The 72,089-nt window shown below is 42.8% G+C and overlaps 1 protein-coding gene across 1 annotated transcript; it reads left to right on the top strand.

Annotated features, from left to right (window-relative positions):
• Positions 1-40,750: 40,750 nt before the first annotated feature.
• On the top strand, positions 40,751-70,262 carry LOC132379058 (ribonuclease P protein subunit p25-like protein). Its single transcript, XM_059946559.1, has 2 exons — positions 40,751-41,978; positions 70,123-70,262. Exon 1 carries the CDS (start codon positions 41,375-41,377, stop codon positions 41,972-41,974), a length of 600 nt encoding a protein of 199 aa, XP_059802542.1. The 5' UTR covers positions 40,751-41,374; the 3' UTR covers positions 41,975-41,978; positions 70,123-70,262.
• The last annotated feature ends 1,827 nt before the right edge of the window (positions 70,263-72,089 follow it).

The following is a 72,089-nucleotide window of genomic DNA, read 5'->3' as shown; positions in this document are numbered from 1 at the left end:
AGCATCCTGCCTTCTCCCTGTATCCCTCCATGCCCTGACCAATCTAGAATCTATCAACCTCAGCCTTAAATACACAAACAGACTTGGTCTTCACAACTGCCTATAGCAACAAGTGCCACAGATTCACCACTCTCTGGCTAAAGAAATTCCTCCTCATCTCCATTCTAAAAAGATGTCCTTTTATTCAGAGGTTGTGTTCTCTGGTCTTCGAATCTTCCACCATTGGAAACATCCTCTCCACATCCACTCTGTCACCCTTTGATAGACTTCATTGAGGTCACCCCTCATTCTTCTGAATTCCAGTGTATACTTTCCTATAACCATCAAACACTCTTCATATGACAAGCCATTCAAACTTAGAATCACTTTCATGAACCTCCTTTGAACCTTCTCCAGTTTCAGCACATCCTTTCTAAGATAAGGGGAACAAAACTGCACACAGTACTCCAAGTGAGGCCTCACCAGTGCTTTATAAAGTCCCAACATTACATCCTTGCTTTTAATGAATGAGGAGGAGAGGAATGAATGCTAGCATTGCATTTACCTTCCTCATCACAGACTCAATCTGCAAATTAACCTGTAGGGGATCCTGCACAAGGATTCCCAAGATCTTTATGCCTCAGTTTTTTGTATTTTCTCTCCACTTAGAAAGAAGTCAACCCTTTCATTTCTTTCTATCAAAGTGCATGACCATACATTTTCTGACACTATATTCTATCTGTCATTTCTTTGCCCATTCGCCTAATTTGTCTAAGTTCTTCTGTAGCCTCTCTATTCCTCAAAACTTACTGTCCCTCCACCTATCTTCATATTGTCAATACACTTTGCAACAAAGCCATCAATTCCATGATCCAAATCATTAACATATAACATAAAAAGAAGTAGTCCCAATGCAGATGCTGCAGAAGACCACTAGTCACTGGCAGCCAACCGGAAATGGCTCCCACTCTTTGCCTCCTGCCAGTCAGCCATTGCTTTATCCATGCTAAAATCGTTTTCTGTAATACCATAGGCTCATAGCTTGTTAAGTAGCCTCACGTGCAGCACCTTGTCAAACACCTGAAAATCCAAGTACACACCATCAATTGATTCTCCTTTGTCTATCTTGCTTGTTACTTCTTCTAAGAATTCCTTTTTTTCCCACAAAAGACGGACAACAAACTGTGCAAATACAAAAGAAAGAGAAAATAATAATAATAGCAATACAAACTCATAAATGAAATCACACCTTACTATAAACACAAGGCCTCATCCAGTTTTAGAGTCAGAATACCACAAATTACGACCAATCCATTATTACAGATAAGTAGGACAATCAATCATAACCGTCTGAATGTAATTATACAGGATATGCAAGCAAGAACAACCTACTTAATAAACATAGCCATTCCAAACACACATAAATTAAAGAAATCAATGTTTTCTACCTTTGATATCTCTTTTTTCTCTTTTCAAGGTTCTTTTGAAGACCCCAACCTGGAGTTACTCTCTGACTTTGGTTCTTTGTGGGAATGGGATCCTCTCTCAGGGCCTCATGTCCAGCCACATTTTGATATCCCAAGGACATGGACAGAAAGACCAGTGCATTTTCAGGGGTCTGGATTTTCACGGCTCTGGAGATGTGCTGATTCTAGGCTGGTGCCCCTGGCTGAGGTGTTATGGGAGAACACGGAACATCGGTTTAGCTGCTGTGAGTTGTGTGTCCGAGCAGCTGCGCCTTTCTGGGGCTGACTTTCTGGGCACAGAGCTCAGAAGAAGCAACAGACAATTAACATTGTAAATCAGCGAGTTGTTTTTTATGCCTCCCCTCTCGCTGTGAAATGGGGACACCACTTTTTCCCTAATTAGGGGGGGAGAGAGAGAGAGAGAGAGAGCTTGTGGTATGTCAGATTACTGGGTGAACGTGTAGTCTTTGCGGTAGTACAGGTCTGTCTTTATTGATGCTTGCTCTATGCTTGAATGCTCAGTGGCGGGCGCTGATGCTTTTTGCTGGTGGGAGTGTGTGTGTGTGGGGGGGTTCGTTGCCTTGCTGCTGCTTGTGCGTGGGAGGGGGGAGCTGGGGGGGGGGGCTTTGGGCACTCCTCTGTTTTCATGGAAGCTTGTGAAGAAAAAGAATTTCAGGATGTATATTGTATACATTTTCCTGATATTAAATGCATCCAGTGAAACCTACTGAAATGAAAAACAGCAGAAATATGCTGAATTAGAAGACAAAATTGAAAGAATTTGGAATATGAACAGGGTACATATTGTTCTGATAGTTGTATCTACAACTGGTATCTTCCCAAAGGCACTACAAAATTGCATGAAACAGAAAGCCAGAATACTAAACACTAAAAGACCACAAGGCCACAAGATATGGAAGCAGAACTAGTCCATTTGGTTCATAGTGTCTGCTCTGCCATTTCATCCAATTTTCCTCTCAGCCCCAATCTCTTGCCTTCTCCTCATATCTCCTGTCTCCTCTCTGTATGTCTTCATGCCCTGACCAATCAAGAATCTATCAACTTCTGCCTTAAATATACATAAAAACTTGGCCTCCACAGCTGCTGGTGGCAAAGAATTCCACAGACTCACCACTCTTTGGCTAAAGAAATTCCTCCTAATCTCCATTCTAAAAGGATGCCCCTCAATTCTGAGGCCATGTCCTTTGGTCTTAGACTCTCCCACCACAGGAAACATCCTCTCCACATCCACTCTATCAAGGCCTTTCACCATTTATTTAGGTTTCAATGTCACCCTCATTCTTCTGAATTCTACTGAATACAGGCCCAGAACCATTAAACGCTCTTCATATGACAAGCCATTCAATCCTGGAATCATTTTCATGAATCTCCTTTGAACCCTTTCCAGTTTCACTACAATAGTTTGAAAGTTCTTAGCAACTGAGAAATGAGAGTGTTTGACGGCACCTCAGGTTTTACCGGTTCATTGTTGGGGCTAGTGAGGTTAGCCTCTCAGTTTCAAGAGCCTGATTGAAAAGGGTAATAACTGTTTCTGTTCCTGGTGGTGTGAGTCCTGAGGCTCCTGTACCTTCTCGCTGATGCAGCAGTGAGAAGAGAGCATGGTCCGGATGGTTGTGATTATTGATGATGGATACTGCTTTCCTGCGACAGCACTCTGTGTAGATGTGTTCAGTGGTGGGGAGTGCTTTACCTGTACTGTGCTTTATCCACTACTTTTTAAAGGCATTTCCAGTTAAAGACATTGGTGTTTTCATCCAAGCCATGATGCGACCAGTCAATATACTCTTTACCACACACCTGTACAAATTTGTCAAAGTTTCAGATGACATGCTGAATCTTTGTAAATTTCCAAGAAAGTAGAGATGTTGCCATGCTTTCTTCATATTTGCACTTATGTGCTGGACCCAGGACAGATCCTCTGAAATAATAACTCCAAGGAATTTAAAGTTGCTGACCCTCTCCACCTCTGCTCCCCAATGAGGTCTGGCTCATGGACCTCTGGTTTCCTCCTCGTGAAGTCACTAATCAGCTCCTTGGTCTTCCTGACATTGAGTGAGAGGATGTTACTACGGCACCACTTTGTCAGATTTTCAATCTCTCTCCTAAATGCTGATTCTTCACCACTCTTCATTCGGCCATTGACAGTGGTGTCATCAGCAAACTTAAATATGGCTTGGCACTGTGATTAGCCACACAGTTTTATGTGTAAAGTGAGTAGAGCCATCTTCTGGTGCATCTGTGTTGATGGGGATTGTGGAGGAGATGTTGTTGCCAATCCAAACTGACTGGGGTCTGCAGGTGAAGAAATCAAGGATACGGTTGCATAAGGAGGTATTGAGGGCTAGAAGTTAGATTTGATTGATTTAGTTTTGAGGGGATGGGTACCGAATGCCGAACTGTAGCCATCATTCTTAATTCCCTATTCCATCTGAATGAGCGGCTAATTGCAGTGTGAAACAGTGAAATATTTTCGATTTCCACCTGCTGACAGTCCTCCTTACTTTGCATTTTTTGTGCTCATTTTCGTTCTGGTTTACACTTCAGGAAAATGAAAACCAAATTACCATCACACTGACTGACAGGATAAACTGAGTTCTGTAAGAAAATCCTTTTTCAAGAAATGATTTTCCTTTGTCAAAGAGAAAGTTCACCCTGAAGCTTTCATTTTAGTCTGGGCACTAATGCTTTGCACTTTGCTCATAATTTTATCCTGGATTCTACAAACGCTCTTGGATTCCATCTTCCAGGCTTTGCCTTGGAAACAGCAGCTGTAAAGCTAGCAAACTTTAAGACAAAGAAACATTCTCTCCATACCAAACACCCCTATGACTAACAAGTCATAAAACAAATGACATTTGAACAATCCCTTGTACAACAAAATGGTCTGCAGACCTCACAATTATGACCTTGCACCTTATTGTCTACCTGTAATGTGCTTTCTCCATAACTGAAACACTTAATTCTACATTCTGGTCCATAGACTCACATAGTCCGATTACATGGAAACAGGCCCCTTGGCCCAATGCCCATGCAGACCAAGATTTCCAAGTGACCCATTCTCCTTTGCCTGCATTTGGCCTATTTCCCTGTATACCTCGTATTCCATCTGTGTAACCTCTTGATTGCATGAACGTTGATCTCTCCAACTTCTGATAATTTCTCCACCATTACTCCAATTCTTTTTCCCATTCTGATTACCCTCACACCCCTTCTCTTCCCCTCACCTGCCCATCACCTTTTTCTCTGGTTCCCCTCCTCCATTCCTTTCTTCCATGGTCCACTGTTCTTTCCAATTAGATTTCCTCTTTCTTAAGCCCTTTAATTCTTCCAGCTGTTGCCTCTCAGCTAATCAGATGATCATGCCCTCCCCCACCAACCCACCTTTCCCCTCATCTGGTCTCACCTATCACTTGCCAGCTTGTACTCCTTCCCCTATCCCCCACCTTCTTATTCTGGCTTCTGCCCCCTTACAGTCAGTGGTTTCGATCTCATTCATACCGGAAAAACTTTCCTTTCAGTTTGTCAACCCCATCCCAACGTCTTCATGCCTCTTTTTTTCCCACTGCTTTCTCCACTTACCCTCTTGTTGTTACCAGTGTCACAGGACCTTGAAGACCCAAACTCGATGATTTAGGAACAATTTCTTCTCCACCTTCATATTCCTGATCAGGCTATGAAACTACGGCACTATTTCTTTTTTTAACACAATTTGTTTTTTAAATTTATAATATCTTTTAGCTTTTTACACTGCACTGATGCTGCAAATTACAAATTTCATAACATGCAACCCAGTGATAATAAACCTGATTGCGATGAGTTTTTAAATTTTTTTTAATTTTATTATGCCACTCCACTACCATTTAAAGCGCACCAGGCCTTGGAATCTCATCATGCAGAGTAGGTCAAGAATGGAGGGTTGTTTTCTTACACAGAGTGTGAGATGCAAGGAATGAGCTGCCAAGGGTGGTGGTAGAGGCAGATACATTAGGGGCGTTTAAGAGACTCTTGGACAAACACGTATTGTAGATGTGAGAAACATGGAGGGCTATGTGGAAGGGAAGTGTTAGGTTGATCTTATATTAGATTGAAAGGCTGGCACAGCATTGTGTGCCAAAGTACCTGTACCTAGCTGTACTATACTGTGAAGGCACACACTCAGCGATTCAGGAACAGTCTTCTCCCCTCTGCCATCCATTTAATGAATGAGCATTGAACCCATGAACACAATGTCACTGCTTTTTTATTTCTATTTTTGCACTACTTATTTAATTCAACTATTTAATATACTGTATACACTTACTGTAATTCAGTTTTTTCTCCATTGTTATGTACTGCATTGTACTGCTGCTGCAAGGTCAATAGATTTCAATACATATGCAGGTGATATTGTGTCTGTTGGGTCTTCTATGTTCGATGTTCCAAAAGGAAATGGTGAGGGAAGTGATGCTCATCCCACTTGTTCCCCGTGTACCATTCTTACAGACAGAAGGAAGCTAGCAGGCCCATGTAAACTCCTCAGAATCAGCCTTATGAATCCCATTGCCCCTCTCTTCATTAGTTCTCTACACACTTGTGGTGAACTGCATATACCTGTCTGGACACGCCCCCCCGGCTGACTGCTCCTGTGGCTCCTCCCACAGACCCCGGTATAAAGGCGATTGAGGCCTGAGCCCTGCCTCTCAGTCTCCAGGATGTAGCATGGTGGTCAATTGCTGCTTGTTCTTTCTTCCAGCCAATAAAAGCCAATATCTCGCCTCATGTCTCAGGGAGTTATTGATGGTGCATCAACACTGCAATATATTGTTACGTACCCCGTAACTAGGTCACTTACCAGCAAAGATAGAGAGGCCCATTGAAGTCTGATGGTACTATTTTTAAAAGTCTTTATTTATAAAGGGGCACAAAAATAAGATTAATACAAACATTCAGATAATATACGTCGTCACTACTCAATCTAAAAGCACGGGTCTAATAATAACCATCAATAAGAAACAGCTCGATCATCTGTCTAGGGGATAATATATTGTCCGATGGAAATATAAAAGTCACTCAGTTCCTGCAGGCTTCAGCCTTTGGGGACCGCTGGGTTTTTACTTGTTGGAGAGAGAGAGAGATTTGTGAGAAAAGAAACTTGCCCGGGTCTTTTATGAAGCAAATCCGTTGACTCAGGGGAGCGGGCTTCCCCGTTGTTAGCTAAAAGCTGTTTTCTGTGGTTCCAGCCACTGATTCCAGTCACGGAATTGAATGCACGTGGCTTTCTTCAAATGGCTTCCCGCTACTACGGGATCGTTAGCGTTTCTTCTGGTGCATCTGAAGGGGTTGTTCCCCCCAGACCCTCTTTTATACCTCCTCACGGGGTCTCAGATGTCAATCAGGTTGGGATGATGCAATCTCTCTCAACCAGCCCACTTTGCCTGAGGACTTGCACGTAGCATAGTCCCCAATCCACAAACGTGGTCTCCAGGAGACAATGGTCAATGTCACGTTAATTTGCATCACCGGGGAACGAGGCATCCGGCACGTCTCTCTCCCATTTCCTGGGTCTACTGACCCCCCCGTCAACTAGTGCTCTTGCGATTCTCACAAAGGAGGGGGCTGCGGACATAACAATATTCTCAGGCATGTCCAACAACTTCCCTTTGATACCTTGTGCAGTGGTGTAGTGGTTAGCAGAATGCTTTAGAGTGCCAGCGTGTGTACATGTGATGAAAGGCAATGTGGCTCCATAATTAAAATCCACTTTTGCTGAGTCTGTGGAAATCACTCCCTTTCTGTACCCATTTCTGGCATGTGTCTAAACAGTGAAGAACTACCGTATATTAAGTTTGAAGGGTGAAATTTAAAGCTAGAAGGCAGATACTCATGGAGAAAAATTTCCCAATATCCACTCGCTGCACATGCAGAAGACCATAAGACCTAGGAGCAGAATTAGGAGATTCTGACCTTTGAGTCTGCTTTGCCATTCCATCATAGCTGATTTATTATCCCTCTCAACCCTATCTCTTGCCTGGTCCTCATAGCTTTTTATGCCCTTATTCATAAAGAACCTATCAACATATTTTTAAATAACCCCAATAACTTGGTCTCCACAGGTGTCTGAAAACCCAATGGCAAGGGCTTGATACTCCTGCATACTAAAGCATATCATTAGGAAGATTATAAACACTATTCATATAGTTGGTCCTGGAGATTTGGAGCTCAAAGATGTGAGAATGTCATCAGATGAATATATCTAGCACTGAATCCACTGTTAAGTGTCCAGTGGTAGTGTTAAGGCTCGGCTCATCCATGGCCTTAACAGAAAGTTCAATGTTCATTACACTTTGGAGACTTGAGCAGCAAAGTAAAGGGTAAGATTCCGCAGAGTATTGAGAGAGTGCTCAAGGTTTTGACTTGAGCTCCCCACTCTATTACCCCTTTGGTAAAGATCCAATGGCTATATTTTAGGGAAACACTGTGGTGCTATCCCAGGTATCCTCAACATTAATTTATCGTTGTTTGTGGGAGCTTGCTTTGCATTAATTGGCTGTCATTTCCTCACGACAACAACTATTGTAGAATATATTATTGAATGCAAAATGCTTTTGGACACCCTAAAACAACATGAAAGATGTCATATAAAAAGAAAAGATTCTTGTGTTTCAATATCTTTGATATCAAAAAAAGTCATTGGCTATCAATTGGTCTCAGTTTCATTCACTTGCACAAGTAAGGACTTATACTTTGCCGTGGAGTAATAGAGAAACAGCATTGAAATGGGAATGTTGACTATGAAGAACCATTTTTACCACAATCCCACCCTACTGTCAATATTCTCATCAAGGTCCTACAACTTACCCGCACACTCGAGACATTTGATACAGGCTGATTAACCTTACAATCTGCACGTCTTTGTAGGCATGGAAGGAAAGTGGATCACTGAAGGAAGCACTCACACAACATGCTGGAGGAACTCAATGGGTCAGGCAGCATCTATGGGGGGGAATGAACAGTTGACGTTTCACGCTGAAGCCTTTCAGTGGAAACCCATATGGTGACAGGGAGAACATTCAAACTCCACACAGACAGCACCAGAGGTCAGGATCAAGCCCAGTACCCTGGACTTGTGAGGATGCAACTTCATTCATATCTCAACTGTGCCACACTAATCACAGTTACTATTCCAAACTTTTTCTTTCATTAGTTATTCTTTTGGGCATGCAGACATCATTGACAAATCAGTACTTAGCGTCCATTCCAAGTTTCCTCAGAACTGAGGAGAAAGTGAATTTATTTCTTTTTCGTGTGCCATATTTTGCCAGAGCCTTGGTGACCACTTATTTTTTCAAGTGGTTGCCTTGGAGAAAAGATTCTGTGAGTGGTCCCCCACGTCCTTCACACGGCGCAGTTTTTTTTTATGAGGCCGAGCTGCGAGCTCGACATTCAACCCGGCACGGATGGAAAGCGCGTCCGGGAGCGGCCTGACTCGGGAACCTTCGCTCCGGAGTCCGGTGCTGATGACAGTGAATAGCCAACCACACTGGCAGGTCTGGAGCCTTGTATACATGAAGCAGGCAAGGACAGCTGATTTCTTTGCCTGAAGAATACCGATGAAACAGATGGTTTTTGTGAGTACCCAGCAGTTTCAACTTTATAGCATCTGCACTCTCTTGTGACTCAACTGACTGATTGGCATTTTTTAAAAGAGATTTTCCTAATTACAGTACTTGCATTTACATTTTCCATCTGTGCTGGTGGGATTTGAATTTGTGTTTCTGCATTAGTAATCTGGAACTCTGACTACTAGTCCAATAACAAACATCAAATCTACCATGCCAATGGAGGGAGATAAGCTGTCCCGAAAGGTAGAGTGGTGGATTCAACATTGGATAGGTAAGGCTTTGAGGGACATGGGTTAACTGCAGGCAAATAGGTATATTTTAGATAGGGATCTTGGTTTGCATTGGCTTTGGGCCAAAGGGCCTGTTTCCACACTGCTGTTACTCTACGAATCTATGCCTCTGTGAATTAGACACATCTTACTGGAGATTCGGAGATTCTGATTAGTTTATTTATCACTTGGACATCAAATCATACAGTCAAATGCATCATTTGAGTTAACAGCCAATGCAACCTAAGGTTGTGCTGTGGGGGGAGGGGGGGGGGTGGTGGTGGGGGAGACAGCTCCTTGCGCCTTCCGGCCCAGATGTAGCATATCCACCATGTTTGCAGAGCATACGAGCATCAACAGCAGAACAATGCAGCAAAGCGATTTCCACTCACCCACCTACAACTGTGTACACACACACACACACACACACCGACAGTCCTGTAACCCCAGCATAGGCTGTTTCCAGTGCACTCACGGAACGCGCCCAGCGTTCCTTGGCAGCGTTGCTTCAGCTTCCTTGGCAGAGTCACAGAGGCTTGCAGGCCCAGGCTTCGGCAATCAGGCACCGAGGTGGAGATACACAACTTACTGTTCAGAACCCCCTGTATTCAGCTTAATTTGTTTGTTTTCCAGTGCCTGACTTGGAATCTCTGTTTCTGATGAAGTCCCGAAGAAAGGCTCAAAGATTGACTGTCTATTTCACTCCATAGATGCTGCCTGGCTTGCTGAGTTCTTCCAGAATTTGGTGTTTGTTTCTCTATTCTGAGTTCTTTCAGGACAAGAGATTACTGAGAAGACGGAGAGAAAGCTGGCAGGATGCGCTCAAAGCCTCCTTGAAGGTCCCCACTGAACCCAGGAATCTCTGGCCATGGTTACTCAATATGGAGGAAGAGGATTTGGGATGGTATTGAGAACCTCAAGGTAGTGCATGAAAGTTTATCAGCGGCAAAAGGTGCATATCACTGCAGAAAGCACCACTCACCACCCTACCAGGCAGACCCTGCCCATTTCTGGAGGTCTGCAGTTCCCATGCTGTCCTCTCCTCTCAACTTAGAGTTGGAGGGGAGGCAAATCACCCTCAATCCTGTTGGAATATAAGAGAACATAAAACAATACATACTATTTGGCCCACAATGTTGCGCCAGCCATCACTTCCCTTAATTCCTTGCTTCTTACTTTTTCCTCAATTTCTTTACTTGCAGATCCCAGTCAGTTCAGATTGGCAACGGCATTTCCTCCATCATCTCCATCAGTGCAGGTGTATCATAAGGTGTGTGCTTAGCCCCCTGCTCTACTCACTTCCTAGTTATGACTGTGAGGTTAAGCGTAGTTCCAATGCCATATTTAAGTTTGTTGACAACACCACTGTCTTTGGCGGAATCAAAGGAGGTGATGAAATAGGAGAGAGATTGAAAACCTCACTGAGTGATGCCTCAAAGGTAAATTTTCACTCAATACAGCAAGACCAGGGAGATGACTATTGACTTCAGAGGAGGAAACTGAAGGCCCATGAGCTAGTCCTCATCAAGGGGTCAGAGCTGGAGAGGGTCAGCCGCTTTCAATTCCTCGGTGTTATCATTTCAGAGGATATTTCCTGTGTTTGGAATGGCTTTATCTACTATGTAATTTGTTCTTGCTTGTTTATACCCAGATGGTTATTAGGAATTGTCCTGTTTGTAATAACTGATCAGTCATAATAATGTAATAATAATTATTATTATTTCTTTCTTCATTCTTTTTATATTTTCACAGTTACTTGTCTTTTCCACATTAGTTGCTTGTCCGTCCTGTTGGAGGTGGTTTTTCATTCATTCTTACTGTGTTTCTTGTATTTACTGTGAATGCCTGCAAGAAAATGAATCTCAGGGCTGTATATGGTGACCTACATGTACTTTGATAATAAATTTCCTTTGACCTTTGAAGTTGAACTCAACCAAGTGTAAGATCAATCTACCTCTTTCTTCCACTCTTCTTTCATCCAGGTGCCTATCTAAGAGTTTCTTAAATGCCCCTAATTTATCAGCCTCTACCACCCCCCCACCTTTTCGTGCACTTATTGTTCTTTATGATCTGACATCCCTCCCTATACTTTCCTCCAAATACCTTAAAAGTACACCCCCGGGATTAGCCATTTCTGCCCTTGGATCAAGTCAATGGCTATCCACTTAGTCTTTGCTTCTTATCATCTTGAGCACTTCTATGACGTCACCTCTCATCCTCCTTTGCTCCAAAGAAAAATGGCCAAATCACTCAAACTATCTTTATAAGTCATGTCCTATCGTCCAGGCAACAGCTGGTAAATCTTCTCTTTCAATTCTTATGATTCTCTGTCAAGAAATTATGAATCAGTATTCCCAGAACCCTTTGTTCTACAGCACTCTGCAGTTCCCTATCATTCACTGTGTAACTGCTACTCTGGCTTGTCCTCCTAAATTGTCTGCATTAAATTCACTCTGCCATTTTTTCAGCCTATTTTCCCAGCTGGTCCAAATCCTGTGGCAAGCATTTATTCTACCTGCCTAATTGTATTCTTACAACTTTCTATATCTGTAAAAGTCTCCAAGCATACTCAGTCTAATTTTTGATTAGTTTTCACAGTATTTTCTGAAATGTTTGCACTTCACATTCAAAACTCTTCTATTGTTTACACTCTCCATCAAGTTTGCAAGGTAAATAAGGCTTATAGACCACATAATATTGGGAAAGTTACTCTGTACCATTGATCACAGCTACGAGCACCGCTGTCACAAGAAAGCAGTATCCATCATCAAGAAACCCCAACTTACAGGCCATGCCCTCTTCTCGCTGCTGCCATTGGGAAAGATGTATGGGAGCCTTAAGTCCCACATCAGCAGGTTCAGAAACAGTTATTAACCTTCAACCAGCCTGAATCGATTCCTAAATGGCCATTGAACCCATGAAAGTGACCTCAGTTTTTTTGTTATTTCTGTTTTTGCACTATTTTTAAATTTAGTTATTTAATATACATATACTGTATATACTTACTGCATTTTATTCATTTATTTATTTTTCTATTTATCATGATTTGCTTTGTACTGCTGCCACTAAGTTAGCAAATTTCACAACGTATGCCAGTGATACTAAGTCTGATACTGAACTCAAAGCTGATTCTGCAACCTGTGGACTCAATTTCAAGGACCCAATAACTCCTGTTCTCCGTATTCTTTATTTACTTTTTTTGTATTTGCACAGTTTGTTTTCTTTTGCACATTGGTCATCAGACTTTGTGTGCAGTTTTTCCATCAATAATATTGTATTTTTTGTTCTACTGTGAATGCCTGCAAAAAATGGATCTCAAGGTGTTAGATGGTGACACACATGTCCTTTGATAAACATTTACTTTCAACTTTGAAGTTAAGCAAATTGAAATATTGTGGCGACCCACTTTCCGCGCAGGCAAACTGGCTCACAAATAGCCAGCGGACGGGGGGAGACTTTGGTAATGCACCTCTGACGTCATTTCCACCCGGAGAGGGCGGGCGCTAGGGATTAAATGCCAACGCCGCGAAGTTTGAATAAACTAGTCTCGAAACGATTTACCGACTGCATGTTGTTATTTCAGCACATCGCTACATTGGTGACCCTGACGGTCCAAATGGGATTTGGACCAAAGAAGACCGACTCTTCATCTGTTCACGCAGTTTCGCTAAAACTGCCGACTTTCTGGAGTCTGCGACCACGTGTGTGGTTTAACCAAGCAGAAGCCCAGTTCCAGATTCGGCAGATATCTTCTGATTCCACGCATTACTACCACGTGGTGAGCGCCCTTGACCAGGAGGCAGCCGCCCAAGTTGCAGATTTTATACAGTCGCCCCTGGAAGAAGGCAAACATGAAGCATTCAAAGCACTGCTCATTGAGACCTTTGGCCTCTCACGGCGTGAGCGGGGTGCCCACCTGCTTCACCTGGACGGATTGGGAGACAGACTGCCATCAGCATTGATGAACGAGATGCTGTCCCTGGCTGACGGTCACAAGCCCTGCCTCATGTTCGAGCAAACGTTCCTAGAGCAACTGCCCGAGGACATACATCTGCTGCTGGCCGACGCAGATTTCAGCGACCCCCGGAAGGTGGCGGTCCGGGCAGACGTGCTGTGGAAAGCCAAGAGGGAGAGTCCATCGGTCAGATTACCAGGCCACGTGCCCAACAGCGGACCAGACCAGGCCCGGCAGGGGGGCGCACACAACACAGAGGCAGGAGTGAGGAGACCAGTGAACCGTGGTGTTTCTACCACCAGCGGTGGGGCACAGAAGCCCGCCGTTGTCGCCCGCCCTGCAAGGGCCAGGGCCAGCGCAGCCGCTAATGACTATGGCGGCTGGCCACCAGGACAGCCTCTTGTACGTCTGGGACAAACAGTCAGGACGCCGTACTTTGGTCGACACCAGAGTGAAAATCAGCATCTTGCCCCCAACGGGGTAGGACACCTGCAGCAGGAAGCCAGGACCCACCCTGAGGGCCGCAAACGGCAGCACAATATGGACCTACGGCACTTGCACAGTGCAGCTGCAGTTCGGCGCCAGCCGGTTCACGTGGGACTTCACACTGGCTGCCGTGGCCCATCCACTCCTGGGGGCGGACTTCTTGCAAACTCACAGCCTGCTGGTCGACTTGCAAGGGAAAAGACTGGTACATGCCAAGACTTTCCAGACGTTCTCCCTGGGTGAAGCCAAGTTGCCGGCCCCACACCTGGACTCTATCACGCTGTCGGACAACAAATTCACCAGAATCCTGGTGGACTTTCCATCAATTTTGGCACCGCAGTACACGGCAGCCATGCCCAGACACGGGGTTCAGCACCACATCCCGATCAAGGAACCACCTCTCCACGCCCGCGCACGAAGGCTCCCCCCAGAAAAGCTCGGCCTGGCGAACGAGAAGTTCAAGAGGATGGAGGAATTGGGGATCGTACAGAGGTCCGACAGCCCATGGGCCTCCCCCCTGCACATGGTGCCCAAAGCAGCTGGGGGTTGGAGACCATGCGGCAACTACCGCAGACTGAACAAGGCTACAACTCCAGACCGCTACCCTGTGCCGCACATACAGGACTTTGCAGCAAACCTGCAAGGGGCAAGAATATTTTCCAAAGTAGACCTCGTCCGGGGATACCATCAAATCCTGCTGCACCCTGAAGACATCCCCAAAACAGCACTCATCACCCCGTTCAGCCTGTTCTAGTTCCTCTGAATGCTGTTCAGCCCGAAGAATGCCGCATAGATGTTCCAATGGCTAATGGATGTGACCTGGACTTGGTGTTCATCTATTTGGATGACATCCTTATAGCCAGCAGTAGTCGCCAGGAGCATCTGTCCCACCTCCGCCAACTCTACTCCCGCCTGAATGATTTTGGCCTCACGATCAACCCAGCCACATGCCAGTTCGGTCTCAATACCATTGACTTCCTGGGCCACAGGATTACCAAAGATGGGGCAACACCTCTGCATGCCAAGGTAGACGCGATCCGCCACTTTGCCCGGCCCAACACGGTCAAAGGCCTACAGGAGTTCGTTGGTATGGTGAACTTCAACCACCGTTTCCTCCCCTCAGCAGCCCGTATCATGCGCCCTTTGTACACCCTGATGTCGGGTAAAGTCAGGGACATTACTTGGGACAAGGAGGCTGTGGCCGCTTTTGTTAAAGCCAAGGAAGCCTTGGCAGATGCCGCGATGCTGATGCACCCCAGAACGGACGTTCCAACCGCAATCACGGTGGACTCATCCGACACAGCAATTAGTGGGGTGCTGGAGCAGCTCATCGAGGGGTGCTGGCAACCCTTGGCATTCTTCAGCAAGCACCTATGACCACCCGAACTCAAGTACAGTGCTTTTGACCGGGAGCTGTTGGCACTGTATCTGGCAATCCGGCATTTCAGGTACTTCTTAGAAGGCAGGCCATTTACCCCGTTCACGGACCACAAACCGCTGACCTTCACGTTCACAAAGGTGTCCGATCCCTGGTCAGCTCGCCAGCAGCGACATCTGTCCTATATCTCCGAGTACACGATGGACGTCCAGCATGTCTTGGGAAAGGACAACGTCATGGCGGACGCACTCTCCAGACCAGCTGTCCAGGCCCTGTCCCTGGGGGTGGACTATGCAGCACTGGCGGAGGCGCAGCAGGCAGACGACGAGTTGCCCAGCTACAGGACCACAGTCTCAGGTTTGCAGCTGCAGGACTTTCTCGTAGGCCCAGGTGATAGGACCCTCCTGTGCGACGTGGCTACCGGCCAACCTCGCTCCATTGTCCCAGCAGCCTGGAGGCAGCGAGTTTTCGACTCCATACACGGTTTGGCACACCCATCTATCAGGACAACCCGTCTGGCTGGTCTCCAGCAAGTTTGCATGGCACGGACTTCGCAAGCAGGTCAGTGAATGGGCCAGAATGTGCGCGCAGTGCCAAACAGCCAAGGTGCAATGGCACACTAAAGCCCTGCTGCAGCAGTTCGAACCCACCCACCAGAGTTTCGACCACATTCATGTGGATATCGTGGGCCCCCTACCAGTGTCCTGAGGAGCGCGGTACCTCCTAACTATGGTAGACCGGTTCACGAGGTGGCCAGAGGCAGTCCCGCTCACCAACACATCTGCCAATTCCTGTGCCCGAGCACTGATTGCAACCGAGGTAGCATGCTTCGGGGTACCGGCCCACATTACCTCCGACAGAGGCGCCCAGTTCAGCTCCAGCTTGTGGTCAGCTGTGGCCAGCCTGTTGGGAATGCAGCTGCACCACACAACTACCTACCACCCACAGTCGAACGGACAGGTGGAACGCTTCCACCGTCACTTGAAGTCGGCTCTCATGGCCCGCCTGAGAGGGCCTAACTGGGTGGACGAGTTTCCCTGAGTCCTGCTTGGAATTCGTACAGCGCCCTAAGAGGATCTGCACGCCTCGTCAGCCGAGTCGGTGTACGGCGCACCCCTGGCCATCCCAGGAGAGTTCATACCAGTCCCAAGGGGGCAAGAGGAAGAACCCGCAGCAGTCCTGGATAGACTACGCGAAAGGCTGGGCAACCTGGCCCCCATACCGACTTCACAGCATGGACGTATCCCGACCCATGTACCCAAAGACCTGCATGACTGTAAGTTTGTGTTTGTGCGATGGGGCGGACACCGGGCACCGCTACAGCGGCCGTACGAGGGGCCATTCAAGGTGATCAACAACAATGGGTCCATGTACGTTCTGGACATTGGCGGGAAAGAGGAAGTTTTCACAGTGGACTGACTCAAACCAGCCCATGTGGACTTGGTGCAGCCGGTTGAGGTTCAGGCATCACGACGCAGAGGCAGACCTCCCAAACAGAGGCTGATCCAGACTGTGGACATTGGGGGGTGTAATGCTGGTACTGGCGGGGGGTTATGTGGCGACACACTTTCTGCACAGGCGAACCAGCTCACAAATAGCCAGCGTGCGGGGGGAGACTTTGGTAATGCACCTCTAACGTCATTTCCGCCCGGAGAGGGCAGGTGCTAGGAATTAAATGCCAGCGCCGCGAAGTTTGAATAAACTAGTCTCGAAACGACTTACCAACTGCGTGTCGTTATTTCAGCGCTGTGTGTAGCACATCGCTACAATATAATCATTTGTGATACAGTGAGATTACATCTACAATTAATCCACATTAGTCAGCTAAGGTTGTGATATTTAAAACAAGTTTATGAAAGTATGGGCATCAAGGAGCAATACAACATAGAAAGAGACCTTTTCGCCCAACTCCTTCATGCGGACTAGACTGAACATCTCTTGGAGAGATAAACCATGTGAGCAGGCTCTTCAGCCACTGGGTTCATACTAACCACCCAATTTTACCAATTTTGATGAAGGGTCTTGGCTTGAAGAGTTGGTCAGAATCTGTTCTTGAACCTGGTTGTATGTGCTTTCACATTTCTTCTGCACCCTCTCCAAGTCTTCCTCACCCTTCCACTATGGGGTGACCAGAATTGTACACAATACTACAATTGCAGCCTAACTGAATATTCACACAGCAGCAGCTTGACTCCCTGACTCTTACACTCATTGCCCTGACCAATGAAGAGAGGCATGCTTTCAGGCAGCTATAATCATTTTAAGATACTTAAACAATCTATCGATATTCAAAATCGGTGGATCCCAGACTGCAGACTCAGGCCACGAGTGTAGTACCCATATAAGGAGAAGGAAGCATGGAAGACAAGCTGATCTGCAGGTATGATTGAAATGCAGGGGCCTTAGGCCCCCATTCCCGACTATCCTGCTGACTATAAATCTGAAGACCTCAGAGCAAGACTGCAGAACCAGAAAGATATCAGGAGCTGCTGTGTACTTTGCTTCACAGAAACATAGCTCACTCCTGCCATTTTGGATGCGGCTTCACCATTCACGAGAAAGACAGGACAGCTCAATCTTTTAAAGGTAGAGGTGCTGGAGTATGCTTTCTGATAAACCCACTGTGGTGCTCAGATGTGGCTGTTTTGTCTCAATGCTGCTCATTCGACCTGAAACATTTAATGGTCAAGTATTGTACATTTTGTCTGCTAAGGGAGTTTTCTACTGTCATCCTGGTAGCAGTGTACATTCCACTTTTGGCCAACATCAGGTAGGTGCTAGAGTAGCTGAGCACAGTAATCAACAGTCATGAAACAGCTCACCTGGATGCTTTCTCTATCATTGCAGGGGATTTCAAACAGGCCAGCTTGAAGAAGTCTCTGATCAACTGCCACCAACATATCACCTGCAGAACCAGAGGAGTCAACACACTGGACCATTCTTATATCACCAGCAAGAATGTTTCATCTCACACCTCCAGTTTGGAAAGTTTGATCACCTGGCTAAACTTCTATTCATAGCATATAGGCAAAGACTTAAAAACTGCAGCTCTAGTGGTGAAAACCAAGACAGTGTAGTCAAGGTAGGCGAATGAAAGCTTACAGGACTGCTTTGAATTGGTGAACTGGACAATATTTAAGGATTCATCTTCAAATCTGAATGAATGCACCACAGCTGTCACCGACTTTATTAAGACTTATATGGGTTAGTGTGAGTCTTTGAAATCATACTGGATATCCCCAAACTAAAAGCCATGGATGAACCAGGAGATTCGTAGTCTGTTGAGAGTTAGATATGTGACATTCAAAGCCAGTGGATCAGAACTATACAAGAAGTCCAGGTATGATCTACAGGAAGTTATTTTAAGAGCAAACAAACAATTCCATTTGAAGCTAGAGATGGATTCAGATGCATGTCAGCCCTGGCAGGGTTTACAGGGCACAACAGTACTATGCAAAAGTTTTAGGCAGATATACATTGTTAGAGTGCCGAAGACTTTTACTCTGTAGTAATTTTTATTTTTTTTACTATAGTAATTTTATTCATTGCACTGTACTCCTGCCATAAAAAAAACAAATTTCATGACATATGTGAGCGATGATAAAACGATGATTCAAATAGTGGTCTTTATTGTGGACTGAGAGTGGGAAGAGGATAGGGCAAAGAAAATTATGGTTGGAAAAAAAGGAAGGGAAAGGGAGGGAGAGGGAAGTACCATAAAGACATCCTGTGATGATCAAAAAACCAATTATTTGGAAACAAATGACCTTGCCTGGTGTCTCAGGGCTAGGCGTGTCTGCACCCCCATCCTCTCCCAACCTGGCACTCTTTCTCTGCCATTTGTCCCACACTCCTCACATGGTGCTCTGCCATCAACATTCCCAACAGCCATTGCTCCCACCAGATTTACAAATTCACTCTCTGTTTCTTGTTGACAAATAAAAGACTGTCCAAAGTCTTTGGCACCCTAGCTGTCTATAGTGTTTTTTGCACAGTACTGTACTTCCTACAAAGGGAAACCTAACATCATGAGTGGCTGTGGTGCTTCACCACCAGATGAGCTTTTTGCATGCTTTGTAAGGGAGAATAAAATTACACCTGAGTGAGTCCTTGCAGCATCTGGTGACCCTGTGATCACTGTCTCGGAGGCTGACGTTAGACATCTTTCAAGACAGTGAAGCCTCGTAGGATGTCTGGTACTGATGGTGTTCCAGATAGGGCACTGAAACCCCGTGCCAACGAATTGCCAGGAGTGTTCAAGGACATCTTCAATTTCTTACCACTGCAGTCACAAGTTCCCACCTGCTTCAAAAGGGTGACGATCATACCTGTGCCCAAGAAAAGCAGGATGACATGCCTCAATGACTATCTCTCATTGGCACTCACATCTACTGTGATAAAGTGCCTTGAGAAGTTGGTTATTGTTACAATCAACTCCTACCTAAACAAGATTCGACCCACTGCAATTTGCTTTTCGCCACAATAGGTCTATAACAGATGCAATCTCATCAGCTCTCCTTTCAGTTTTGGATTACCTGACCAATAGCAATGCTGACTACAGCTCAGGGTTCAACACTATCATACACTTGGTTCTAAACTACAAGGTCCAAAACCTGTATCTCTGTACCTTCCTCTGCAAATGGATCTTTGACAAGGACCACACAATGAGTGTTAGTGAGGAGCCCACTTTAAATAAACACAGAATGTGGAAAACCTGTGCCAGTCACAATTAACTTGACAAGATTAAACAGAAAGCACAAGGTCTTCATGACTCCAGAAACCTAGAAGCCCAATGCTCTATGGCCCAATGCAGAGGGCAACAGGACTTATGACAGGACAAGCTATCTTCTCCATGAGGAGGTATAAGAGCCTGGAGACACACATGCAATGTTTCAGAAGCAGTTTCTTCGGCTTGGCCTTCAGGTTTCTGAAGGGACAATGAACCCATGTATATGACCTCAATATTTTCTTTCTTTTTTCTCTCTCTTTTTGCACTACTTATTGAATTTAACTTTTATATATACTCCTTATTGTAATATATAGTTTTTATTATATATTGCAAAATACTGCTGCCACAGAACAACAAATTTCACAGCATATGCCAATAGTATTAAACCTGATCCTGATTCTGACATGGACCCCACAATCCCTCTGTGCCTCAGTGATATGATATTAACTGTATACTTTCCCCAGGGCCTGTACTCACTGGAGTTTAGAAGAGTTGGCGGGGGGGGGGGGGAAATCACATTGAAACCCCCTGAAAATTGAAAGGCCTAGATACAGTGAATGTGGAGAAGATGTTTTCTATGGTGGGGAAGGCCAGGACTAAAGGGCACAGCCTCAGTATACAAGGATGTCCCTTTAGAACAGAGATGAGGAGATATATCTTTAGCCAGACAGTTGTGAATCTATGGAAATTATTTGCACAGAAGGCTGTGTAAGCCAAGTCATAGGATATTTTCAAAGTGGAGACTAATAGGTTCTTAGTTAGTAATTAAAACTCTTAAAAGGATGTCAAAGGTTACAGGGAGAAGGAAGGAGAATGGGGTAGAGAAATGAGCCATGATGGAATGACTGAGTAGACTCAATGGGCCCAATGGCCAAATTCTGCTCCAATGTTTGATTGTCTTACTATTTGACCTCCCAAAGTTTTAACACCTCACACTTGCCTTGATTAAACGTCGTCCATTGGTGATTTTTGAGAATTAGCCTGGACATAATGTTAAGGCTCGCTTTTGCCTGGGATTGCATTTGTTCTCCATTTTGTGCAAGGTATCTGGCCAATGGCAGTAGTCTATAAGAATAACGCATACTCAAATAACAACAGACTTGCTGGATACAACCTACAGGACAGGCGGCATGGTAGAAATGGGAATAGCACTAATGCTTCAGGTCAAGGACCCTGCGTCAATGGTTTAATGGTTTTATTTAATATCAGAGAATTCTTACTCTTCACAGACATCCATGAAACAGAAGAAAACACCAATGAGTGAATGACAGAAAAACGTTAGCATCCCAAAGCCACCATCCCCCCCCTCCCCATCCCCCTACTTGTCCCAGCAGAGACCATCAGCCCTACCACCCACCAAGCAGGCAATAGCAAAACCCCCAAAGAGAGTCTGTGATCAACAGTCCACCCATTGTTCACCTGGCAATTCAACATGCCACTGGTTTTCTCTCTCTCTTTCTCACTAACAAGGGAGAGAGGTGTCACCCTTTCCCCTGTGAGAGGGGAGGACTGGGAAAGAGAAAATAAATCTACTGCAGCAAAGATGGGGTTAGGTTGGACTGGACAGATTTCTGTCAGGGTGATGCCAAGATTGTTAAGAGGATAAAATATCGATGGAGTTACCTGGTTTATAGGTTAATGAGAGGATATTATTTGAACAGATGGTATATTAGTGGAACTCAACTGTTTCAACTTCTTTTAAATTGCTGACTGACCAGTGTTATTAAAAGAAATTTTATTAATTACTTAACTTTAAATTTTCTGGTCGCACCGGTGAAATTTGAGCTCATATTTCTGGATTAATAATCTAGAACCCTGAAACAAAATGGAAGGAGATTCGATCAGGAAATGAGTGATGTACTTTGGAACCGGAACGGAAAGAATTCACATTATACCAAGGTAGAACAATGTCATTTTTTGCTTGAATTAGTAAGTCACAGATGAATGAAAGTGAACATTAGGATTTTTGCCAAAAAGCGGAAGGAATTTTCTGAGCAAGAAAAAAATGTTGATCCTATCAGTGATTGCTGCATAGAAATAAAAGGATGGGGCTTATGGTTTTGGGGATGGGGGTGGTGAGGGATTGATGCAGAGAGTGCACCAACATTTCACCCGCACTTGTGATAAATTGCAGCACCACATAAATACTGAGCAAAGATGTTTTTCATTGCAATGATGCTGAGCGTTGAATATCTTTCGCTTCTTTTAATTTAATTGAATTTTTGCAAAGAGAGACAGAGCTGTGACAATTTGAAATGTGTGTGATGGTTCGATTTCTGTAAATAGCAGCCTCAATTATTTGCAAAGTCATCGGCGAGGAAGCTGCAGTAACCCTTATTTAACACATCCTCTGGTGACGTGCACGTTCATATGGGAAAGCAGTTGTTGGCTTAGGATCAGCTTTAAAAGGAAATAAAACTACAAGAAAATTGAATGAAAGAATTAATAGCCTTCAAGATTAGTTTAACAGAGAAGAATTTAAGTATCCACCCTGACTGATATCATTTGATGCTTTCTAGAAACAAAGAAATAAAGAAAACGAGGATTTGCATTTATATAGTGTCTTACTTTCACTTTAGGGTGACTTAAATGGCCTCACAGCCAACGATGCTCCGTGGTCACTTTATTAAGTAGCAAATAAGGTGGCCTCTGAGTGTCTGTTTCTGGCCTTCTGCTATGGTAGCCCATCCACTTCAAGGTTTGACATGTTGTGTGTTCAAAGATGCTGTTCTGCACACCACTGTTGTAACCTTTGTTCCAACTACAACATGTTCCATGACATGCTGAACCTACACACAGTGGCCACTTTATTAGGCACAGCAGCATACTATTAAAGTAGCCATAGGTGTGGAACCCAGTGTGTTTTTCTTCCTGATATTATAGCCCATCCACTTCAAGGTTCAATGTGTTGTGCATTCAGAGATGCTCTTCTGCACGTGACTGTTGTAACGCGTGCTTATTTGAGTTACTGTTATCTTTCTGTCAGCTTGAACCCGTCTTAAAATCCTCCTCTGATCTCACTCATGAACAAGACATTTCTGCCCACAGAATTGGTGCTCAGCAGATCTTTCTTGCTTTTTTGCACAATTCTCTGCAAACTCTTGAAACTGTTGTGTGTGAAAATCCCAGGAGATCAGCAGTTTCTGACCTTCACAAACTCCCACAGCCCCCCAATGTCCTGTGATTTCTGTTTTTGAGGCTGACCTGGAAGGTGAACCCACGGAAAGCATTCGGTCCAGCTGGGGTAGCAGGCCACGTACTGAAGATCTGTGCTGGTCAACTGTCTAGAGTCTTCACTGATATCTTTAACATCTCGCTTCAGCAGACTTCAAGCAGCTTTCAACTATATAGGTGGTAACATGTCTTAATGACTATTGTGCATCAGTGCTTACATCCTCTGTGATGAACATTGAGAAATTGGTGATGAAACATATCCACTTCTCCCTGAGATGCAACTTGGATCTGCTCTGAACTGCCTGTTGTCACAACAGGTCAAAAGCATTGGCTCTTCACTAAACCCCGAGACATCCATTGGGCAAAAATGCATACGTTAGGATGCTCTTTGTTGACAACAGCTTGGCATTCAATACTCTCATCCTCTCAAAGCTAACCAATAAGTTTCAAGATCTAGGTCTCAATATCTCCTTGTGCAACTGGATCCTCAATTTCCTCACTTGCAGATCGCAGTCAGTTTGGATTGGTGACAGTATCTCCTCCACGACCTCCATCAGTACTGGTGCACCATGACGCCATGTGCTGAGCCCCCCCCCCCCACTCTACTCGCTTTATACTTATAACTATGAGGCTCAGCACAACCCCAATGCCATATCTAAGTCTGCAGATGACAACAATGTTGTTGGCCAAATCAAAAGTGGTAACGGATCAGCAAAGAGGAGAGAGATTAAATATCTGGCTGAGTGGTGCCACCACAACAACCTTTCACTTAATATCAGCAAAACCAAGGAGGTGATTATTGATTTCTGGTGGAGGAAACAAGAGGTCCATGAGCCAGTTCTCATCGGGGTATCAGAATTGGAGAGGATCAGCAACTTTAAATACATTGGGGACATTTAAGAGACTCTTAGAAAGGCACATGCATGAAAGAAAATAGAGGGCCATGTGAGAAGGAAGGGTTAGATTGATAGAACATAGAACCATAGATCATTACAGCACAGAAACAGGCCTTTTGCCCCTTCTTGGCTGTGCCAAACCATTTTTCTGCCTAGTCTCACTGACCTGCACCTGGCCCATATCCCTCCATACACCTCTCATCCATGTAACTGTCCAAGTTTTTCTTAAATGTTAAAAGTGAGCCCGCATTTACAACTTCATCTGGCAGCTCATTCCACACTCCCACCACTCTCTGTGTGAAGAAGCCCCCCCCCAATGTTCCCTTTAAACTTTAAACTTTTCCCCCTTCACCCTTAACCCATGTCCTCTGGTTTTTTTCTTCCCTGGCCCCAGAGGAAAAAGCCTGCTTGCATTCACTCTATCTATACCCATCATAATTTTATAGACCTCTATCAAATCTCCCCTCATTCTCCTACGCTCCAGGGAATAAAGTCCTAACCTATTCAACCTTTCTCTGTAACTCATTTCTCAAGACCCAGCAACATCCTTGTAAACCTTCTCTGCACTCTTTCAACCTTATTAATATCCTTCCTGTAATTAGGTGACCAAAACTGCACACAATACTCCAAATTCGGTCTCACCAATGCCTTATACAACCTCACCATAACATTCCAACTCTTATAGTCAATGTACAGGCCAATGTACCAAAAGCTCTCCAAGCTGATCTTGGAGTACTATAAAATGTCAGCACAACATCATGGGCCAAAAGACCTGTACAGCACTGTACTGTTCTATGTTCTAACTCTGGACGAAGAGCTACCCAGTAGATTTTCCCATAATCTCTTCCAAACAAACTTACTTTAAAACCTACATCCAAAACTTTCATTACAATATGAAACTCCTTTGCCTGGTATCCATGGGACCTGGGTGCTACTGGCCCACAGAATATCTGTGAACATTTTCCTCTAAGCAGGAATACCATCCTTCAAAAGTCTAGACATTCGCTAGAGAAGCAAAATGGAGACACTAGAGATTGCAGATGCTAGAATCTGGAAAAGGATTCAGAAAATCAAAACACAAAATGCTGAAGGAACTCTTTGGGCATCTTTGGAGGGAAATAGACAGTCGATGTTTTGGGTGGACTGCCTTCATCACTGGGTTACATAAGGATTCAGGGAATTGTCAACAACCCATACTTTCCATATAAAGCACTGTTAGTTGAGGTAGCAAACATTGCATTGGTAAGTTAATTAGTGACAAATTACAGATTTTAATTAACTTTAGATCCTGGTTAATTAATTAGTACAGATCTGTACTGTTGATTCAAAACATTCAGACCATGGGAATTGCCAAACTACAGAAAAGAGGACAGTTTCAATGTTCATTATTGTTCTTGGTCTGCGGTTTGTTGATTGGACTATAGTTCAATTGGACTGTTTTGATTTTGTGTTTTTATATTCTGTGTTTTCGCTAGTTATTTCTTGTTGCTGTTGGCGCAATTTGTTTTTTATTAGCGCTTGGGGGAGTTGATGTTCTTGTTGCCATTTGCATGATTTGGGCTTTTTTTTGCTCATAGGTGGGTGTTGATGAGTTTCTTTGAATGGGTTCCATGGTTTGCTTTGTTTTTTGGCTGTCTGTGGAGAAAATGAATCTCAGGTTGTATATTGCATACAGAAATTGATAATAAAGGTACTTTTGAACTTTGAACTTTTTTGAACACCAACATCTTGTATTCTCCTCCAAGGATACCACCAGACTTCTGAGTTTCTCCAGCGTTTTGTGTGTATTGTTCTCAGCTTCCTTTTTATATTTAGGATTTCACCACAGAGTGGCCCATGTGGAACTACTGCAACACAAGGGATCAAAAGCAATGCAACCAACTGGTGAGACTAATTAGAAATGACCTATTTCCCTAAGCATACAGGTAAAAAAAACAATAACATAATATTAAAGTAGAAGGATTAAAGGGGAGTAATGAAAATACTTTTATCAAGAAGGTAGTAGGTGTCTGCCCAATGAAGCACAAACTTGAAAAGTTGTAAAGTTAAAAACTTCATACTGACTACTAGAATTGGGTAGCTCTTTTATGAACATTATGGAAACAATGGTCTGTTTGTGATGCTTGACACATGCAAAATAGTGATCACTGGGGTAGCAGCTTCTCCAGTGTTTCCAAGAGATGTGAGGAAACACAGCAGAGTGCAGAAAAGATTCATGAAGATGTTAATGGAATTGGAGTGCTTGACTTGTACTCTGTGGTCACTTTATTAGGTACACCCTACACACCAGCTCATTCATGCAAATATCTAATCAGCCAATCACATGTAAAATGTATAAAAGCATGCAGACATGGTTAAGAAGTTCAATTGTTGTTCCGACTGAACATCAGACTGGTAAGAAAAGTGATCTAAGAGACTTTGACCGTGGAATGATTGCAGGTGCCAGATGGGGTGGTTTGAGTATCTCAGAAACTGCTGATCTCCTTGGATTTTCACATGAAGCAGTCTCTGGAGTTTACAGAGAACAGTGCGAGAAACAAAAAACATTCAGTGAGCCGCAATTCTGTTGGCAAAGCGCCAGGTTAAAGAGCGGTCAGCAAATAATGACTAGACTGGTTCAAGCTAACAGGAAGGTGACAGTACTCTAAAAACCAATAGTGGTGTGCAGAAGAGCACCTCTGAATGCACAACACATTGAACCTTGAAGTGGATGGGCCACAAAAGCAGAAGATCACAAACATACAATTTATTGGCCACAATATTTGAATTAGGAGATATCTCATAAAGTGGCCACTGGGTGTATAAGCAAAGACTGGAAGAGCAAGAACTGTGATTGACTATTCACTCTGGTAACACAGAGAGAGCAGGAAGGTAAGTTATGAAAGGGCTACAATGGTCAGTAAGTCTGCATGGATCTGGTAAATGGTATATCATGAGGGAAAATATGAACTTGCCCATTTTGACGGGAAAAATTAATAAGTGTATTGTGGAAATAGGAGTTCTGAGGTGTGAAGGGATATGAGTACCTGTGAATGATCTAGAGAAATCTGGTGCACAGGTAATTGGGAAAGCTGACGGAATATTGCCATTTATTGCCAGGGGAGCTGAACACAAAATTATGAAGCTTATGAGCAACACTCTCAGAAGGAGCTCAGCAGGTCAGACAGCATCTATGAAAAGAAATGAACAGCTGACATTTCGGGCCAAGACCTGCTGAGTTCCGTCAGGGTTTTATGTGTGCTGGGCAAGACTTCCAGCATCTACAGGATTTCTTGTGGCTTGGAAGGTTATGCTTCAGTTTCATAAGTGTATATTTGATGAGCCCACATCTAGAATGTTATGTGTAGTGTTATCTAAGTTGGGACATTACTATACTAGAAGCAGTTCAGAGAAGGTTTAGTAAACTAATACTTAGAATGGGGGACACCATTTCTGGAGCTTGGAAGAGCATGATGAGACTTAATTGCAACATATTAGATCCTGAGGAGTCAATAGGATGAATGTAGACAGGATGCTTCCTCTTGTAGGAGAATCTAGAATTAGGATTCACTGATTAAAAAGTAGTGGGTGCTACATTCAAGATAGAGATGTGATGAAACATTTTCTCTCAGAGGTCATGAACCTTTGGGATTCTTTCTCAGAGAGTGGTGGAGGACTATTCGAAAAGTCTTTGAGTAATTTTGTTCAGAAAGAGATAGATACTTGATTAGCAAAGAGATAGATTACTTGATTAGCTGTAAGATCCCTGCAGGTAGACGTTAGTGCATTGTTGATGTCACAGTTAGATGCCAGAGAAAGCTTGAGGTGCCGTGGCCCACTCCTACACCCAATTCCTATGTTGAAATAAGATCATAAGACTGTAAGACACAAGAGTAGAATTAGGCCATTCGGCCCATTGAGTCTGCTCCACCATTTGACCATGGCTGATCCAGGATCCCTCTCAACCTCATGCATCTGCTTTTTTGCCATATCCTTTGATGCCCTGACCAATCAGGAAACGATCAACTTCTGTCTTAAATACACCCACAGACTTGGCTTCACTGCAGTCGGTGGCAGAGCATTCCACAAAATTCACTACCCACTAGGTAAAAAAAGTCCTCCTCACCTCCGTTCTAAAAGGTCACCTCTCAATGTTGTGGCTCTGCCCTCTAGTTCTAGATACCCCCACCACAGGGAACACCCTCTCCACATCCACCCTTTCAACATTCAGTAGTTTTCAATAAGATTTCTCCACACATTTTTCTAAATTCCAGTGAGTACAGGCCCAAAGCTGGCAACTGCTCTTCGTATGTTAACCCCTTCATTCCCAGAATCATCTTCGTGAACCTCCTCTGGACTCTCTCCAGTGACAACACATCCTCTCTAGATATGCAGCTCAAAACTGTTGACAAGTTCCTGAGATCCTGTTGACATGCTTCTGGAGATCTGGAGTGATTTGTTAGGGACAGTAAATGATGTCATTGCCTGTGATAGCTGCATCCTACTATGGAATGAAAAAAAAACTTCCCCTCTTTTCAATTATAATTTTTTTGCATTGCTCATAAGCCTTATCAAACTATCATTAATAATTGAATTGGGAGATGTTAAGAGAACTAGACTCCTCTGAATTATGCTGAGATCAAAAGAATTAGTGAAACAAAGGAAAGTTATGAAATGTAGTGTAACCTCTTTATCACATTGAAGCACATTTTGTTTCAAAGCCATTTTTTTATGCAATATAAGTTTAGTTCAAAACAATTACACCAGAATCAGAATCAGTGTTATTATCACTGACATACGTCAGGAAATTTGAAGTTTTGTAGCAGCAGTATATAAAAAAATTGCTATAAGTTATAATAAAAAAAATAAAAAAATAAATAGATAGATAGATAGATAGATAAATAAATATGTAAATAGTGTGAAACAAGAGAAAAATAGGGAAGTAGGCTTCATGGGTTCATGGACCATTCAGAAATCAGAAATCTGTTGATGGAGGGCAAAAAGCTATTCCTAAACTGTTGAGTGTGTTTCTTCAGGCTCCTGAACCTCCTCCCTGATGATTATGATAAGAAAAGCATGTTCTGGATGATGAGGAATAATTCATATTTTATAAGATTATGAGATGATGACAGTCACAGATAGGAAAGGTAGTCCCATCTTTTTCCCCCGGTTTGGATATCATAAGCAACAGGACGAAGAACAAGTGAGTGAAAGGAGTTGAAATGGGGATCTCAGAGTTAAGTTTTTACTTTAAGTGGCATGTCTTTGATATCTTGAACTCAGCAGGTAGTGGAATCAGATACAATTACTACATTTAAGAGTCATTTATACAGACATTAAAATAGACAAGGCAAAGTGAAGTTTAGTGCTAGTGTAGGCAAATGAGATTTGTGTGGATAGGCAAAAAGGTCAACATGAACATGGGGGGGGGGGGGTTGGTAAACAGCCTGCTATAGTGTTGTACATCTGATTCTCTATGATTCTGAAATATTAGAGTGTTCAATTATTACCACAGTAGATATGAACAGCAAGGGGAAACAGAGAAGCAAACAGAGAAAGGGATACAGAGATATTCTGATAGGATGAGAAATGATGAGGGGAGACTTGTGGAGGAATAATGAGGGAGTCCATTTAAATCTACTGAATATTGAAAAGCCTATCATTTTATGTGAACGACACATTAGTTTATATGGCAAATGTTCAACAAGCTCTCCCCTATGTTTTAAAAACACTTAAGCAGTTTGGATTTCTTTCAGGATACGAAGTTAATCTGTCAAAATCAGCACTGATGCTGATTAATACGAATAAAAGTAAGGTGTCTCTCCCTCCCCAGATTAATGTTACAAGTGAAGTCCTCTACTTGGGTATTAAAGTTAAAACTTCCTTATCGTCTGTGGCTAAAACAAATTATTCTTTAATTTTGGAAAAAAATAGAAGAAGATGTTAATAGATGAAGACACCTGCCAGTATCAGTCCCAGCCTGAAAATCGGTCAATAAAGTGTACATCTTTCCCTGCATTAATTTTATCAGCTCAATGATCCCACTTGCGCCTCCAGCAGGATATTGGTGAAAACTGGACTCTTTACTATGATGCTGTGTTTGAAACGGCAAACGACCCAATATAAAGTGGTACGCTCTACAATTCAAAAAGTCGGATGGGGGATTGGCACGTCCAAATTTTAAACTGTATCACTGGGCATTTGTATTTAAAAGTCTTAGTTATTGGATGGAGGAGGATAAAGTGTCATCATGGAAAAATATAGAACAAGAGCTAATAGCACCAATAAGGTTGAAGATCTTTCTCCTTATAGGTATGTCTACCAAAAAATGTGATTTGTATTACAGTCCAATTTTAACCCATATGCTACAAGTGTTTAGAGCAGCAGAAAAATTCCTAAAATTTAAAAGCGTATGATGCAAATCATGTCGATTATGGAACAATAATCATTTTCTGTCTGGGAGGAAACCATTCACTAACAGAGCTTGGGAGGATAAAGGTATTACTACTCTTCAAGATATTAATGGGGCAAGTACTATCCTTAGCTTTCAAGAACTGGTATCTTGATAGAATATTGATAAACACCCTCTTTTCTCCTACTTTAGAGTAAGATCAGCTTGTAAAGCCTACTGGATTCCCTGGGGGTCAGATTTAAAGGACCATCCCATTTTAAGTTGGATACAGAGTGCTCCAAGACAGATATTGTCATATATCTATGATAAATGAAACTCCTAGAAATATATGCCCACAGCAGGAATAAAAGCCTGTGATTGGGAGATATCTGAATTGGGACAAGACTTAGACTGGGATGTGATTTGGGATAATGCTGCTGGTGCTTCGAAAAACCCAAATCATCAGTATATACACTTGAAATTTTGCCATAGAGCATATCTAACACCGAGAATTAGACATCAAATGGGACTGGTTCCTGACCCATATTGCTCATTTTGTCTCCACGGAACCGTTGGCTGTTTTATGCATGTTGTATGGGATTGTCCAGGGGTTTTTGGTTTGTGGGGGAAGGTTATCAGTATTCTTACAAAACTAACGGGGGTACAGTTACCAATGGACCCCGCTGTGCATCTTCTAAATGATGACTCCCACCTTTCCCTTATGGAAAAAACACACAAAGTCTGGCTGGCAGGCCTGACTGCAGCTAAGAAGATTGTAGTCCAGCATTGGAAATCTCCCCATGATATTTCAAGTACTCACTGGCTTTGGAGCTTTTTGGACATTTCTTACCTGGAATTATCATCAACAGGAGCAAATGATGCATGACCAAACACAACCTTAATGTGGATAAATTTGACATCTAACTTAAAAGATCTTCTGTTAAAATAGGAATGCTCTGTCTGTGTATGCACTACTATTCAGCTGGTTGGTGGAGGGGAGAGGGATGGGGGGGGAGAGAGAGGGGTAGAGGGTGGGGGGTGGAGAGTGGGGTGGGGATGAGGGTTGGGGGATGGCTGGGTTAAACAGTCAAAATGTAATCGGCAACTGGTTGTATTAAATGTAATTTGTTGGATTTGCAATAAAAATTAGTGATTTAAAAAAAGAAAAGTCCGACAAGAGTGGACATGGAGAAGGTATTTCCAATAGTGGGAGAGCCTAGGACCAGAGAGCACATGCTCAATAGAAAGATGTTCCTTTATAAAGTTCAACATAAGTTTATTGTCAAAGTACACTTTGTACATATATGACACCATACACTATCCTGAGAATCATTTTCTTGCAGCCATTTACAGTAAATATAAGGAAACACAATAGAATCAATGAAAGACCACACAAAAAAAAACAGACAACCAAAGACACAATAATCTGTTCAAATACCAAAGTTAAAAATAAAACAAAATAATAATAACAATAACAAATAAATAAACAATTAATATTGAGAACATGAGTACTTGGAAGTGAGTCAGAGGTTGTGGGTACAGTTCAGTGAAGTTAAGTGATGCTATCCACTCTGGTTCAGGAGTTTGATGATTAAGGAATAATAATTGTTCCTGAACCTGGTGGTGTGGGACCTGAGGCTCCTGGATCTTCTTTCTGATAGCAACAGTGAGAAGAGTGCTTGGCCTGGACGGTGGGCATCGTTAAAGATAGATGGTGCTTTCCTACAAAAGCGCTCCTTGTAGATGTGCTCAATAGTGGGCAGTGCTTTACACATGATGGGCTGTACCACTACTTTATTGTAGACTTTTCTGTTCAAGGACATTGGTGTTTCCAGCACAGGCCATGGTGCAGCCAGTCAATATACTCTCCAATGCATATCCATAGAACTTATCAAAGTCTTAGCTGACATGCCAAATCTTCAAAAACTTCTGGGAAAGTAGAGGGACTGTTGTGCCCTCATCATAATGACACTTATGTGCTGAACCCAGGACAGATCCACTGAAATGATAACACTGAGGAATTTAATGTTGCAGACCCTCTCCACTTCTGATTCCCTGATCTGGACTGGCTCAAGGATCTCTGGTTTTCTCCTCCTGAAGCTAACAGAGATGAGGAGAAATTTCTATAGCCACAGAGTGGTGAAACTGTGGAATTAATTGCCATGGACAGCTGTGGAGGCCAAGTCATTTGTTGTATTTAAAGCAGAGATTGATAGGTACTTAATTAGTAAGGGTGTCAAAGGTGATGGGGAGAAGGCAGGAGAATGGGGTTGAGAGGGAAGATAACCCAGCCATGATGGAATGGCTCTGCAGACTTGATGGGCCAAATGGCCTAATTTTACTCCTACATCTTATGGAATTTAAACCCCAGCAAGTTACCTGCTCTGCCTCTTAAGCTGCTGTTGATCTAAGATTCATTTTCTCATTTGTTTTACCTTCATTTTTGCTTCTGAGAATTGGTGAGTACGTCAAATAGTTTGAAAGACCTACGACAGGGAAGAAGGATACTGGCCTATGCTAACACCTACCAGTGCAACCCCAACCCTTTCTCCAATCGTAATTTGCTTATATCCTCCAGGTTAGTCTTACTCACAAGACTATCAATACTCCTGTAATTCTTTCTGCCACTTACTGATCTTTGCCTTCTCAACACTAACGAGCTCAAGCCAACTTTCCTCAGCACCGATTTCCCTGCTCCATCTTCATTTCTTCACTATTCAGAAATCTCATGATCTCAGAGAGAACATATAAATTCCACACAAATAGCAGCCAAGGTCAAGGTGAACCAGAGTTCAGATCGCTGCTTTGAATGCAGCCAATGATCAAACTCCCACAATTCACTGGGGTTGAGAACTCCAAAGAATCACCACCCTCTGAGTGAAGAAATCTCTTTCCATGGTCGATCCCTTATTTGGGATAAGGCGGGGTGGAGATACATCTCTGCCAAAGGAGGTGTGAGGCACTCTTTCCCTCTGCTAGCCTGCAGATAACCCTTGGACAAGGTGCAGCATCTGCTTAGCTTCACCCCAACCCTCGATTGGGGTCACCTGAAGCCATGGGAGCAGGGGGTGGTACAGTTCACAAGTCCTGGTAAGTGCGACCACTGATGTCAGGCAGACAATCTCTGAAGAGTAATAACAATGGCTGGTGTCACCCGTCTTGTAAAGACACTGCCCAGAAGAAGCACTGGCAAAATTTGCCAAGAACAATCATGGTCATGGAAAGACCATGATCGCTCACGTCATAAAACATGACACATAACAAATGAATGATCCCTTATTTGGAGTCACTGATCCTGAATCTAGATTCTCTGGCCAGGAAAAGATGCCTTCTCTCATCTATCCTGTTGATGTTCTCTAAGAATGTTGTCCATTTCAGTACGGTCACACGTTATTCCTTTAAGAACATAGTCCAAGGCAACTCAATCTCTCTTCATATGATGGGTTGTAGATGGGTATAAAAAGTGATGGAATGGGTTGAATAGCCTTTTCAATGCTACGTGGCTCCTTGACTATGAGTCTGCCAAATGTCTGTAAGGAGTTTGTACATTCTCCCTGTGACTACGTGGGTTTCCTCCTACATTCCAAAGACACACCAGTTAGGGTTAGTAAGCTGTGGGCATACTATGCTGGTGCTGGAATCATGGTGACACTGTATTGGTTACTGACACAATTAACACATTTCATTGTTTTAATGTACATGTAACAAATAAAGTTAATCTTGATCTTTAGTCCGGTATGCTCGAGTAAGTGCAGCTTTCCTTAGGAATTAAGACTGGGCCCTATCAGCAGTGTAGTAAGTTATCCCTATACTTGAAATCTTCTTGCAACAAAGACCAAATGAGGAGGTACAGAAGCCTGAAATCCCACATCATCAAGTTCAAGGATAGTTGCTTCAGCCCTTCAATCATTCAGTTCTTGGAAACCGCACTGCAGCTGACAGGAAGGTTTTACAATCGGTATATGAAACTGCTCACAAACAAGGGAAAATCTGCAGATGCTGGATATCCAAGCAACACAGACAAAATGCTGGTCCTGATGAAGGATCTCAGCCTGAAACTTCTTCTGTACTCTTTTCCATAAATGTTGCCTGGCCTGCTGAGTTCCTCCAGCACATGAAACAGCCCAGCACATTACTGGCACCAGCCTAACTACCATCTAGGACACATACACAGAAGGGTGCTGAAAAGGGGCCAGCGGTATCATGAAGGATCCCGTCCACACTGCTCATGGACTGTTTGTCCCACTCCCAACAGGGAGGAGGCTTAATAACATTCACGCCAGGACCACCAGACCCAAAACAGTTGCTTTCCCCGAATTTCTTTCCCTTAGGGCTGATCAGCATTCAACCCACTAACCCACCCCACCACCACTACTTTATCATTTCATATCAGTCACCTTATGTCAAGACACTCCTGCGCCTAGCATCACTTTATGTATATATAATCAATCTATGTATGTAAGCAATCTCATGTATTTATTTTTTATTATTGTGTTCTTTATCTTGGTGTGATTTTTATATGCTGTATTGGGTCCACATCAACAATTATTTCATTCTCCTTTACACTTGTGTATTGGAAGACACTAAACAATCTTGAATTCTGAATCTTGAGCCAACTGGCACAGCCCTATTCACTGCAGTTCACCAACACTATGACCACTTCAAGCACTTTGTACTAAAGTATGGATTTTTTGTTTTAATTGAGTTCTTTCTTGTAAAAATCATGTGTTTTTTTTATCGTGAATGCTGCTTGTATGATGTGATGTGGCTTTTCATTGCACCTCTGCATAAATGTACTTGTGATAACAATGAACTTGACTTTGTCTTTAAGTTTTTCATCCTTGCTAATTATTTTCCTTCTCACAAGCCTTTTGAAAGTTTTATATTTCCTGCTAGTTTAATCTCATATTCTATTTTCTAAATTCTTTTGCTCATCATTTGCTCAATTCTAAAGTACACTCTGTGACGACTTCATTAGGTACACCTGTACACTGGATTATTAATAAAAATATCTAATCAGCCAATCATGTGGCAGCAACTTCAATGCATAAGTGCATGCAGAGTTAGTCAAGAGGTTCAGTTGTTGTTCAGATCAAATATAAGAATGGGGAAGAAATGTGATCCAGGTGACTTTGACCGTGGGGTGCTTCGGGTATCTCAGAAACTGTTGATGTTCTGGGATTTTCACATACAACAGTCTCTAGAGTTTACAGAAAATGATGCAAAAAACAAAAAAAACATACAGCGAGCAGCAGTTCTGTGGGTGAAAGCATCTTGTCAATGAGAGAGGTCAGAGGCAAATGGCCAGACTGGTTCAAGATGACAGGAAGGCAACAGTAACTCAAGTAACCACACATCAGAACAGCGGTGTGTCAAAGAGCATTTCTGAATGCACAACACATCGAACCTTGAAGTGGATGGGCTACAGCAGCAGAAGACCTCAAACATACACTGAGTAGTCCCTTTATTAGGTACAGGAAGTATCTAATAAAGTGGCGACTGAGGGGATTTCCAATCCCTATCATCACTTTCAGTGGTCTCTCTTCCAACAATCCAGCCTATTGCATTCTAGTTCATCATATTAGATAAGAAACACTTCTCAGCGAAGGATGATAATACAAAGCATCAAGGACACACAACACCTGTACCATCTAATGAGGTACTTAGCCCATGGTTAACCTAATGTATTATGATTGTCACTTTAATCCTTTCTCAGCTATTCTTGCCTTCATATCATTCCTAATTTATCTTCTATACTGTTACCCTTGTACTTCCCAACACTCCTTTGCTCTAAACATCACTCATTTGTTGTTTCTGTGTTGTGCATTTGATTCATAACTGCAGCCACAACCCATGTAATCTATTTGGCCAAGCCATATATTACCACTTGCAGGCTTGTAGTCGCAGTGTAGCTCTCTGACATCCAACTTGCTGGCTCCAATTATGTCTGTCAATTGGCCCATAAAACCATTGATATTATAGACTGGAAACTATCTAATAAATCTAATGGGGGAGAATAAAACGATGAGAATGGGAGATAGCAGCCTGATTGCTCTAATGTTCAGGAACTCAAATGGAACCACCATAAATTTTTATAGATTCAGGCTCTCAAACAAAATGGGATAACTACACTCACTTGCCCATCCACTGAGATGTTCCTGCAACCAATGATCTCACTTCATCTGCTATTTCATTTTCTCGCTATTTATTTCTATTTGCATTTGAACAGTTTGTTGCCTTCTGCCCTCTACTTGATCTTTCATTGTTATCGTTACTATCCTATAGATTTGCTGAATATGTCCATAGGAAAATAAATCTCACGGTTGTTCGTGGTGGCATATATGTACTCTGCAGAAGCTAGAAATCCAGAGTAAACACATGAAATGCTGGAGGAACTCAGCAGGTCAGGCACCATCTGTGGAAATGAGTAAATAATCAATGTTTCAGGCTGAGACCCTTCATCGGGAATGACTGAACTAATCATAGATAGGGCAGGCACATCCGAAGGAAAAGGAGTATAATACTGACATTATCTGCTTCACACCATCACACACTTTGCTCGACCTGAAACTTACTGATATTCCAGTGTAGAAAAGACTCTATAAATTAATTGTTACTCATGTGAGGTATCAGTTATAGTTTATTATTGTCTCATGTACCAAGACACAGTGAAAAGAAGGAAAAGATTAGCTTTATTGTCACATGTGCATTGAAACACTGAAACATCCAGTGAAACGTGTGGATGGCCAACACAGCCCTAGAAGTGTTCTCCAGGGGCAGTCCACAAGTGTTACACCATGCTACTGGTGCCAGCGTAGCATGCCCACAACTTACTAATGTGAGGGAAAACCATGGCACTCAAAGGAAACCCACACAGTCACAGGGAAAACATATAAACAGTAGTGGGTATTGATTCTTGATCTAACAATCGTGTTATCTAATCAATTAATGACCATATTTTGTCCTGCACACTGTTTGTACAGATCAAATCATTACACAGTGCATTGAGTTAAAATAATGTAAAACAATAACAATGCAGAATAAAATGTAAAAGGTATTGACAAACTGCAGTGCTGATAAACAATAACTTGCAAGATAATATCAAGGAAGACTGTGCGACCAAGAGCACATCTTGTCATACAGGAGGTCCTTTGAAGAACAGTGGGATAGAAGCTGCCCTCGAGGCTGGTGGTACGATCTTTCGGGCTTTTGTATCCTCTGTCTGATAGGAGAGGAGAGAAGAGAGACCGCCTGAGGTGGGTGGGGTCTTTGATTACTGAGGTCTTGCAATTTTGAAAGCGAGAGGTCAAGGGGAAAGTATATGGTTAATGGCAGGACCCTTCAATGAATTAATGTACAGAGGGATCTTGGGGTACATGTCCATAGCTCCCTGAAAGTGGCAACTCAGGTAGATAGGTTGGTAAAGAAAGCATATGGCATTCTTGCCTTCATAGGTCAGGGTGTTGAGGATATAAGTTAGGAAGTCAAGTTGCTTTGGTTGGGGCTCGATTGGATGTTACCTGAATTAGATAGCATGAACTATCAGGAAAGTTGGACAAAACTTGGGTTGTTTTCTCTAGACCATCAGAAGCTGAGATACAACTTGAAAGAAGTTTATAAAATTATGTCAGATATACATAGATTATTCAGAATCAGTTTCCCGGGTGTAAATGTTCAAATACTAGAGGTCAGAGAGTAGAGTGTAAGAGTTGGGATATTATGTTGCATTAGTGAGGTCATTAGTGAGGTGGCACTCGGAGTACAATCTACTTGTTTGGTCACCTTGTTATAGGAAACATGTGGTTAGGCTGGTAAGAGTGCAGAAAAGATTTATGATGATGTTGCCAAGACGAGATGCCCTGAGCTAAAGCCAGGCTAGGCCTTTATTCATTTGAACTAAAGAGATTCATTTATTCATTTTACAGAAATGTTTAAAATTATGACAAGTACAGATATGGTGGACAGTAGAGTCTTTCCCCCAGGGTAGAGGTCCAAATGCTGGGGGTGTAGATTTAGAGTGAAAGTGGAATGTTTTGAAAGGGATCCGAGGGGCAACCTTTACACACGGAAGGTAGTTGGGCAATTGAAGTGGGCTGCCAGAGGAAGTAGTTGAGGCAGGTACAATGGTATCATTTAAGAAGCACTCAGTTAGGTACATGGAGAGGGAGGGGCACGATCATAAGAAATTAGGACCAGCCAATGGACAACATGGTCAGCGTAGAGTCATTGGGTCTGTATCCCTGCTGTATCCCTATACGATACAAAGACTTGCCCACAGAAGGCAGAGGATGGTAGTGGATGAAATCTATGAGTTGCCTGGAGGTCGTTAACTGGTGGTGTTCCACAGGGATCAGTTCTGGGACCTCTGCTCTTTGTGATACTTATGAAAGATTTTGATGAGGAACTGAAAGGGTGGGTTGGTAAGTTTGCACAGGACACAAAGGTTGGTAGTGTTGTGGCTTTAGTGTTGAATGTTGTCATAGATTACAACGGGCATTGATAAGGATGGGCTGACAATTAGCAGGTGGAGTTCAGATGGAATGTGAACTGATACAATTTGGAAGGTTGAATCTGAGGTCAGTGTACAAGGTTAATGCTAGATGCTCAGCAGTGTGGAAGAACAAAATCAAATTTGGGTCCATGACCATAGCTTAAGGGGAGAAGACTATAGAATAAGTTTGAGAGGCAAAATAAGTCAGCCATGATGGAATGGCAGAGCAGACTTAATGGGCCAAATGGCCTAATTCTGCTCCTATGTCTTACCCCTCAAAGTTGCTGTGTAAGTTGATACAGTAGTTAAGAAAGCATCTGGAGTGCTGACTTTCATTAGTCATGGAATTGAGTTCAAAAGCCATGAGGTAATGTTGCAGCTCCACAAAGCTCTGGTTAGACCACACCTGGACTATTGTGCTCAGTTCTGGTTGCCTCATTATAGGAAGGATATGAAAACTTTAGAGAAATTGCAGGGGAGTTTTACCAGGATACTGCCTGGATTACAGAGCATGTATTATGAGGAAAGTTTGAGTGAGCTAGTCCTTTTCTCTTTGAAGCGAGGGAGGGTGACAGGTGACTTGATTGAGGTGCAGCATATGAGATGATAAGAGGTCTACACAGAGCGGACAGCCAGTGACTATTTCCCAGGGCTCCCTTAATTGCAGGACTCTGCAGAGAGAGCTGTGGACAGCCCAGTGTATCGGTAATTGTGAGCTTCCTATGATTCAGGACATTTACAAGGACGGGTGTGTAAAAAGGGCCTGTAGGATCACTGGGGACTCAAACCATCCCAACCACAAGCTATTCCAGCTGCTACCATCTGGGAAGCGATACCACAGCATAAAAGCCAGGACCAACAGGCTCCAGGACAGCTTCTACCACCAGGCCATCAAACTGATAAACTCACGCTGATTTGAGTGTATTCTATATTACATTGACTGTTCTATTTATTATAAATTACTATGATTGCACATTGCACATTTAGATGGAGACATTACGTAAAGATTTTTTCTCCTCATGTATATGAAAGATGTAAAAAACAAAGTCAATTCAATTCAAAAATGGCTAACAAAATAGGGCATAATTTTAAAGTAATTGGAGGAAAGTGTGAGTGGGAGGGGGATGTCAGAGGTAGTGTTCTTTTACACAGTGTAAGTATGCGGAATGTGCTGCACCGGGTTGTGGTAGAGGCAGAATCATTAAGGACATTTTAGAATTTCTTAAGTTACATGGATGAAAGAAAAATGAAGGGTGTGTGGGAGGGAAGGCTTAGTTTGATCTTAGAGGAAGTTAAGAAGCTGGTGCCACATTTTGAGCCTGAACTGTGCTCTAATGTTTTATCTACTTTGGGATTTTAAGGGGTGAGAAAGAAATCTTAAAGGAGACCTACAGGGCAAGTTTTTTTTTGCATAGGGAATGTAAAGTCCCTGGAACATGTTACCCCAACTGTAATGTGCTTAACTGACTTTTCGAGAGGCACGTGATAGTCAGGGAATGGTGGGATATGGTCCGTGTGCAGACAGGTGGGATAAGTTTCAATTGGCGTCATGGCTAAATCGTGCGCTAAACGAGCTGTTCCTTTGCTACACGCACACAAAATGCCGGAGGAACTCAGCAGGTCAGGCAGCATCTATGGAAGTGAATAAACAATCGATATTTCGGGCCGGGACCCTAATCAGGACTTTCTTTGTTATATTTTTCTAAGTTCTGGGTTGCATTTGATTGGCCTTGGTTGGGATGCGTTTGGTAAGGGTTTAAATTTACACTCAAGCACAAATCTACATCAATGACAGACCTTAAGTATTATCTTAAAAAGCAGGGTGAGTTAGTGAGGCAGGGATTTCGGGGGAGGGAATTCCAGGGTTTCGTTCCTCGTCAGCTAAAGACCTGATTGATAGCGGACTTTTCAAAGGAAGGCTTGGAGCAGATTACAGGAAGGGGACGTGGAGGCAGCTAGTTGTATACAAGGCTTTGAAACGTTTTGAAAACAGGAGGAGGCGATAAATGTGACAGCGGGTCTCCTCTGCAGGAGAGGAACCGAGAGGAGCTCGGTGCTGAAGGGGTTAAACGTTGGTCAAGTTCGTTCGCAGTGAGTGAGTGGCTCTGGGGGGCCAGAAGCCCGCGAGAGAGGCAGCAGCCCGTTGCCTCTGCGCTTTGGAGCGAGAGAGAGAGAGAGCCGCAGATTCCAGCGCAGCGGCCACAGAGCCGGGAAGGAGGCGTCCCGTGCCCCGCGGAGACCGGAGAGCCGGGGATGGAAATGGGTCCCATGGAACGTGTGCATCTCCAGGGATAAAGGCAGGGGTGCATCGAGGTTTCCTTAACAAAGCGATGCACACTTAGCGAGGAAGCCTTTTCACTGCACGGAGCGTTGCGTTGTACCCACAACCCCCTCCACGTTTTATTTGTTTTGTGGCAAAACTTGGTGCCCAGCAAGAGACTGAAAGCAATGTTGCCCCTCTTTGGATACCGCTGAAAGAGGGGGGCAATAAGTTTTTTTTCTCTCTGGGGAGAGGACTGGGAGGCGATGCCAGAGTGAGGCGTGTGGGGAGGCAAAGCCATGGAAAATTACACAAAAATCCGCAAAAGCGAGGAGGAGAGCCCCTTGCCCTTCGCGAACCTGCCGGAGGACATCGTGGAGATGCGGGTCAAGGAAGGAAGCAAGATCAGGAACCTGATGGGGTTCGCGATCGGCCGGATGGAGCTGGAAGGCACCCGGCAGATGGTGTTCACCGGCTCGGGCAGGGCGGTCACGAAGACCATCACCTGCGCGGAAATCATGAAAAGGCGAATCAAGGGTCTCCACCAGATCACCAGGTTGCGCTACAAGAGCCTACGGGAGACATGGCAACTCCGCGAGCCCCAGGAAGGCGCCCACAACCTCACCCTCCTGAAAAACGTCCCGGCCATCTGCATCCTCCTGTCAAAAGAGCCCCTGGACCCGAGTGAGAGTGGCTACCAGCCCCCGGACGCTGACGATAGCCTGTGGGTTGGCCAGACAGACAGGGAAGTCGGAGAGATGGAGACCACATCGGCTTCCAGGGGTATCAAGCGCACCCTGTGCTGCGGAAGTCAAGAAATGGTTAGAAAAGTCACAAGGGAAGATCATCAAGTCGACCCCTCCTCTAACTATAACTACCCACTGAACTACCAGCAGTAACACTGTAAGCAAACATAACTTTAACTTTATAGAACAGTTTGTAAATATTAAACGTACAAATCGAGAAATATCAATGTGTGTGTGTGTGTGTGTGTGTGTGTGTGTCCATAAAAGGTTTTGAGAACTTGCGTATCTTTAATTCATTCACAGGCTGATAAGGATGTCGACCTTGCTGTTGAACTTGGGAAGATAGTGTCATTTCAGACCGCAGTTTAGTCAGCTACATTGCACTGGGTCTGAGGTCACATGAAGGAGTATGTGGTTACACGAATATTGCCACATGTAAGGGCGGCAGATGTAATTCCCTAAGAATATCTATCCAGCTAGTAGTTCTATTGCCCAATTTATCAATCCCAGCATTTTGTTCCATTTATTCAATTAAGTTGATTTAATTTTCTCAGCTAATATAGTGGGATTTAATCTTTTCAATAGTCAAGACTTGCTAACTTTTTATTTATTTAATTTTTATTTGAAGGTACATCCCAGTAAGAGGGTCTTCCTGCCCAATGAGCCCATATGGCCCTATTCTATCCATGCGACCGACAAATATAATTAACTGTATATCTTTGGACAACAGTTAACATACCGTCTGGTGTGTCTTTGGACTGTGGGTGGAAACCGGAGCACCCGGAGGAAACCCATGCTGTCCCAGGGAGAATGTACAAATGTTCACAGACAGCAGTGGGAATTGAACCCAGGTGGTTGACACTGCAGTAGCATTGTGCTAACCTCTACACTTCCATGCCGCCCTTTAGCCACTAACCCACCATATTCCAACCAGTGAGGTCTCTGCAGGCATCAGCAAAGAGTGGCTGATTTAACATTAAAGCCTTCAGTGGGTTTTGTGTCAAGGACCTTTGAATGGGATGGATGAACTTGACGGGTTGGTGAGAAGCTGGGCTGTTGTGTTTGCATGGGTGTTCTGTCTAATGAGACAGTGGCAAGAAATATTCGCATTTCTGTGGTGCTGTTCATGTCACTTACAGAGTGACTGAGAACACTTTCAGAGTTAACCATACACTCTTTGAAATATTGATGCGGTTGGAAAACAGTAGCCAAGTGCATTATTTCCCATTATTCCTTATTATAATTTTAGTATGTTATATTTTATGTCTTGTACTGTACTGCGACCACAAACAACAAATTTCACAACATATGACAGTGATAATAAACCTGATTGCGATTCTGATTCTGAAGTGACTAGCTCATCTGCTTTTAGTGATGTTGACTGAAGGCTCAGAACGTGGGGAAAGATTTTAATAGTACATAGGACATTAAAGTACAGCACAGGCACTTTGGCCCCAATGTTGTGCTAACCTTTTAACCTACACTAAGATCAATCTAATCCTTCCCTCCTTCCTACATAGACCTTCATTTTTATATCATCCTTGTGCCTCTCAGAGTTTCTTAGATGTTCCTAATGGATCTGACACTACCACCACCCCTGGTTACTTCCATGCACTTTAACCACCAGAGGATACATAGAAATAATTCCAATCTGTCCATAAGTGAAGAGTGCTAATTTTTCTCCTGTTTTTTGGTTTAAACATTGGAGCTGTGGTGAAGTGAACCATAACATTTCAGAGAGATTCCATAAGTTTTGTGTTGACTGCAACATTGTCTGACAGCCGTGCGCTGTTATTTGTGATTGAAGTGGCCCATCTTTTTTGCCTGAGCTTTCTTGGGCTGGAAATATACTTAATGGCTACTTTATTAGGTTCAAGTGTACACCTGCACATTAATGCAAATATTTAATCAGCCCATTATGTGACAGCAACTCAATGCATAAAAGTATGCAGACATAGTTAAGAAGTTCACTTGTTGTTCAGACTACACATCAGAACGGGGAAGAAATATGATCTAAATGACTTTGACTGTGAAATGAATGCAGGTGCCAGATGGGGTGGTTTGAGTATCTGTGAAACTGCTGATCTCCTGGGATTTTCAAGCACAACAGCCTCTAGAGTTTACAGAGAATGGTGTGAAAAATGAAAAGAAAAAACATCCAGTGAATGGTAGTTCTACGGGCAAAAACACCTTGTTGAAGAGAGAGAGATCAGAGGAGAATGGCTAGACTGGTTCAAGCTGACAGGAAAGTGACAAACTCAAATAACCGCACATTACAACAGCGGTATACAGATGAACATCTCTGAAAGCAGAATACGTCGAGCCTTGAGGTGGATGAACAACAGCAACAGCAGACCACACCAGTTCCACTCCTGTACCAAATAAAGTGGGACTGTGTAATTTCTGTCTGGCTGCCCTTTTCTTTGAGTGATTTGTACAAGTATAAATAAACTGCATAAACACATGAAGGGTTATCTTTACATGGAAATGAATAAGAAAATGAAAGACTATACTGTCATTTGCTTGAAAGAGAATTTAAACGTGCGTTTAACTTCAGCAGCACAATTTTGAGTGAGCTTTAGTGCAACTTCATAGCAAAAGCTCCAGCGTATTAGCATCAGCACCAGCCTAATTATCACCCAGGACATGTATGTGGAAAGGTGTATGAAAAAGGCCAACAATGTCATGAAAGCTCATCCATTCTACTCGTGGGCTATTTGATCCACTCCCATCAGGGAGAGGGCTATTTAGCACCCACACCAGGACAACCAGATTTAAAAACAATTACTTGCCCTTAGAGCTGACCAACACCTCCACCCACTAGCCCACCCCTCCACTCCTCTCACCACCACTGCTTTTAACATTTCCTGTCAGAGTCACCTTACGTACAGACGCTCCTGTGCCGAGCATCATTTTATGGACATACAATCAATCTATGTATATGAGCTATCTTCTGTATTTATATTTATTGTGTTCCTTTTTATTACAGTGTCCTTTATCTTGTAGTGTTTTTTATTGTGCCACATCAGAATCAGAGTAATAATTATTTTATTCTCATTTACACTTGTGTGCTAGAAACGACACTAAACAATCTTGAATTAGAATTTCTTTAGAAACTGAATGGTTGTGGTGGGTTAGTAAAATGTTCAAGTTTGTTGTCATTCAGCCATACACAGCAAATTGAACACTGTTCCTGTGGGGCCAATGTATAAAACACAGTACATATGGTCATACACGGCACATACAGTGTAGTTATGATTCAGCACATGCAGTCACCAAATAATATTAGCACAAGTGGTGCGGCCTGAATGTTGACAGGTTGACATGAAGTGTGAAGTGCATGTTTATGTGAGTCAGTACAATTTTACTGGCACTATTGCAATAAAACAAGCAGTCATATAAATATCTGAAACAGCAGCAATGAAAGATGAAAAGTGACGATGCAGGAGGAGGGTGCATCTGTAAGTTGGGGGGGGGGGGGGGGTGGTCCAGGGTGCAGCGGCAGGGCACTCTGACAGGGTGCACATGTGCGCTGCCTGGCAGCAAGGTGTTAAGAAATCAAACAGCCTGGGAGAAGAAGCTGTTACCCGGGAAAAATATGTGTAAAGATGGGTGCAATTTTATAAGGTAATTATTTTTGTTCTCCCTGTGGCTGCATTTGAAGCAAAGCATGCGCCAGTGGACACATTGGCACATCTGTATTCCCATCTGCACACAAGAGGAGGGGTAGGGATCCTGAATGAGGTCAGCGTGTTTGTATATTGTTTTGTTATTCATTCACAGGATGAGGCTGTGGCTGACAAGGTCAGCATTTGTTGTCTAAACGTAATTGTCCTTGAATTGAGAGGCCATTAAGAATCAATTACGCTGTTGAGCCCGAAGTCATATACTGGGTAAGGATGGCAGCTTTCTCTCCCTGAAGGGCATTAGTGAACCATATGGCTTTTTATAACAACTCTGTAACTTCAGGGTCACTGATACAAGCTGTTTAATTCCATATCGATTTGATTGAATGAATCCAAATTCTGTCAGCCTCTCTCACGTGATTCATGCACTTGTCTGCAGGTTGTGAATCTAACCGTCCGTACACAAGCCCAGTAACACACCGCAATGCTGTCCTGTTCTATATTCCTGTAAATCAGGTGGGGGGTGAGCAGAGGGGTGTAGATGCACATTGATATGTGAATGAGTGTTTGGCTGTTGTGTATAGATGATAATACATGCTGAGGTGTCAAATTCACGTACTGTACTTTGAACTTAGAGCGATAGATACATAGAGGCACTATAGTACAAAAAAATGGGCCCTTCAGCCCATCTAGTCCATGCCAAACCATTATTCTGCCTAGTCCCATTTACCAACACCTGGACCATGGTCCTCCACACCCTCCCATTCATGTACTAATCTAAACTTCTCTTAAATGTTGTAATTGAATCCATACCCACCACTTCTGCTGGCAGCTTATTCCCTCTGAATGAAAAAATTACCCCTCAGGTTCCCTAAACATATCACCTTTCACCCTTAACCCACGACCTCTAGTTCTAGTCTCATCCCACCTCAGTGTCAAAAGCCTGCTTGCATTTACCCTATCTATAACCCTCATAATTTCCTATATCTGCATCAAATCTCCCGTCAATCTCCTATGCTCTAGAGAATAAAGACCTATCTTAGTCAACCTTTCCCTATAACTCAGGTCTTCAAGTCATTGCAACATTCTTGTAAATTTTCTCAATATTCTTTCAATCTTATTGATAATCTTTCCAGGTGGTAGGTGACCAGTACTGCACACACTACTTAAAATTATTCCTCACCAACGTCTCATTCAACTGTATAAATATTAGAGGATTTCCACATCTTGCACTTGCTGTTAAGTGACTTAATTCATGTCCTTTATTTCTGGATTTGCTTAGAAAATACTTTTAGGATTAGCGGTTTTATTTAACTTCCTAAAATATATGAGAATGATTCAAAATTGAATTAAAACACACTATGAATGTGTTGTTAAGCTAAATTTAGTTAGTAGATAAATAAGGCACATCCTATTGAAGCTAAAATCATTGTACTAATACAGACTTTAATGTAGCTTTTGAACTGTTTACTGAAAGGAGAAAATTCACTCTATTTAGCTTGTCTAAAATAGTATTGGCCTCCAATAGTTTAATGAATAGTTTCAAATAGTTTTAACTATTAATGAAACACTCTCAAGTTTAGTAAACTTCTGTAAGTTTGTTCCGGACTTTTAATAAGAAATTTCACTGAAGCATCTTGGTTTCTACCTACTTCTCCTGTTATTTGTTCAAAGTACAGTACGTGAATTTGCAGGCTGAGCCAATATTTCATTGTTTTCTTGGACCGCAACACCCAGAGGTGTGGGTAGATCTACAATGCTGGTGGGGAGAGTATTCCAGGATTTTGACTCAGTGACGGTGAAGGGACGGTGATATATTTCCAAGTCAGGATGGTGTGTAGCTTGACAGGTAACTTCCAGGTGGTGGTGTTCCCCATAGCTTTGCTGCCCTCAAGCTTCTAGATGGTCAAGGTGATGTGCTTGGAAGGTGATGTCTAAGGTGGTCTGGTGAGATGTTGCAGTGCAGGTTGTGGATGGTAAAAACTGTTGCCACTGTGGGGTGTTGGTGGAGCAAATGAATGGTGATGGATGGATGACTGTCAAGTGGGCTGCTATGTTAAAGTTAAAATCCAAATAAATTTGTTATCAAAGTCCATTATTGTCACCATATTCTACCCTGAGATTCATTTCCTTGCAGGCATTTACAGGAAAATAAAATTTATGGAATTTATGGAAAAATATACATAAAGACTAACAAACAACAGAAGTGCAGAAAAAGACAAATTGTGTAAATAGAAAAGTAATACTTGGAACATGAATTGTAGAGTCCTTGAAAGTGAGTCAGTAGGTCGTGGAAACAGTTCAGAGTTGAGGTGATTGAAGTTATTCAGGCCATTTCAGAAACCTGATAGTTGTAGTGTAATAACACTGGACAACAAAGATTTTGCTTCCTGAATATTTTTTGGTGTATCCTATGGATTTTGGGCTGCAGATCATGAAAATCACCATCTCGTTTCCCCATCACACACCATTTTTAAAAAATTGCCTGTATTTTTTATTTCAATTCATAATTCAAGTCAGAGTAACTGATGTTGAGATTAAGGAAGGCATTTTTGTTGGTCCAAAAATCAATTAAGTCATCAATGTCAGGCAATTTTCAGAACTTCTAGTTGGACTGGAGAAAATTACATGGATGGCATGCAAGGATGTTGATGCAAATTTTCCTGGTAAGTACAGAACATCAAACTACTTGCAGCTGGTTGACAACTTGCTTCAAGCATACAAAACCATGAAGTGAAACATGCCACTAAAGATTCATTTTCTGCGTTCCCATTCACACTTCTCCCCTGCAAATCTTGGTGCCGTGGGTGATGAGCATGGTGAAAGGCTTCACCAGGACATTGCAGTCGTGGAGAAACAGTGTCGGGGCAGTTGGAATCCATCAGTGCTGGCTGATTATCATTGGACACTTAAGTGAGAAGTCTCAGACACTGAGTACAAACGAAAATCATGCACAAAACACTTTAGCTTCATAAAACTATTGCAAAGCGTCAGCACCTCTGTGCAGTTAAATGCATTATATTCAATAAAAGTTAATTTCTTGTTTCTTCAAACTGTGATACAAGTAGTCTGAAATTATATTTGTGTTCAGCTTCAAACGGTCAATCATAAACAACAAAAATCTGAAGAAGCAACACTTTTGAAAAAAATTTTTGTCCAGTGTAATTGTTTCTGAACCTGGTGGTGTGGTACCTAAGTCCCCTGTAGCTCCTGTCTGATAGTAGTAGTGAAAAGAGAGATGGTGAGCTTCTTGACATTGGATTCTGCTTTCTTTTGACAGCGCTTCTTGTAAACATGTTTAATGGTTTATTTACTTATTGATTGATTGAGATGCAGCTCAGAATAGGCCCTTCCAGCCCTTTGAGCCACGCCATCCAGCAGCCCCCGATTTAACCCCAGCCTAATCACAGGACAATTTACAATGGCCAGTTAACCTACCAACTGCGGGAAGAATTCGTAGCACTCGTAGGAAACCCACATGGTTACGGGGAGAACGTGCAAGCCCTTCACAGTCAGCGGAGGTGAAGTGGATCTTGTTGAGTGTTGTTGAAGCTGCACTCGTCCAGGCAAGTGGAGAGTGTTCTACGCACTCATGAGTTGAGTCTTGTAGATGGTGGATGGCTTTGGAGAGTTCAGAGGTGAGTTACTCGCTGCAGGGTTCCTGGCCTTTCAAATTCTATTTTATTGGTAGAAACTGTGAACTAATAAGAAATTGGTAGTAACATATTCAAAAGGAAAATACTATAGATGTTGATAATCTGGAAAGAAATTGAAAATGTTGAACATCAGAGGTCTGACAGCATCTGCGAAAAGAGTTAGGGTTTTAGGCCAATAAGCATTCCCATTGGATTGAACAGATAGGCCTTTCTGGACTGAAAAAGATCAAAAGAGTGCCCCATATCGCAGACAGTGAAGGATGGAGTCCCTTGCTTTGAGTGGCTGGCTGGGAAATGTCAATGTCTTCCTGGCACTCTTCGTTCAGTTTCACTAAATAGACTTTGAATTGTCTTCAGTAGAGCCCGCCTGTGGTAGTGCAGGCCTGTACACCAGAAGTGCCATACAGCACCGAAACAGAGGTTTCCACACCGTTTACAGTCAGTTAAATTTCTTCTTACATTCCTAACTATTCTCCCTGATTTTCCTGCTGCCCATCTACACCAGGAGCGTTTTACAATGGCCGGTTAACGTACCAACCACCACAGCTTCGGGATGTTGCATGAAGGATGCTTAGAAGGAGAATAAGCAAATTCCACAGAGACCGCACCGGAGATGAGGACCACACCTGGATCACTGGAGATCTAAGGTTAACCACCCCACAACTGTGCAATCTGAATAATCAGCTGGATCTTGTTTTGAGCAAGCAACCTTTCATATACAGTTTAATGATCCTTTCACTGTTATGCTGACACTAGAGAACGTGATTTCTGCTTACTCTAGTCTTACTAAATAAATAAATCAAGGTTGTGTAATGTTACCTTAAAACTGCAAGTATAAGGTAATCATTAATAAATCTGATATCAAATTTAGGAAAAAGGCTGATTTCCTAGAGCTGTTTCAATATTGCCATCAGCAACACAGGCAATAAATGAGGTGAATAACATAGGTACGTTTAAGAATAAGCTGGATAAGTGTACAAAAGCAGAAGATTGTACTGATAAGATTAGATGGAGTAGACTGGGAAAGTGGTTTATAAAAGTATAAGTCATACCCCAGTGAACTGAATGATCTGTTTTTATGCTCTTCCGGAGAAAAACGACACACAAGGACTGACAAACAACAAATGTGCAAAAGAAGACAAACCTATAGGAAGCATTCAATTCAAGGCAGGTGTTCCCAACCTTTTCTTTATGCCATGGGCCCCTACCATTTGCCAAAGGGTCCATGGACCCCAGGTCACGAATGTTTGGTTCAAGGGCAATAAGCGATGGACTCTGCCAGATCTTGGAAACACTTTTTAAACAAAAATGAATTGACATAAGGGATCATTGTACTATATTTATTTATTTATTGAGCACAGAATAGGCCCCTCTGGCTCTTCGAGCCCTGCTGTCCAGCAATCCCCCAATTTAACCTTAGCCGAATCGTAGGACAATTTACAATGACGAATTAACCTACCAACAGGTCAGTCTCTGGACTGTGGGAAGGAGTTGGAGCACCAGGAGGAAGTCCATGCAGTCATGGGGAGAACGTACAAACTCATTACAGTCAGTAGTGGGAATTAAGCCCAGGTCGCCTGTAAAGCGTTGTGCTAACCACCAGGCTACTGTGCCGCTCCGAAGCCTGAGAATCTGGAGAAAATCCTCACATTTCTGGGGAGGATGTCCCTTCAGAGGATGCTGGAATTGAACTCTGAACTCCGAAGCCCAGTGCTGTAGTAGTCACGCTAACTGCAACACTATCATGGCAGCCCCATCTCGCATTTTACCTCCCAGGTTGTTCTGTTGTTGCCAGTCCCTCCAGCAAATTTGTCTCAAGAAGCCTCACTGAAGGAACACAATTATTTCAGTGTGATTGGTAGCACCTTGCTGTGCATCAGTTGGCTGTCACATTTGCCTATGCTGCAATGGCAATCGATGCAGTGGAGCACATTCAAATAAACAAATGCAAAATTGTAGCCTGCAATTTTGCAGCTTTTACGATTGCATTGAAAAATTGGTTTATTATTGTCACGTACTGAGGTACAGTGAAAACTTTGCTTTGAAGATCACACAAACAGATTATCTCATTACATTAGTGAACTGAGGTAGTACAAGGGAAAGCAACAAAGTTCAAAGTTCAAACTAAATTTTATTACTGAAGTATTTATATGTACTTCAGTCCTGAGAAACATTTGCCTGTGGGCATACTCAGCAAATCTGTAGAATAGTAACTATAAGAGGATCAATGAAAGATCAACCAGAGTGCAGAAGACAACAAACTGTGCAAATGCAAATATAAATAAATAACAATAAATAATGACAACATGAGATAATGAGATAGAGAGTCCTTAAAGTGAGATAACAACACACACAAAATGCTGGTAGAACACAGCAGGCCAGGCAGCATCTACAGGGAGAAGCACTGTCGACGTTTTGGGCTGAGACCCTTTGTCAGGACTAACCGAAAAGGGATAAAAAGTGAGATAATTGGTTGTGGGAACATCTCAATGGATGGGCAGTGAGTGTAGTTATCCCCCTTTGTTCAAAAGCCTGATGGTTGTGGGGTAGTAACTGCTAGTGTGAGTCCTAAGGCTCTTGTACTTTCTTCCTGATGGCAGCAGCAAGAATAATAACAGAAAATAGAATGACAATTACAGAGAAAGTGTTGGAAGACAATAAGGTGTAAGGCCATAGTGAGGTAGATTATAGAAACATAGAAAACCTACAGTACAATACAGGCCCTTTGGCTCACAAAACAATGCCAAACATGTCCTTACCTTTGAAATTACCTAGGGTTACCCATAGCCCTTTTTCTAAGCTCCACGTACCTGTCCAGGAGTCTCTTAAAAGACCCTATCGTATCCGCCTCCAACACTGTCGCCGGCAGCCCATTCCACGCACTCACCACTCTCTGCATAAAAAACTTGTCCATGATATCTCCTCTGTACCTACTTCTAAGCACCTAAAAACTGTGCCCTCTCATGCTAGCCATTTGAGCTCTTGGAAAAGGCCTCTGACTATCCACACTATCAATACCTCATCATCTTATACACCTCTATCAGGTGTATCACCTCTTATCCTCCGTCGCTCCAAGAAAAAAAGGTTGACTTCACTCAACCTATTCTCATAAGGCGTGTTCCCCCAATCCAGGCAAAATCCTTGTAAACCTCCTCTGCACCTTTTATGGTTTCCACATCCTTTCTGTAGTGAGGCAGCCAGAACTGAGCACAGTACTCCAAGTGGGGTCTGATCAGGGCCCTATTTTGCTGCAACATTACCTCTTGACTCTTAAACTCAATCCCTTGATTGATGAAGGCCAATGCACCATATGCCTTCTTAACAGTCTACCTGTGCAGCAGTTTTGAGTATAGTATGGACTTGGACCCCAAGATCCCTCTGATCCTCCAGACTGTCAGGAGTCTTAACATTAATACTACTGTATATTCTGCCATCATATTTGACCTACCAAAATGAACCACCTCACACTTACCTGGGTTGAACTCCATCTGCCACTTCTCAGCCTGGTTTTGCACCCTATCAATGTCCTGCTGTAACCTCTGACAGCCCTCCACACTATCAATTACACCCCCAACCTTTGTGTTATCAGCAAATTTACTAACCCATCCCTCCACTTCCTCATCCAGGTCATTTATAAAAATCACAAAGAGGAGGGGTCCCAGAACAGATCCCTGAGGCACACCACTGGTCACCGGCCTCCATGCAGAATATGGCCCATCTACAAGCACACTTTGCCTTCTGTGGGCAAGCCAGTTCTGGATCCACAAAGCAATGTCCCCTTGGATCACATGCCTCCTTATTCAATAAACCTTGCATGGGGTACCTTGTCAAATGCCTTGCTGAAATCCATATTCACTACATCTACTGCTCTACCTTCAACAATGTGCTTAGTCACATCCTCAAAAAATTCAATCAGGCTCGTAAGGCACGAACTGCGTTTGACAAAATCATGCTGACAATTCCTAATCATATTATGCCTCCACAAATGTTCATAAATCCTGCCTCTCAGGATATTTTCATCAACTTAACAACCACTGAAGTATAATGAGGTTAAGTGTCTATTTTATCAGACTAGAGGACTGCTCAATAGACTTCTAAAATGGGATAAAAACTGTCCTTGAACTGGAGAGATATGTAGAGAGACAGACAGTTTATCTGGGTAGACACTGACATTTTTCTGCAAAGAAAAAAACTGAATCAAATTGTTATTAAAGCATTGAAGCATTTGTAGATAATGTAAGTTGTGAAAGATTTTAAAATCTGACATGGTTCTAATTGGTTTGAAACTTTAGTAGAAAACTTATGAAAACTTATACTTTACTTTTGCAAAACAAGTAAATGAATGATAAGTAACACACACAAAAATGTTGGAGGGACTCAGCAGATCAGGCAGCATCTATGGAAATGAATAAACAGTTGACGTTTTGGCCTGGAACCCTTCTGCAGGACTGAGCATGAAGTGGGAAGATGCCAAGGGAAAAAGTGCTAGGCAAGCTGAAATGTTTGAAAGGCAGATAAGTCACCTGGACCAGATGGGTTACATCCCAGAGTCCTGAAAGAGGTTGCTGAAGAGATAACGGATACATTGGTCATGATCTTTCAAGAATTACTTGATTCTGGCATGGTCCTGGAACAATGTCACTCCACTTTTTAAGAGGAAGGAAGACAAAAGAGAGGAAATTATAGGCCAGTTAGTCTAACCTGAGTGCTTGCGAAGGTGTTGGAGTCCATTATTAAGGACAAAATTTCGGAGTAATTGGAGACTAATGATAAAATAAGCCAAAGTCAGCATGGTTTCAATATAGGGAAATATTGCCTGACAAATCTGTTAGAATGCTTCGAAGAAGTAACAAGCAGGGTGGATAAAGGGGAGACACTGGATGACATTTACTTAGATTTTTAGAAGGCATTTGATAAGGTGCCTCACATGAGGCTGCTTAACAAGATAAAATCCTGTGGTGTTACAGGAAATATGCTGACATGGATAGAGGAATGGCTGACTGGCAGGAGGCAGTGAGTGGGAACAGAGGACACTTATTCTGGTTGGCTGCCGGTGACTAGTGGAGCTCTTCAGTATTGAGACCGCTACTTTTCTACTTTTCTAAATCAATGATTTAGATAGTAGAATTGATAGCTTTGTGGCGAAGCTCGTGGGTGATACAAAGATAGGTGGAGGGGTAGGTAGCGCTGAGGAACAATACGATTGCAGCAGGACTTAGACAAACTGGAAGAATGGGCAAAAAAGTGGCAGATGGAATACAGAATTGGGAAATTTATGATAATGCATTTTAGTAAAAGAAACAACAGTGCAGACTAATATCTAAATGGGGAGAAAGTTCAAACATCAGAGGTGCAGAGGGACTTAGGAGTCCTCGTGCTCGACTCCCAGAAAGTTAATTCACAGGTTGAGTCCATGGTAAAGAAGGCAAATGCAAATTTGGCATTCATTTCAAGGGGAATAGAATATAAAACCAAGGAGATAATGCTGATACTGTATAAGACACTAGTCAGGCTGCACTTGGAGTATTGTCAACAGCTTTGGGCCCCTTATCTCAGAAAGGATGTATTGTAGTTAGAGAGAGTCCAGAGGAGGTTCACAAGGATGATTTTTGGGAATGAAAGGGTTAACACATGAGGAGTATTTGGCAGCTTTGGGCCTGTTACTCACTGGACTTTAGAAGAATGCTTGGGGATCTCATTGAAACCTATTGAATGTTGAAAGGGCTGGATAAAGTGGATCTTTTGGGGGTATCCAGAACTGGAGGACACAGCCTCAAAATTGAGGGTGACCTTTTAAAACAGAAGTAAGGAGGAATTCTTTTAGCCAAAGAGTGGTGAATCTATGGAATGCTGATTGAGGACAATCCCGTGGGTATATTTAAACCAGAAGTCGATAGTTTCCTGATTCGTCGGGGCATCAAGGGATATGGTGGGAGAGCAGGTGTATGGGGTTGAATGGGATTCCAGGATCAAGCATGATAAAATGGCATAGCAGACTCGATGGGCTGAATGGCCTAATTCTGCTCCTTTGTCTTATGGGCTTAAGGTTCTATGCCAGTAACGATAAGTAGCCATCACGTAATAATGCAGATTGTTCAAGATTAATGCAAATCTTCAAGGAATGGTACCTCAGCATCCGTCATTAAGGGTCCCTATCACCCAGGCCATGCCCACTTCTCATTGTTACCATCAGGAAGGAGGTACAGAAGCTGAAGGCACACACTCAGTGATTCAGGAGCAGGTTCTTCCCCTCCGCCATCCAATTTCTAAATGGACTTTGGACCCATTAATACCATCTCACTACTTTTAAAAAATTTATTTCTGTTTTTTGCATTACTTATTTTATCTTAACTTTTTAGTACACATATTAATTACTGCAATTCAGTTTTTTTCTGTATTTATAATGTATTGCATTGTACAGCTGCCACAAAGTTAACAAATTTCACAATATATGCTGGTGATAATAAATTTGATTCTGAAGATATACATTCCTAGACTACCTGCTTGAATGGTATACACACAACCAATGCGTTTACCTGGAATCCCGATGCAGATTTCATCCCAAAATGTTGCCAATTCATTTCCTTCCACAGATGCTGCACAACCTGTTGAGTTCTTCCAGCAGATTATTTGTTGCTCCAATAACTTTGCTTAATGTTTTTCTTAAATGCATTTTAGACATACTAAAGGTGTTTCAGTTTAAGGACATTTTAGATCCTGGTCTGATTTTGGACGCCTTACAGCAATGTGGGATTTGTGCCTGTGAGCTGTGTATGTTTGTGTTGCATTTGGGAAAGCTCAGGGGGAGCAAACAGATACCTGAAGAGGGAATAGCGAATTAATATTAGATTATAGAAAGCTTAGATAAATGTGCGCAAGAGAAACAAGACACATTTGGCTTCTCTTGAAGATGGGAGATAAGGAAAGTATTAATACTAAGTTGTGGTTGGCTGGGAAATTATAGCAAGCCCACTGCAGACATGACATTGCCCTTTCTTGAGTCAGAACGATTAATCTCCTTTGACAACGCACGGCAAAATCTTAAAACTGCTTGAAAGGAGAGCAAATCATTGCACTCTTTCAAATGCGCATTAGCTCAATTCACCCCGATTACTGCAGACTCTTGCCAACATCATTTGCTGGTTTACTGATAAGGTGGAATTAAATTATTCATGGAAAAGTTGCCGGGGGTTCAGTTTGAGGGAACTAAAAGAGTTTCAAGCTGCGTGCCAATCATTTTATGTGTTTGAAAGTCGAATTAGCTTTACAAGGTAAAATCGTGGCAGGATGTCAGATCTGAGAGCAATTCAATTATTCCAGATCTTAATTAAACATGATAAAGATTAGGGAATACCCGATGGCATTGCTGACGTTGGCTTCTGGATATGATGTAAAGTGAATCTGTCAACCACAGCAGTAACCAGCGCTAAGTGGCTGCACTGATGTTTAAGCTTGATGATGATGCCACTGTTGTTGGGCAAATCAAAGGTGGTAACAAATCGGTACATAGGAAGGAGATTGAAAATCCAGTTTAAGGACGACATTACAGCAAATTCTCAGTCTTAATGACAGCAAAACCAAAGGGCTGATTATTGACTACTGAAGGAAGCCGGATGTCAGTGTGCCAGGCCTCATTAGGGGATCGGAAGTGGAGAGGGTCAGTAAGTTTAAATTCCTAGGTGCTATCATATCAGAGGATCTGTTCTGGGGTGATCACAACAAAGCCACCACAGCACTTCCTCAGAAATCTCTGTAGATTCAGCAGTCATCTAAAATTCAGACAAACTCCTATAGATGCACAGTGGAGAGTGTCCTGAACGGTGGCATCGCAATCTGGTATGGAAACCAATGCAAGGGATGGAAAAGTTTACAAGAAAGTTGTGAATACAACCCAGTCCATCACAGGCAAACCCCCCTACACCATCGAACACACTTATAGGGAGTGCTGTCACCAAGCAGTGTCCCTTGTTGACTGCCATGATCATCAACCATCGTCATCAGCTTCCTTGCCCTGCACCAACTATCCTCACCTCCACATAACAACTCCTACTGTGGCAATCTTCACATCCCCCAGCCCCCACCTTCCATCAACACCCCAGGCATCATGGACTCACATTACTACTGAGGAAATGAAAAGGGCTCTGGGGAAACTCAGACATGGCAAAGAATTGGGTCCGGATGGTCTGAACCCCAAGATCCTGAGGGGTGTGCTGAGCAGCTGTGTGGAGTTCTCCAGTGCTTTTTCAATCTGAGTCTCAGCCTGGAAAGGGTCCCGACTGTGTGGAAAACATCATGTGTGGTCCCAGTACCTAAGAAGGACCAACTGAAAATCTTGAATGACTACTGTCCAGTGGCCCTGACCTCACACGTCATGAAGACCTGAGAGAGGCTGGTCCTGGCTCACCTCTGACCCCTCAATCCCCTGACGTTTGCTTACCAGGAGCACATTGGAGTCGACGATGCTGTCATCTACCAGCTGAGCAGAGCCTACTCCCATTTGGATAAGCAGGGCAGCACTGTGAGGACCATGTTTTTTGATTTCTCCAGTGCCTTCAATACCATACAGCCCTCATTGCTGGGGGGAAAAGCCCCGTTCAATGCAGGTTGGCACTTCCAATGTGTCCTGGATAATGGACTACCTGACTGGCAGTTTGTGCGGCTTCAGAGACATGGCTATAACAGTACTGTGTGCCCCACAGGGGACTGTATTGTCCCCCTCCCTGTTTACCCTGTATATCTCAGACTTTAGAAACAACACCAAGTTATGTCATCTGCAGAAGTTCTCTGATGACTCAGCAATAGTTGGGTGTGGAAAGGGAGGAAGGGAGGATGAATTCTGGGCCCTGGTGGGGGACTTTTTCAAACGGTGTAAGCTGAATCATCTGCAGCTCAATATGAGAAGGACAAAGGAGATGCTGATGAACTTTAGGAAGAAGAAACCTGCACTGCTCCTTGTTACTATTGATGGTGAGGACCTACAAATTCCTGGATGACAGACCTGAGTGAAGCACCAACACAGAGGCAGTGAACCAGGAGGGCCAGGGTTGCCTCCTGAGGACACTGAGGTGCTTTGGAGTGGGCAGGCCTCTCCTCCACCTATTCTGCCGGTCTGTTGTCACCAATATAGTTTTCTGTCCGGCGGTGTGCTGGGGCAATGGCGCCAACACGGGAGATGCCAACAGGCTCAATAAACTGATTAGAAAGGCTGGCTCTGTTGTAGGAATCAAACTGGACACACTGGAGGCTGTGGTAGAACAAAAGACCCTACAGAAAATCATGGTTATTCTCTCCCTCTCCCTCCCTCCCTCTCCCTCTGTATGCCATCTTGGCTGAACAGAGGAGCACTTTTAGCAATAGACTTGGACAACTGTACTGCTCCAAAGAGTGCAATATGAGGTCTTTCTTACCCTCAGCCATCAGGCTATATAATGAGTCAAACTGTTACCAGCGAAGTGATGTTGGATGTTAAATTCCTGTTAGATTGCTTGTGGCAATATTAAAAATTTCTTTCTACTTCTATTCTGATATTTATATTTGTGCACTTTTAATACTACTGTGACCCTGTAATTTCCTTTGGGATCAATAAAGTATCTATCTATCTGTTCCTGAACCTGGTGGTGTGGGACCTAAGGCTCCTGTACCAGCTCCCCAATGGCAGCAGCAAGAAGAGAGCATGGCCTGGATGGTGGGGGTCCTTGATGATGATGCTGCTTTCTTATGGCAGTGCAGTGCTTTGTGTAGATGTAATCTGATGGAACTTCACACTGGGTAAGTGAGTGATGCCCAATTCCAAATCAGGGCCTTAAATCCAAACATGGTAAACTGAAGATATGAGAGTCAATCAAACTGTAGTTGATGAGGAAGCTGCTTTAAAAGATATGATGATGGACAAGCAATAGCTGACATCCAAAGAAAGAAATAACACACAAAATGCTAGAGAAACCCAACAAGTCAGGCAACATCTATGGAGGGAAATGAACATCTGCATAGATGCTGCCTGTTCTACTGAATTCCTCCAGCATTTTGTGTGCATTGCTCAAGATGCCCAGCATCTGCAGAATCTCTTATCTAAAGAAAGAATTGACAAACAAATATACTTCTATATGATGCAAAAACCTAACCGCAAATATGCTCTCAATCTCATCTCTTCCATTTCACGCAAAAATGGTGTTGCTGATAGGAGGACTAAAAAATAGCATTACATCCAAAAAAGAGGCCCAAGAGCGTTCAGAAACAACAGTTGGCTGAAATGAGAACATTTTTTGGAATTCAACAAAAGATGACCAAGAAATTGATAAAGAAAGGCAACGTTGAACATAAAAAGAAAGTAACGAGATAGAAAATTGGACTGTAGAGCTTCTACAGTAATAAAGGTCAGGGAAAAAAAATACGGACCCTAACAGACTGAATTGAGGTGAGATCATGCTAGAGATATTAAACCAATGCTTTGTGTCCATCTTTACCAAAGGCACTAAATCCCTGCCAGATAAACCTGAAAACAAATGGCTTATCATGAATTATGGCTTTATGCAGTGGTTAAACAAAAAATAGTGTTACGGAAGTTGGTAGCACAATAAATCCCAGAGCAGGGAATGTGACCCCTGCCCCATTTAAGAATGTAGGGACAGTGAAAATACAAATACTGAGCAGTTAGATTAGGGAAAACTGCTGGAATTTATAATGAGGGAATGGACAATAGACACCAAAAAAATAGACACCAAAAAAAATAGGACTGACTATTGGGAGTATGGATTAATAAAAGGGAAATCATGTTTGAATAGTCTAATTGGTAATTGGTCTAATATTGTCCCAGGCACAGGGATACAGGAAAAGATTTTGTTAGTATGCCAACCAGATAGATCATTCCATATATAAATATGTCAAGGTTATACTAAAAAGAAAAACAATGCAGAAAATAGTGTTATCGTTAAAATGCAGTGAAGGTGGACGGGTGAGGAGCAAGTGCCATGACATGGTAGACTGAGAGATCAAGAGTTCATCTCTTGTGAATAAGAGATCATTCAAGAACCTGACGAAGCTGTTCTTGAACCTGGTGGTACATGTTCTCAGGTTTCTGTGCATACTGTTTGATACAAAGGAGTGGAAGTGACCTTGATTAAGGTAGTATAAGGGGAGTCTGATCTACGGACTTTCTTCGAGATGTGAGTAGATAGGGAGAGTGTGGGACAAGCCAATGGATGGGGTGAACTTAAGCTTTCAGAATGCTTCTCACCAGGTTCCACACAGTTAACCGGCTGGAATTAGGTCTAATATACAAACGGACTGAGAACTGGTTAACACATGGAAGGTAAACAGGGCAAATAACTGGATTCTTCTTAGGTTAGCAGTCTGTGACTAGTTGGGAACTACAGGAAATTAGTGTGCGTGCCCCAGCAGTTCACAATCTATAGGGACTATATGGTGAATGTACACGTCGGCATTGTGAGGAAGATGTAAAGAGATCAAAGGAGATGTGAACAAGCTAAGTGAGTGAAAACTATATGAGAAAATGTTAGGTTCTCCCTTCTGCATAGAAAAAGAAGAATCTATTTTAGAAAATCTGAGAAATGATAAATTGAGAAATGTTGATAGTTAGTGGACACACAAAAAACAGCAGATGCTGGAACCTGGAGCAACACTCAAACTGCTGGAAGAACTCAATGGGTCAAGAAGCATCTGTTTGGGGGGGGGGGGCTGTGGAAAGGATTTGTCTACATTTTGGGTCAGAACTGAGAGCAGAGGGGGAAGGTGGCCGGTATAAAGAAGAGAGTGAAGGGCTGCAACTGGCTTGAGAAGGTGGTAGGTGGACTGAGGCGGGGTGAAGGATTACAATCAAATGGAGCAGGATGGAGGAGAGGTGGAATTGGGGGAAAGGGGAAGGTGGATGATATTCACTGGAGTTCTGTTGTCTTTTTCTACAAAGATTGCGGAAAATTGACATGCATGCAGTGAGTATTCAGGAAGACAAGTGTTATGTTGGTCTTGTAGCTATATAGGACCCTGGTCAGACCCCACTTGGAGTACTGTGCTCAGTTCTGGTCACCTCACTACAGGAAGGATATGGAAACCATAAATAGGGTGCAGAGGAGATTTACAAGGATGTTGCCTGGATTGGGGAACATGCCTTATGAGAATAGGTTGAGTGAGCTCGGCCTTTTCTCCTTGGAGCTACGGAGGATGAGAGGTGACCCGATAGAGGTGTATAAGATGATGAGAGGCATTGATGTAGTGGATGGTCAGAGACATTTTCCCAGGGCTGAAGTGGCTAGCATGAGAAGGCACAGCTTTAAGGTGCTTGGAAGTATGTACAGAGGAGATGTCAGGGGTAAGTTTTTTTATGTAGAGAGTGGTGAGTGCATGGAATGGGCTGCTGGCGACGGTGGTGGAGGCAGATATGATAGGGTCTTTTAAAAGACTCTTGGATAGGTACATATAACTTAGAAAAATAGAGTGCTATGGGTAACCCTAGGTAATTTCTAAGGTAAGGACATGTTTGGCACAGTTTTGTGGGCCGAAGGGCCTGGATTGTGCTGTAGGTTTTCTATGTTAATATAAGAGTTTTAAAGTACAAGAGTAAAGATGTGTTACTGCAACTATATAGGGCCCTGTGTGCATTTTTAATCTGTTTGCCTGAGGAAGAGCATACACCTGGGACAGTGTTGTGCAAGCCAATTAACTTGATCTATATCTTCTGGAAGCTGGAAGAACTGATGTCATTGAAACTACTCACAAGGACTGAATGAAGTGCATCCAGATTAAAAGATTTCAGTGAAAAGTTAGTTCCAATTACAGTTGTAGTGAGGACTGCGGTGCTCTCCTGATTGATAAGCCTGGAACCACGGTCAGGGATGTAGTATAAAGGAGACTCCACTTAGGACTGAGATGAGGATAAATTTCAGGAGAAGAGTCTTTGAAATTGTATGTTTCAGAAGACTAGACTTCAGGAAACTGAAGAAAAAGTAGTATTTGTTTAATATTGCTGGCATTCTCTTATTCCCCCTAATAAATGCCCTCAAACTCAGTATCTAAGGGGTCCTAATTTCTTCTGTAGAATCTCTTGCAATCTATTTTCTTTCTCTGATCAGTTCAAGTTCAAGTTTCAAGTTTAATTATCATTTATCCATATATGAATATAGCCAAATGAAGCAGCGTTCCTCCTGGGCCAAGATGGAAATCACATTACCAACAGCACATAGCGCACTGCACATATCACATAGCACAAAGAGCACATGTGGTTATAATTCCAGAAAAAAATTAGTTGCAAAGAGAAAAAAATAATAATACAGCCCAAGATCCTGAGTTGTCCTGGTCCAGCTTTTATTTGAAGCAAATGAGCCCCAGAGGCCCCAAAATCAGCCACTCCAATATTCCAGTTCACCTTTCTTTATCTCTGTTGAGTCCCCTTGATCTGAAGATAGTGCAGGGCAATTCTCCTGTGGTTGAGGCTCAGCTTTGCTGAAAATCGTGTATCTTGAAGGACCAGGTGGTCTACTCCTTTGGGGTTTGAGAGGTCATGTTGGAGGAGCCTTGGTGTGTAACTGGAGTGTGTTTTTAAGATGGCAGACACTAAAACCGCGATATGGAAAGAGAGAATATCCTAGGGCTGTTCTTGTTAAGGAGTTTTTATTATCTGGCCTGCTTTGTCATGGATGATACCCTGCCGATTGTTGGAGTTGTTCTCACCCAGGCAAATGTAGAATAACCATCCATCGCACTCAGTAAGTTTTACCACATTTCATCGATGATAAATACATCCTTTGATTCCAGGAGGTCAAAAAGCACCACAGTATACTCCCCATAATCAAGGCTGACTTACCATTTGCCTTCCCTGTAGCCTACCATGCCTTGAAGATGGAGAAAGGGTTTGGGTGACTGGAGGAATGTTGATCCAACCTCTGCGACTTGGTTTGCCAACAGCTCTGCACATGACACAGGAAGCTGCAGAGAGTTGTGGACACAGCTCAGCACTTCATAGAGAGCAGCCTCCCCTCTCTATGGGCCCTTCTTGCTGACACACCCCAGCCACCATGGATATTCTCCCTTTTCACCCCTGGCATTGGGCAGAAGATGCAAAAGCCTGAAAGAAGGTACCACTAGGCTTGAGGACGGCTTCTACCCCACGGTTATAAGCGTTGGGGTGTGAGCTCGCAGGACTAGACCCAAGTGCAGAGGAGTGGCAGGCTCGCTCTGTCATGGTGGTCGCTAGCTCCGACTCAGCCCAGGTGTGGTGGATAGAAGCCTCAGTCATGGCAAGTGCTGACAATGACTCATCAGCAGAGCACGAGAGTCCCTTTAAATAATCATAGAACACAGGAAACTCATGCCAGTCACAATCAAGCTGACAAAACCAAACTAAAAGCACCTAGGCTTAACAGCTCTAACAATTAGTAAATACAGATGCTCAAGAAACCCTGAAGCCCACCGCTCAACAGCAAGCTGCAGAGGCCTGCTATGGAACAGTTTTCGTATATGACATTTGGACTCTTGATTTTCCAATCCACCTCATCGTGATCTTGAACTTTATTATCTATCTGCACTGCACGTTCTCTGTAACCTTTTACACTTTATTCTGCAGTGTTATTGTTTTACCTTTGATGCACTATCAATAACTCCAAAAGACTGGAAGTAGAGTAAATACTGAAAGGCTTTTAATAGCAGTAAAATGGAGCACGTCCATGCCGGATGACTGCCCTGAACTGTTGGAGGAGCAGTGACACAATCACCTTTATCCAGAGGTCTGTGGGAGGAGCCACAGGAGCAGTCAGCAGAGGGGCGTGTCCAGACAGATAAACAAGGTTTACCACAACCTTGTTCTGCCACAATGCACTGTGTAATGTTTTGATCTGTTTGACCAGAATGCAGGACAGGATTTTCACTGTATCTTGGGACATATGACAATAATAAACCAATTCCAGTGCCATTTCTTCTGCCCAGCTCTCACCACTGCTGCATTACCTCACGCCACGTGGAGCAAAGTAGATGGATTTGCCTGTCGTGTCCAGAGCTGCTCTGGTCCTTTCTCTGAAATCATCAAAGCACTTCAGGGGAAAGCAGTTTCCAGCATAACCTGAAAAATAAATTACAGTGTTTAGTCACTTTGACAACCTGCAGATTAAACATAAAAGCATATCTCACCCTTTACAGCAGCTTTGTGACCGTAAAGTTATGAGAGGAGGGTACCCCACTTGTTCCCATCTCACACTGCTGTCATTCCCCTCCACAGATGCTGAGTTCCTCCAGCATGTGGGGTGTGTTGCTCTGGATTTCCAGCATCTGCAGAGACTCTTGTGTTTAATCATCCTGATGTGGAGGGACAGAAGATTTTAAGATGGTGTGTGGCGTGTTCTACCAAGCACCCTTGTTTGTCATGGACGGTGTTATGGGGGTGGTTTCAGCAGCACTTGGTCAGTGATTTGGAATGAGGAGGAATTTCTTCAGCAAGAAGGTGGAATTGCTGCCACAAATGGCTATGGAGGCCAAGTCATTGGGTATATTTAAGGCAGAGGCTGATAGGTTCTTTATTGGTGAAGGGTTGGGTATTATGAGGAGAAGGTGAGAGAAGGAGGTTGATCGAATGGCAGAGCAGACTTGTTGGACAACCTGGGCTAATACTAAATTATGGTCTAATTTAGCCGGAGTTTCCATTCTTTGACGAGGGGTTGTGCAGTGACAGAATTGACAGAAAGGTAGTGTTACACATTGCACTGAATCCATTGAAATAAGTTCTTGCTACTTCACGTTATTATTTATCTATAATTATGTGTGTGGATTGATGAAGGATTTGTCCATCCTTTAGTACTTTTGTTATTTATTGCAATTATTTATGAGACATTTCCTAATCGAGGATTTTGGGGAAATGGATCTGAAACATTACATGACACACTGTAGCCGGGGGCCACAACCCCAATTATTTGGCGTTGTGTAGGAGTTACAGCACAGATACACACATAAGTGGAGTTTTATTTGCCACATGTACATTGAACTGCATCATCTGCATCAAATCAAAGTTGCAAGGATTGTGTTGGGGCAGCCCACAACTTTTGCCTCACTTCTGGTGCTGAAGTAGCATGCCCACAACTCTCTAAACCTAACAGTATGTCTTTGGAATGTGGGAGGAAACTGGAGCACCCAGAGGAAACACACACCGTCATAGGAGAGTGTAACAAAGTCCTTATAGGGAGTAGCTGGAATTGAACTCTCATCTTTCAGGCCGGGCTTCTCACTCAGTAATGCAGAATGGGAGTGGGGGCAGGATGTTTCCTGCCAGATCTGTGAATCAGGAGTGCGGCTGGGTCTGGGCATTGGGCTGTGGGTTTGGTGTGTGGCTGGAGCTTGAATCAGACCTCCTGGAGTCAGAGGTCAGAGACAAAGTTCAGTTGATTGTCCATGCACAAGTACACATAGGCACAGATGCAAAATCAGTGCATCTTACTTGCAGAAACATCACAGGTACATAGCATCAGATAAGCAGCCTTCACAAGGAAAGCATAAAATAAGCATAAATTATACAAGAATAAACACAATTAGAGCAAAAATAACCCATGTTCAATTTAGTACAAAGTTCTCATAATGTAGTGATTAAGGTTGTGCTGTCTGGTTCAAGAATAGAATGCCTGAAGGGAACTAGCTGTTCTTTAACCTGGTTGTGTGGAACTTCAGGCTTCTGTACCTCCTGTCCAATGGTAGCTGTAAGAAGATGGCTTGGCCCCAATGGTGGGGACCTCTGATGATGGATATTGTCTGTTTGAGATACTATTGATGGTGGGGAGGGATTTGTCCGTATTTGGTCGCTACTCTTTGAAGCTTCTTACATTCCTGTTATTGTACAAGACCATGATGCAACCAGTCAGGAACTATTATATCTTCTGACCCTAAAACATAGAGGTAATTGAAAAAAACACGGAGCCAGGAATGCGTGTCTTAGTTTCATATTTCCTTCAGCAAGGTGCACAGTTATGATGTGATTGCGTGATGACGTATGCCATTCACATACTTTTACATTCACCTGCAATGCATTATGTAAACAACAAAGAATGCGATTTGCTTACAATCAGAAACAAGAGAAAATCTGCAGATGCTTGAAATCTAAGCAATACACACAAAGTACTGGAGGAACTCAGCAGGCCAGGCAGCCTCTATGGAAAAGAGTACAGTCGACGTTTCGGGCTGAGACCGATCAAATATTACTGAAATATTAAATATACAACACTCTTTCCTGCTTAGCTACAAACTCCAACTCAGTAGAGCAACTGTATACACAGTATACAATATAATACAACTACTATATAGACATCACAGCACAATAAAGTTTGAATGTCCCATTCAGGCCCAAAGATTTAGTCGCTGTGGAGGATTTCTTACTCTTGTGCAAAAACATCTTTCCTGAGCAGGGAGCAAAGCTCCCTCTAAGTTGTGCATGTATATGCACATGCACACATCTTTTGCTACTAGTGCACAATGGAATTTAATCTGCACACAAAAGGTTGTCACCCTTAACTTCAATGGTAAGTTAAGTATACTTCACGATCGTACACAATCACATTTCCTTTTCCAGTATGTGATGCGGATGGTGGAGTGACAACATGGAGTTTACGATGAGTTGTCTGCAGATTTTGGAATTGGCTTATTTATACTGTTTTATTGAAGAAATTATTGATTCACTATGTCAAATTCCACAGAAGCAAAGAGCGTGAAGCGCAAAATAACTGCTAGTTTATTTAAAGTGGAATGGCTTTTTAAAGTGTCATTTAGCAAGCAAATCACATATGGATGATATGCAAAAGCTCTGTTAAGAAAATCCTTCATTACCCACTACAGGCCTGCTACATATGTATTGTGAGAGTGCAGATGAACGAGAGCAAAAGTGATCAAACCCAGAGGAGATCAAAGTTCTCATTGACAGTGTTTTGCTAGCTTTTAAAATGAATACCTCTATATAAAAAAAAAATCAGTGTGCTCATGTTGTTGTCACTGGGAAAAAATTGCAGAGCAAAATTCATTACAAATTTGAGGGAACATTGCAGGTGAAACAATCTCAGGTTCTGAGGCCAACTCCATGGTGGTTGTAAGAGTTGACTCTGGGACTGAAGGTTCTGTCAGCTCTGGACCCCCTTCTCTGGACTGCAAATGGACATGTGGTTGATAATCAGTAATAATTGTAACCTCTCTCCCAGACAAGTACTGGTTGAAATGTTTTATCACCTTCTCAAGGTCTCTCTGTCAATCTGTGCAAGATTTTTTTTTGCAGCAGCAAGGGAATGTGATGCAAAGGCAATGGAGCGTTCACTTCCATCACTCATAACATGTGACATGACTGCAGCTATACCATAATAAAAAGCATTACAGGCAAGCTTCACTGGACAATGTGGATCATACTGTGTGAGTTCAGTGTCTAATGTCACCATTTACTTTACCATTTTGAAAGCTGGTTCACACTCCTTTGTCCATTGCTATTTCATCCTGATCAATAGCAATGAGTTGAAGGGGTGGAGAGCAATAGCCAGGGTTGGCAGGAATCTGTTGTAGTAATTGATAAATCCTAAAAATGAACACAACTGTGACACATTGTTTGGCCTCGGGGCATCCACTGCCTCTTGAATTTTCTCAGCACACTTGTGTAACCTCTTGTGTATCAATGGTGTGAACACGGTAAGTGATGCTTGGTTTAAATAATTCACTTGTTGTGGCATGCACTGAGCCCATTATTTTCTAATCTTTTTAACACTGTATTGAGATTTTGGAGATGTTCCTTGTCATCCTAACCAGTAACAATGATGTCATCCAGTTAACACTGACTGGACAGCCTTGCCAGCACCATGTCCATAGATTTCTGCCAGAGTGCAGGTGTAGGTGCTACAAAAATAAGCCTATTGTAGTAATAAAGCCCTTTTAGAGTGTTTATAATGAGAAACACCGGATTCTCCTTCCATCTCCTTCTATAGATAGGCAAAACATATTGATCTACTTTCTGTACTGGGTTGATGGTGACATTAAAATCACCACAGTTCCTGAGAGACCCATTTGTCTTGGCTACTGCAACTACTGGTTTTGCCCAAAGGCTCCTCTCAAACCTTGGAAAGAATTCCTTCAGCCTCCCTGCAATCTAGCTCATTGGCTACTTTGTCACAGATGTTATAAGAAACCAGATGGGCTTTATTCATTCCAGTGCTAATGAGATAAGACCATAAGGTATAGAAACAGAATTAGGCTATTTGGCCTGTTAAGTATGCTCCACCATTTGATCATGGCTGATCCCTGTTTCCCCTCCTTAGGCCCAGTACCTGCCTCTTTCTTCAAAGAAAGAGGCTTTCCTTCCTCTACCATCAATACTACCCTCACTTGCATCTCTTTCATTTCACACACATCTGCCCTCACTCCATCTTCCCGCTGCAATACCAGAGTTAAGGTTCCTCTTGTCCTCACACCATTAGCCTCCACTTCCAGCACATAATTCTCTGTAATTCTCGCCATCTCCAAAGGGATCCCACACCAAATACATATTTGTAAACTCAGTTTACAAAATCCAGTTATCTGTTGTGCAATTGAATACATCTGTCTTTCTGATGCAGCTAGCCATTTCTACTCTTTTTTATTTATGGTGATTATTATTACTCAGTACTCACTGTTTATGAACCCATGAATTTTGTTGTATTCTGCATTTTTCTTAACTCTAAGTCTCTGTCCCCTGGTGAAGAAAAAAATGCTGCATTTAATTTTACTCAACCGTTTCTGTCCTCTTGTGAAGGAAGTGTGCTTGCAGTTTTTAAAAAACTTTTTTAAAACATCTCCCTGTGCTTCAACAGGTAGGTAGTCATCTCAGGCTTGTTTTAAAACTTACTCATTGTCTCATTATATATTGTAACTCTAAAATATAAAACTAATTGAAAGAAAACATGGAGCCAAGAATGCATGCTTAAGTTTTGTTTTTACTTTAGTGAGGCGTGCACTTGTGATGTGGTGAGGTGATGGCGTATGCCATTCATGTACTTTTACATTTAGCCTGCAATGCATTATGTAAATAACAAAGAATGCTTAATTAAACAATATATTTACATGTTACTCAAATATTACTGGAATATTAAATACACACCTAGAACCTGTTTTGCAGCAAAATCTGAGTCTGGAGTGCTTGTATAGATCCCAATCCCTTCAAACTCACTCACTGGATTCACTGGAACATTTATTAAACCAACTAAAACACTTGGAAATAGAAGTGTTTTTCACAATTGTATCCACTTCTACCACTTCCCTTGGCAGCACATTTCAAGTACATACCAGTCTCTCTGTAATGCATAACAGTGAAAAAGTGGGAAAAAAGAGTTTTTGTATTAATGTCCAACAGTGTTGCAATTCTGCTGGTCTGTCACCACCAGAGTCTCAGGGGTGCCAGATTATTGGAGTTTTAATGATACAAATTTCTAACCACTGGACACCTACTGTACAAAGGACTGTTCAAGACACTGGAGAATTACTATCACATTCTCATAGTGGGACAGTCTAAGACCAGACGGCAAAGTCTCAGTATAGGATATCCCTTTAGAAAAGAGACTAAGAGGAATTTTTTAGCCAGCAGGTGGAAAATCATTGGAATGCATTACCGCAGACAGCCATGGAGGCCAAGTCCTATTTAAAGCTGAGGTTGATAGTTTCTTGATTAATTAGGCAGCAAAGGTTACATGGTGAAGACAGAAAAATGGGTTTGAGAGGGAAAATAAATCATCTATGATTGAATGGCATAGCAGATTTGAAGGGCCGAATGGCATATTATGCTCCTGTGTCTTTTGTTCATGTGGAAGTATAATCAGCCCTCTGCCAGGCCAATGCCTCCAGCATTGAACCCCAATTACACACAACCAACTCTGAAGGGTGTTCTATGACGTGCATATGCCCAACACCAGCCTCCTGAAATGGACGCAGTATTCCAAGTGAAAAGAAGACACAGGTAAAAGTTCAAAGTAAATATATTAACAAAGTACATATATGTCTCCATATACTACCTTGTTTTTCATTTTTCTTTCAGGCATTCACAGTAGAAGAGAGAAGTACAATAGAATCAATGAAAACACACAAAGATTGACAAGCAACCACTGTGCAAAAGAAGACAAATTGTACAAATAAAAAAGGACATAAATAACACCGAGAACACGAGTTGTAGAGTCCTTGAAAGTGTGTCCATAGGTTGTGGAATCAGTTCAGAATTGAAGTGAGTGAAATCATTCACTCTGTTTCAAGAGTCTGATGGTTAAAGGGTAAAATCTACAGATATCCTCAAAGTTTCCTTGAAAAATGGAACACTCCCACAAACTTTTTGGGAATCCCTAGTCTATAACTGCTCTAAGAGGACAAGGAAGCTTAGGAATAACCAAGCACAAGGAACACACAGAAACTGAGCAGAAACAATAGATAAAGCTGACCATGTCTACAACCTGCCCACCCATCAGGCACATCCTACCCCATCTCCAGAAGGATCTTTGCTCCACGTTGGCCTCATTTATCCCACAGCGGAAGAGAGCCACGCATTCAAAATGCTGGAAGACCTCAACAGGTCAGGCAGCATCTATGGAGGGAAGTGAACAGTTGACATATTGGGGGCTGGAAAGGAAAGGGGATAAAAACAAAATAAGAATATGGGAGAGATGAAGGGGTACAAGCTGGCAGGTGATGGGGAAGGTGAGTGTGTGGGGGAGGAGAATGAAGTGAGAAGCTGGGAGATGATAGGTTAAAGAGGTAAAGGACTGAAGGTGAACAAGTCTGATAGGAGAGGAGGGCGGACTATGGAAGAAAATGAAGGAGGAAGGACACCAGAGGGAGGAGAAGAACAGTTGAGGAGAAGAGAAGGGGTGAGAGGGGATGCAGAATAGGGAATTGGAAAAGGGTGAAGGAGATAGAAGAGAAAAAAATACCAGAAGTTAGAGAAATCAAAGTTCATGCTGTAGATTTCAATTGGAGGTTACCCAGACAGAATATGAGGAGCTGATCCTCTAACCTGAGTGTGGATATAGCATCAAGGAGTTACACAGCACAGAAATACTCCTATAGCCTAAATCATCCATGGTGACCATGATGTCTACCTGAGCAAGTCCTGTTTGTCTATATTGGTCCATATCCCTCTAAACCTTTTTTTAATCCACACACCTGTTCAAATATCTTTTAAAAATTGTAGGCTACAAAAGGAGTTAGACAAATTAAGAAAATGGGCATAGAAGTGGCCGATGGAATACGGTGCCAGGAAGTGTACGGACTTGCACTTTGGTAGAAGAAATAAGAGCATAGATTTTTTTTTTCTAAATGGGGGAAAAGAATCAAAAATATGAGGTGCAAAGGGACTTGGGAGTCCTTGTGCAGGATTCCCTAATAGTTAATTTGCAGGTTGATTTAGTGCTGAGGAAGACAAATGCAATGTTAGCATTCATTTCAAGAGTATTTAAAGGCAAGGAAGTAATCTTGAGGCTTTATAAGGCACGGGCAAGGTGTCACTTGGAGTATTGGGAGCAGTTTTGGGGCTTTATTTAAGAAAGAATATGCTGACATTGGAGAGGGTTCAAAGGAGATTCGTGAAAATGCATTCGGGATCAAAAGGCTTAAGAACAGAGGAGCATCCTTTTAGAGAACTGATAGGAAAGAATTTCTTTAGCCAATGAGTCATGAATTACTGGAATTTGTTGCCACGAGTGGTTGTGAAGGCCAGGTCATTGGGTATTTTTAAAGTAAATGTTGGTAAATTCTTAGTTAATCAGAACATGAAGGGATACAGGGAGAAGGGAGGAGATTAGGGGTGAGATGGAAAATGGATTAGCCATGATGAAATGGCAGAGCAGTCTCAATGTGTGAAATAGCTTAATTCTGCTCCTATATCTTATGGTCTGATTTTACTTTCCTTTTTCACTTCTCCTGTGAACTCATTCTATCCACCCGCCACACTCTGAGTGAAAAAGCTTCCCCCCAGATTTCTTTTAAATCATTTTCCCCTCACCTTAAATCAATGTT

This window comes from Hypanus sabinus, chromosome 21 (genome assembly GCF_030144855.1).
Source record: "Hypanus sabinus isolate sHypSab1 chromosome 21, sHypSab1.hap1, whole genome shotgun sequence".
Taxonomy (NCBI): Eukaryota; Metazoa; Chordata; class Chondrichthyes; order Myliobatiformes; family Dasyatidae; genus Hypanus; species Hypanus sabinus.
The sequence above is the reverse complement of the archived record's forward strand: the minus strand, read 5'-3'. Positions and strand labels throughout refer to the sequence as shown.

What these genes read in the sequence shown, in the direction of transcription:
- LOC132379058 (XM_059946559.1), top strand. Translation starts at nt 41,375, where the DNA reads ATGGAAAATTACACAAAAATCCGCAAAAGCGAGGAGGAGAGCCCCTTG.